General features: G+C 37.9%; 2 protein-coding genes and 1 long non-coding RNA gene across 8 annotated transcripts in view; 1 reads left to right on the forward strand and 2 right to left on the reverse strand.

Annotated features, from left to right (window-relative positions):
- Positions 1-29,639: 29,639 nt before the first annotated feature.
- On the reverse strand, positions 29,640-39,067 carry LOC135198476 (uncharacterized). Of its 6 annotated transcripts, XM_064226052.1 has the most exons (4): positions 38,429-39,067; positions 31,190-35,093; positions 30,719-31,039; positions 29,640-30,088 (listed from the first exon to the last, which is right to left on the reverse strand). In XM_064226052.1, exons 1-4 carry the CDS (start codon positions 38,554-38,556, stop codon positions 29,912-29,914), a joined length of 4,530 nt encoding a protein of 1,509 aa, XP_064082122.1. In that variant the 5' UTR covers positions 38,557-39,067; the 3' UTR covers positions 29,640-29,911. The 6 variants fall into 6 exon arrangements, with proteins under 6 accessions (XP_064082122.1, XP_064082120.1, XP_064082117.1 ...); XM_064226050.1 differs by having other exon boundaries at positions 30,719-35,093; positions 38,766-39,062; XM_064226047.1 differs by having other exon boundaries at positions 30,719-35,093; positions 38,429-39,062.
- A 4,138-nt stretch (positions 39,068-43,205) lies between these two features.
- Positions 43,206-57,761, forward strand: LOC135198477 (protein C10-like). Its single transcript, XM_064226053.1, has 3 exons — positions 43,206-43,361; positions 50,015-50,191; positions 55,249-57,761. Exons 1-3 carry the CDS (start codon positions 43,307-43,309, stop codon positions 55,374-55,376), a joined length of 360 nt encoding a protein of 119 aa, XP_064082123.1. The 5' UTR covers positions 43,206-43,306; the 3' UTR covers positions 55,377-57,761.
- An 11,258-nt stretch (positions 57,762-69,019) lies between these two features.
- Positions 69,020-72,089, reverse strand: part of LOC135198346 (uncharacterized) — a 3,444-nt gene continuing 374 nt past the window's right edge. The window contains exons 1-2 of the long non-coding RNA XR_010310758.1: positions 71,828-72,089; positions 69,020-69,404 (exon numbers count right to left, since the gene is read on the reverse strand). The exon at positions 71,828-72,089 is cut by the window's right edge and continues 374 nt beyond it. This is a non-coding gene — a long non-coding RNA (uncharacterized LOC135198346). The remainder of the gene's footprint in view (positions 69,405-71,827) is intronic.

Raw genomic sequence — 72,089 nt, forward strand, 5'->3', positions numbered from 1 at the left:
GGTACTACAAAGAACTTTCATTAGTGCTATAGCGGATCCTAAAAGACACATTGCTATAGCTGATAACCCTCTATGGGAAGTATGAGGTACTTTATATACTTTAGATATTTAATCTGGTGAAACTTCAAAGCATTAAAAAACTATGGTGAAATGTCCAATTCTTCTAATCAAGAGATAAGTACATTACTAATCTTGATCAAACAGACAGAAACCTGACTAGCAAAATGTCTGAGAGAAATTTAGGTATTTTAAGTAACACAGAACTTATCCATTTTTTGTCCATAAGCCATGTCATAATGATATATGTTGTCTACAGTTTTGTGGAAAATGCAGCTAGACGTTTAATGCTAAGCTGAGGTTCCCACCACTAACATTATTTCTAAAGTTAATAAACTGTGTTAACGTCAACTCTCACCTACATTTCACTATAGGTATATTTCTTATGTTCTCATAAGGCCAGGTATGATGGCACCAAATTCCTCTCCCTTGGCCTAATTCCTATACAGTGAGTACAGTACAGCCTTTTAAATCTTTCTTTTGCCATGCATATCTTATAAAATTCATGTGAAACCAAAGTCTTCGGTATCCGTTAGAGACTGCTATTACATACTAAAGCAGTTTATTAACACCATGTCACTTTTCTTGAGGTTCGCATGACTATACTCTGTGTTTTTCCATCTGTCCACCCGCCTGTGGTGTTTGCGTATGGTAACACTGCGTCCCGGGCTTTAGATAGTTACGCTATGTGTAAGTTTAAGGTAAATAAAAGGATATCTGGGTGTACATTTGTAGCTGAAAAGTGTTTTAATAATTTACTGTATGCGAATTACACCGTTAATATTCGAAATAGGATATTGTTATTATTGTTGAATATAAGCTGAATGTAACTATCTAAAGCCCGGGACGCAGTGTTACCATACGCAAACACCACAGGCGGGTGGACAGATGGAAAAAAAACAGTATAACTAGACGGATATGAATGTTCTTGAATGAAGGGTTAAAACTGAAGTAAGTCAAACTGAGGTTACACAGCTTGATGAAAAGAGATCACATGGAAACTGTAGAAGAAAATTAACGAGTAAAAAAATGGTCCATAGTTTCTTTGGCGCAACTGACTTTTCTGTATAGTGTAAATCAAGGCCACAGTAAAAGATCTAGATGTATCTTTCAGTGGTCTTGGTATAATGCTGTATGAGCCACGGCCCATGAAACTTCCAGCCAGCTGTGTTGGCTGTGTTGTTGGATTGCCAGAAGCACGATCATGGATAACTTCAACCTTAAATAAAAAAAAATAAAAAAAAACTACTGAAGCTACAGGGCTGCAATTTGATATGTTTGATGACTGGAGGGTGGATGATCGACATACAAATTTGCAGCCCTCTAGCCTCAGTAGTTTTTAAGATATGAAGGCAGACAGACAAAGTCATCTCAATAGGTTTCTTTCACAGATAACTAAAAATTAAAGGAAATCAAGCTGGGGCAAGGGATGCTACAAAGGACCCTTTAATACTGCCTACATTCTGCCACACACAGTGCACATTCAATAAAACCCTGTATGTTCATCTACAATAATAAATAAAACTTGTTTTAAGAAGAGGACCTGCCTCTTCTTTCAACTGACAGGCATCACTGGGTTCTAAAACAGCTTTGCCCAGTATAAAGAGTACCCAGTTCCATCTTGGCACTCAAAGAGAAAGACTCATCTGTACCCAATTCCATTACGGCAATCAGAGAGGAAGAGACTCCTTAGTCCCCCCAAAATGACAAATTTCCTAAGACAATTTGTATTTTTCATAGCTACACACCTTCGGCCTTAACAATGATTACCTTTCAAGCCTTTAGTACTAGAAAAGTGACTGAATTTATGTTCTGAAAGAGCCTCAGCATTTGCAGGAACAAGATGCTTGGAGATGTAGTTCTTTTATTTCCCTTTCCTTCATTCTTGAAAATGCTGGTTGCAAATCCATGTCATTTGAGGCGATTGTCTATGTCAACTTCTTGGGCAGTCGACTAGACAGGATATATGCTGAAGAAAAATATGAATAAGTACAGAATTCTTATTTATTTGGAATGCATTAAAGTTGAAATAAAATTTAAAATGTAGCATGCCATATTTAATCAAAATTTCTCAACCAATACATACACTATTAGTCATTATTTTCAATACTCTCTTTTCTAATAAAATCACTGGAATTAAATATGACCGTCAGTTAAAAACATCTCTGATAAGTAACAAAATGCACTCGTATTAAAGGTTTTCCACTTAAATTTGAGTACATAAAATACGATTTATACACAATACAATATAAATATTGTACTATATTTTCTAACTTCTGAGACTATAAATTACTAAAAAAATTAATATTTCAGAAGAAAATTTCATAGGATAAAACACATTGTTTTACAACCTCCTTTTAGATAATGTACCACTCCTCTATAGTAGTTCTTAGGAACGAAATTTAAAATTTAGCAAGCATGGCGCCCATGAGGCCATTCAGTCCTGATGTATTTCTTAGGATGGCTGTACTGACACCCTGAGTGCCCAATTACCCAGTCGAGGAGATTTAAATCTTGGACATTCATCTGTCTGGTAAATCTAGATCCTGCCTTAAGGTAAGCCTATTGCGTTTTTTTTCCAAGCAATATGAACAAAGCAGAACAACGTTTCATATGCATGTGTATATCTGTGCTCTGATCCAGATTTGGCTGTTCATTCCCTTTCAAGACTCAAAATTCAAAGCATTCCGAAAACTTGCAAACAGGCGATGCTCCAAAGGATATCTGTTATTAAACTAAGATCATCTGACGACGAAGATTCTTCGTAATGTATTTTGAATAGAATCATATTATTACAATTCCTGTGATAATTATTGTGATGAGTTTATGCGCGACAACCTTATAAAAAGTAAAAATTGTTTACGAGTTATAACACGGTCCAGACCGTGAGTGAAAAGGAAATGAAATTTGAGTAAATCATAACTTGATGAATGAAAATGAGGGGGAAACCAAAAATGAATAGCAATGAAATGCAAAATATTACAAACTTGTTTAGGAAATGGATAGTATGGCAGACGGAAAATTCAAATAATTAAAAAGAATAAATAGAAGTAATCTACTGGCAAGGATTATAAGAAATGTCCATAAGACATACATACTGGAAATGGCCAATTACCGATTTTATTACTTTTAATGAAAAAGATCATCAAATAAAATATGTAATATAATATGCAAAATTTAAGGGTATAAGTCATAAAAATGAAACAATAAAAAGTCTTAAAAGTAATAACCAAATAGAATAGGGATCGAATTTACGGATTAGGATTTATACGGTCAGTTTCACCAAGTACTGTCCCAAATATTGACTCGCTGGGAGATGGCTGAGGACTTAAGAAGGGGACGATTTAAAGGTTAAGGGAGAACTGGCAACAGGGTTTTTCTCAAGGAAGTAAACAATCTATCAGTTTAGATCTGTCGAACTATAAGGTATGTCTTGTTGAAAAGGATTGCTGCATCAGCTCCATTAATTTTGTATAGAGTCTTCTCTATTTTCCCTTATTAAGGATTTCTCAATGTTGCTGAAACTGGCAAGCAACGTGCCAAAGGGGATCGTCAAATCCAGTGTAGTCATATGACTACACTGGATTTGACGATCCCCTTTGGCACGTTGCTTGCCAGTTTCAGCAACATTGAGAAATCCTTAATAAGGAAAATAGAGAAGACTCTATACAAAATTAATGGAGCTGATGCAGCAATCCTTTTCAACAAGACATGTTTGAGAGAGGGTCTACTCCCAAGATATACGAACTATAAGGTGGTTAGGTAAAGGGATCGTTTGGTTCAGTCTCTTCTCTATAAAAATGAGTGTTTGCCCCTAGGCCGCTGCAAGTCAATCTGTTTAACAAAATCTTAAGGTTTCTTTAAACTTTCACTTGGATTGGGGGCGGGGGCGGTTTGCCGGCTGGGCTAGGTCAAGTTACGACACCCTACTTTCAGGTTTGGTTACCTAGCTATGGGTGGTCAAGTTCTATGAGTCCATGTGGCCTCTAGTTTTGGTTTAACGGCGGCGATAGCCTTGGCCGACTCAAGTCAATGAGCATTTGCTCAATCACCAACAAAGACATTTTGAAAATGGCCGAAGTAATAAATTTTATGACGTAAAGCTCACCAGGTTATCGTCAAAGGAACAATCTGATCATGGGCAGAGTTGAGTTGCCGTTGTATCCGCATAAAGTTATAGTTACGTTTTAAAGCGATGCTTGTTTACTTTTGTCCTTCTACACGAAACAAAGAAAACGAAATTCTCACCTTACTTGGGAAACTAAATTATTTAATTTTCTAATTGTGAACAATGTTTCATCCGAGTCTGTCACTGATATGCGTAATATCTGAATCGATATGTTCGTCACTATTTGACCATATAATTATGCACTGTTCCCCGGCATCATTATTAACATTTTGAGGCTGTGTGTCACATATTATAACACTATTGTTTGCATTGATGTGTTCATCACTATCTGACTATATAATCATGCACTGTTCCTCGTCATCATTATTAACATTTTGAGGCTGCGTGTCACATAATACTACTGTCTTGGTCATTTTCACGGTTTTTTTTTTTTTTCATCATCAGCTCCGTCTGAAGATGAGTAATCTTCAGGAAAAAAGGCTTTTAATACGTAATCATATGAATCCACTAATTCATTGTCGTCCTGAGTGTCACAAATTTCAACTTCAGTTTCTTCTTTGGAAAACAGCAGTTTTCTAGGGGAAAAAATTCTATATATAATCACGCGATTTGCAGCCACTCATGTTTTCCTCATTTATAGGCCATCTGCTGTATATGGTCACTATAAAGTACCGAACGGGATAAAACAATGAACTCATGCATGATAATGGATTGGCGATCTGGGAAGATAGAATACTTAGTCCGCATAATTATGGTTGCCACTTGATCTTTACGAGTTTTGCAGACATGCAGGTATATATAATATTAGAAGTTTCACTGTCTATGAAACGTGAGCTCCAAAGGTATATTTTTTAAACTCTGGACTTTAGCTTTGTACATAGCAAATTAATTAAAAGCGAGAATTCTGGCACTGAAAATCCTTCGTTGAAAACACTGAGTATCGCCCTTATTTAGCGTACTACCTACTAGCGATAAAAACTGTGTGCCCATAGGAGATTGTGGAGGTAATTGATCACTTGCTTACTGCACCTATTCGTAGGATATGATGATCATGAACTTCGCACATAGGGATTTGAACGATTTATATCAATTTCGTTATACAGCAGTCTCTGAAATATAGTACTTTTCTCTCTATATTTTGGTGTTTTTATGGGCTCCTTTTATTAGATGGAATTCTGTTGTTACAGAACATTTTTACCAGTCATATATATACGTATGTCATATCACATTACCGTGATTCATGTACATAAATTGAGCTACAAATGTCCTTTAATATTTAATTCACTCAACCTCGGAATTAATATATTTTCATATATGCTTAACCGAAGGGGAATTTTATTAGGCGATAATAGAATTGTAGGCGCGCCTCGGCGCCGACGATCCTATTATCGCCTAATAAAATTCCCCTTCGGTTATGCATATATGAAAAAAATATATCAATTCCGAGGTAGAGTGAATTAGATATTAAAGGACATTTGTAGCTCGATGTATATATATATATATATATATATATATATATATATATATATATATTCATACATACATACATACATTCATATATATATATATATATATATATATATATATATATATATATATATATCTATATATATATACACACATATGAGAAGTATTATTTTTTTCATTTCTTATTTGTCCCAGATATATTTACAGATAAGTTTGTAATAAGCATAACAGCATTTATGTATCAGTATATAACTCATTAAATCATATAGAAAATAATCTTATAATATATTTACAGGTTGACGTACATTAATCATATCACCGTCATATTCTGATAAGAGTCTTATCTTTTGTAATATTGTATTTGAATGAGAAATTGTTTAAAAGTAAAAAGATATTGCAATTTGAATATGATAAATTTACATGAAGGCGCCATGTAGAAATTGCTGCTGAAAATGCAGATGTGAAATCCGCATCGGCATACAAACTTGGATAGCTGACGAAAATTCCGCACTTCGGCAACACTGATACCGAGGTAGAGGATCTTGTTTTGTTTCCACTTTCCCGGGTGACGTCACGCCGTGCCTCTAGCACGTCATCCATTCATTAAAAAAGACATGACTGATGACCTATCAGACGTGAATGCATTACAGTTTGGAGGGGACGTAATAAATATGTATAATTTAGTTAGAGTAAATCCAAAGTGCTTAGAAATCTTCGCATTATTTGGAAATGCAATTCGCACGGAAAAGCAGACATGACGTTCCTTTAGCACTGTCATCCATTGAAGACATGACTAAAGCTCGTCAGATGTGAATGCATTATAATAGTTTGGAGGGACGTAATAAATATGTGTCACTTCGTAAAATAAATCCAAAGTGCGTAGAGCAATTCGTATTATTTGGAAATGCAATTCCCACGGACTACTAGAAATTGTTTGAAAAAATGTCCTGTAAAGAGATTTTTTTTTAGCTTATGGTTTACCTATACGTATAAAAAAAAGGTCAGTTCAGTATCAGTTAACGTTCGTAGGGGATATAACGAATTTGTTTCATTTATTGGCTAATGAAAGGTGCATCAAGTGTACTTATTCTTAGGAAAAAGCACTTATATAATTGCCCATACCATAGATATACAGAGAGATCTGTGGTCCATACCGCCCGCCCGTCCCAGGTGACATGACGGGCTTTGCCTGCCCGTCCCGGGACAAGTGGCGGACCTCACCCGCCCGTCCCGGGACACGTGGCAGGTCTCGCCCGCCCGTCCCGGGACATGTCGCGGGCCACGCCCGCCCGTCCCAAGACACGTGGCGGGCCTCGCTTGCCTGTCCTGGGACAAGTAGTGGGCCTCGCCCGCACATCCCAGGACACGTGGCGGGCACTGTCCGCCTGTCCCGGAACACGTGGCAGGCACTGGCCGCCCGTCCCGGGACATGTGGCAGGCCTTGCCCTCCCATCCCGGGACACGTGGTGCGCCTCGCCCACCCATCCTGGGACATGTGGCGGGCCACGGCTGCCCATACCGGGACGCGTGGTGGGGCCCTGCCCGTCCGTCCCCGAACATGTGGCAGCCCCCACCCACCCGTCCCAGAACACGTTTCAGGCCCTGCCCACCTGTCCCTGAATGCGTGGCGGGCCTCGCCCGTATGTCCCGGGACAAGTGGTGGGCCTTGCCCGTCTGTCCCAGGACAAGTGGCGGGCCTCGCCCGTCTGTCCCGGGACAAGTGGCAGGCCTCACCCATCTGTCCCGGGACAAGTGGCGGGCCTCGCCTCGCCCGCCCGTCCCAGGATGCATGGGGGGCCTTACCCGCCCGTCCCGGGATGCGTGGCAGGCCTTACCCAGCCATCCAAGGACACGTGGCGGGCCTCACCTGCACGTCCCAGGACAAGTGGCGGGCCTCGCCCGTCCCGCGACACATGGCAGGCCTCACCCGCCCGTCCCGGGATGCATGGCGGGCCTCACCCGCCCGTCCCGGGATGCATGGCAGGCCTTACCCGGCCATCCCAGGACACGTGGCGGGCCTCGCCTGCACGTCCCAGGACAAGTGGCAGGCCTCGCCCGTCCCGCAACACGTGGCAGGCCTCGCCCGCCTGTCTCGGGACACGTGGTGGGCCTCACCCGCCGGTCCCACGACACGTGGGGGGCACCGCCCGCCCGTCCGAGGAGAAGTGGCAGGCCTCGCCTGCCCATCCTGGGACATGTGGCGGGCCCCAACCATCCGTCCCAGGACATGTGGCGGACCCCGCCCGCCTGTCCCGGGACACGTGGCGGGCCTTGCCCACCCGTCCCTGGACACGTGGTGGGCTTCACCCGCCCATCCCAGGACACTTGGTGAGTTCTCCTGGGGCTTCTCTGAATCCTATGCTTCTTCTCCTGGCCCTCCACCAATTCTGTCATTTTCCTCACGCCTTCTTCATTCCTCCCATCTTCCTTTCCCTTTCAGGAATCAATAAAACTCTTAAGAAAACATTTTAGCATATTTATTTCCCTGCAACTTCAAATTCCTTCAAGGATCAACAAAGCAAACTTATTACAAATAAACATTAAACTTTCCATACAACAAACATTGTCCTCAAATTTTTCACATCTCTTCTGTCTTTGTGAGGCCAGCGCCATTCCTTGAAGATTGCGCTATTCCTTGGAGATCGTGCCATTCCTTGAAGACGAACAGCTGCTCCTTCAGTTTCCAGTTGTCTTTCTCCAGGCGTCTGTTTTTCCCTTGCAAGTTCTTCAGGTTGTAAACCAATTTCTCCTTCGCTCCTCGCAGCTGTCCAACCTCATCTTCCAGCTTTTCGTTCCGTTCGCCCTGGACACCGGTCTTCCTCTCCAGCCACGATTTCCTTTCTCTAGAAGGCATGTCAGCTCCTTCCTCTTGAGTTTCGCAGCCTCAACTTCACAATGGAGTCCACACTTTTCCTTCCTGCAGTCTTCCACTTCCTTCTACAAGTGCTCGAACCTGACCTCGATGTCTTTCCTGCCGGATTCGTGCTTGTCGGTCGCGTTCTTTTGTTCCTGGATGAGCCTCGCCATTCGCACCACTTCTTCGCTTTTTAACTGCGGGTCTTTCGCCTTTTGTCGTACGGGTTCCTCTTACCTCTCAACATGGCTGTTTGCCTCTGCCAACCAGGATTGCCGTTTTGAGGAATTTCATCTATTAGTGTGGCTCTCTGGTGACATCTGGCAACCCTCCGTGGCTTTTCCGACCACAGGCCACGACACTGAAGAATGAAATTCTTCACTTTGCCTTTTTATGTTTTATTATGAAAATAAAGCTATAAAACATATCCTGCTTATTTATACAAATGAATTTTATTGAAATCCTTTATTTTTCTTTGTCAAAACAACTGTACATAGGAAAATACGCATTCTAAGCTTTAAATCATAAATAACGTAAAAATTCAGGTGAATTGCATATGGTAACACTGCTAAAAGCCAATGTTGTGAAGAAAATACGGCATCACTGCTGCCAACTGCACTGTTAGTTCCCTTATCCTCTCAAATAGGGCCTCGTTTGCTCTTCCCAATTTCCTTTGTCTTTTCCATCAGCTGCTGATTTTCATCTGTGATCTTGAGGATCTTGTCTTCCATCTGTCGATTTTCCCTCTTTTCTTGGTCGTTCTCCCTCTTCAGGAGCAACGTGTTAGCTTCGAGCGAGTAGGCCCTTTCCTGCCAGGCCTGCTGTTGCAACACCTCGTGAGTGATCTGGATCACACGAGTGTGTTCTTCCCTTCCGCCCGCCTTCTGAATCTCTTCATTGTTGTCGAACCTCTGTTGCAGCTGAAGAATTACCCTGTCCAAGTTCACCTGCTGCTCTCTCTGGCACCGGATGGTGTCTCGCCAAGCCGCAATTCGCTCCTTTAGTTCCTTCTCCTTGGGCTGTTCAACTTCATCAACAGTAGTCAGGAAGAACCTCACCAGTGAATAGGCAGCCACAATAAACAAGATGACTATTCCTGCGTTAGACTTCTCTCCGTATTTCGAACAATATCTGGACATACCCAGTCCACATACTCTCCTCTCATTCTCTCTCGATTTTTCGTTGATTTTCTATATTCCACGAGAGATATTTCGATTTATCAAAATATAGCAGGAAATATTCTGATTTTTTTTTTAACTCTGCCTTGTCTCTTGGTGTTATAAAATGCTGTAATCTCTCTCTCACTCTCAGGGATTTTTTGCAGTACGTATCTTATCTCTCTCTCTCTCTCTCTCTCTCTATGCGGGATTTTTTGTTAATCTTATCTGTTAAAATAGATTTGGGGATTTTCTTTTATTTACCATTTTGTCTATGAGAAAAACAATACTACCTACATGCGGGCAATTGCAACCTAGGGCAAAAATGGCCATTTTCCTATGGCAAGTTTCACTTTTATTACAGGATAACTAATTAAAAGATACAATTCTAAACGAATTAGTCGAAACATCAAGAGAAATATATATATATATATATATATATATATATATATATATATATATATATATATATATATATATATATATATTATAATAATAATAATAATTAACTACTCAACCATAAACATTTTCAAAAACTACAGATAAGTTTTAATATTTTAAATGTATATCATATGGATACAAAGAAAAGGTGAACTGAAATTTAATTATATTACATTTTGTCCTACATAAATTTTATTAGAACATAACTCGCGGTCGTAAACTGAAATGCAATATGAAAACAAAGTAGAAAACACTAACATCCCTATTCCTATTTAAGAAGAAAATGACACTAGCCATGAATTAGTGCGACTCGACACGACGCATTTGGTGTGAACGCATCCTTAGTAAGACGTTGCGTATATGTTTATTATAATATGCAGGCAGCTTTCTGAACGTCGGAAATATTTGAGACTCCTTGTAACACATTAAAATTGGGATGTAAATATGCAATTCACAATTGTCTTATTATTTGAGAACATAGAAATAATAAGAATTGTTTTGAATGAATGCAGTTCAGCGACCATTAATCACCTGGAATCTAAATTCAGTCCCAATTCAGTAAAAGAACAAAAGTAAACACACCTTTGATTAACCACAAAGTCATTTTTCATTTTCCAGGGAATCCATGTTATGTGACTGGAAATTCTTTGTACAATTCTGTGACGGACGGTCAATTTGAATCACAGTAGTTTTAAAGAATGTTGTATTCCAATAAAATATGCAGCACTCCTACAGTACTGTGTAACCACACTATATCATCAAATTGTAAGTTTCTATTAAGTCATTTTTCATTTTACATTTCTTGTATTTTCAGACTGAGTGACGGAGTTAGATACAGCCATGGCTAACAGCTTGGAGGAAATCAGATGGATTGACCGAATCCGGGCTTTAACCTTCAGAGGCCAGGGATGCTGGCGCATCCTTCATTTCACGTTCCTGGATAGCTAAATACATTAAAAGAGATGAATCCTTTGTTAAAAGAAACTGGAACAACAATCCATATGACTGTCATCGCGAAAAGAGTGAGAATCTTGTAAGGGCTGAAGTCTTTTCTCAGGAGTCAAAAGACATCATAGCTGAGGCAGTGGGTAGACCAAGAAAGTCTTTATGTAAATTGGCGCTTGAACTAGAAACAAAAAGGGGAAAGAAGAGAAGTTATAGTGCTGTATATGAGTTGAAAAAATCTGGTATCAAGCCATTTCATGTTATCAGCAACCCCAACATCACTCAGCAACAGAGAAGACCGTGCATGGTTTTGTGGTTCATTTCTTAAAGATTGGGATGAAGCTGACTTTCTCCATGTTGCCACATCAGATGACTTCTTCATTTACACAGTCAGGAAGCCAAATCATAAAAATGACATCATTTGGGCTGCAAAGTTGGATGATATCAGCGATGACGTGCACTATCGCCAAGTTGTGAAATTTCCTGAATGTTTGGGAATTTTTCTCCGTTTCACAGCCAAACAGTTGATGTGGATCATCAAAGAAAAAGGACAGTCATGGAATGGCGAATACTTCAGAGAAACTGTGCTTACTGGTGGAGTATTTCCTTTCCTCAAAGATTCTGAAAATGTGTTATCTGTTGAAGAAATCACATTTTTGCATTATAAGGCACCATGTTTCAAGGCTCTTCAGACACAGGAGCTGCTTCGAAACAGTGGTATCGATTTCTTCTTGTCAAGTGAATTTCCAGGTAGCTCCCCTGACATTAATGTGTGTGAAAACATTGATAGTATCTTAAAGGATTGTGTTGAAGCACGCACAGTGAACTATGATGGTATACCAAGCCTCGACGACCTGCGAAGAGAGGTGACTGAAGTGCTCAGGGAAATGGAGTTTGAGTCTTAGCTTTTTTGCGATTTACTGAAATCATACCCCTCAAGAATGCAGTCTGTAGTACAGGCAGATGGAGGCCACACAAAATATCAAATACTCAAAGAGAAACTTCAATAAATACCTTTTCTGAATTACTATTGTTTTTGTCCATATCAATTTTAGTTTATGCTGTTGAGGGGGGGGGCCTTTAATTTCAAAACACCCTGTATATATGTTCATACAACCGAGTAACCTACATATCATACTGGATATCATTTCTATCACTATGGAATGCATCCACCTACAATTCCAGTGCCTGTTATTTAATATAACACTGAACCGTCTTCTCTACCAGAGAGAGAGAAACGACAGTTACATTTTTTTACCTGGTGCAGTAGTTTTCATCAATTGAGACACAATAATCCATATTTAAGATATTTAATTATCTAATTAATTTTGTCTTGAGACCACTAAACTAAACAAAATGCTGGCACATTTCATAATCATACAAACTCACATTGTTAAGAATGCAGAAGTCTGTAGAAATAGTTATGTAGGGAATATATTAGCTAGGAAAATCTACTTGTAGAGTTATGGTAGATGAAGGCAAAGGAAAGGTAGAGAGAGAAGTAGAAACTGAACACAAAATAGGATGTTTAAAAAGTGAGACCTTTAAAACCAGCGCCTTCGACACAACAAAATGTGATGAGGCAAGTTGTAAGTGTTGAACCTTGACCCATCAAGTGGGTGGTTACGATGGATCACGGCACCAACTAGGATTCGCCCAAGGTTGGAACCGGAAACAGTAGGCGTTCAAGTTCAACCAATTAAGAAGGAATAGGGTGTTCTCCAGTTGAAAAGAAGGAGGAGTCTGATTTATCCTTATTTTCGATTATTTATTGAAAACAAACTAATGATGACATATGACAAGGAAAAATTTTTAATCAACTTCTCGCTGCATAAAGAAAACATAATTTCAGGTCTATTTTATATGTATAATGATGTAAACAGATATTACTATAGTAATATCTAGGCCAGTCCCTTACGATGCTCCTGATTGGCTGTTAATAAGCCAATTACGGGGCTGGAAACTCTCAGTCTCTCTCAAGAGTTCAGGTAGGCAGGAAGTATGTTTCACCTCTCATGAGGGATACATCTTTCAAAAGCATCCCTCAGGAGAAGTGGAACATACATCCAGCCTATGTGAACGCTCCAGCCCCATCATTGGCTTATCAACAGCCAATCAGGAGCATCATAAGGGACTGGCCTAGACATCAAATGCACGGCTGATGTGAATATACTATAGATTGAATAATGTGCACTACTAATTTTACTTCAACATAAATGTCATAGATGACATGATAATGGATTGGCGATCTGGGAAGATAGAATACTTAGTCCGCATAATTATGGTTGCCACTTGATCTTTACGAGTTTTGCAGAGATGCAGGTATATATAACATTAGAAGTTACATTGTCTATGAAACGTGAGCTCCAAAGGTATATTTTTTAAACTCTGGACTTTAGCTTTGTACTACATAGCAAAAATTAATTAAAAGCGAGGAATTCTGGCACTGAAAATCCTTCGTTGAAAACACTGAGTATCGCACTTGTTTAGCGTACTACCTACTAGCAATAAAAACTGTGTGCCCATACGAGATTGTGGAGGTAATTGATCACTTGCTTATGCACCTATTCGTAGAATATGATGATCATAAACTTCGCACATAGGGATTTGAACGATTTATATAAATTTCGTTATACTTAGGGTATATTACTAATATATATATATATATATATATATATATATATATATATATATGTGTGTGTGTGTGTGTGTGTGTATCTATATATATATACATATATACATACATATACATATACCTATAAAATGTTATATATATAGTACGATATATATATAAGTATATATAATATATATATATATATATATATATATAATATATATAAATATATTGTTACGAAGTGCCAAGTATCTGGTTACCATGCATCAAACATTACCTCACAAAAAGCCAGACACCTGAACCCTCATAACACGTTTAAACGACTGAATACTCTAAAGGCAACAGTGATCCCTTAACACTTACCAGTATTGCAGAAAATCAGACTAAGTTCATCAAAAACAGGTGTGAGGTAATCTTGTAAGTAATTAAATAATCAAAGGGCATCACTCCATCAACAACTTTAAAAGTCTAAGTATTTCCCTGATTTCAGAAGTCTAAGTACTTCCCTGGTTCTAAGTCACTTCAAGAAAATTGAAGGAAAGCAAATTAATTACCACTCTATGTCTCTACCTATCATTAATGTAATCATAATCAAATATACTTATACTGGTGTAAGATAAAGAAAACACTTATAAAAATTTTAAATACAAAAATTTATTATTAAATTCAAAATTTATAAGTGAAATTAACAATATCAGGGAAAATTACTGTTACTTGAAAACAAAGTAAAATTTAATTAATTCTTGAATCAAATTAAGTAAAATTAAATCAAAATTAATTTATCACAAAATTCAAGAAAATTAATTCAATCAAAATTCAAAAGTGTTAGGCAATAATTGAAATCAGAAATTAATTCACAAGTTCTAAACAACAATAAATCTTGAAAAGAATTCTAAGTAAATGCAAATTAATTCACAAGTGTTAAATTTAATTAAATGTGCAATGATTAAGCAATGAAAATACTAAGCAATTTAAAATTGTGAATGCAAATGAAAATATAAAATAAAAAGACACACTTCAATAAGAAAATGAATAAGTGCACAAACAATGGAACAGACACAAACACAAAAAAAAAATCAGCAATGTGTAAAAGTGTAAATCTTTTTCACTCAAAAACACTTCCTATCAGTTATTAGTTAAACACAATTCCTATCCGTTATTAGTTATTAGTTAACCAAACACTTTTCTGATTAACTTTTAGTTATTACCTAACCGTTATTAGTTGCAACTAATAAAAATATAACACTTTACCTTTTTGGTATACCAACTTCTTTCTCTGTTGCAGTCTTGTCTTACACAATTTCACAAAAACTAGGCGCCGTTACGAAATGTTTGTTCAGATTCCACAAAAGAAACTAAATAATACTAAATAAACTCTAAGAAATATCAAATATGAAATTCTCACAAGTTACGAGTGACCAATGTACGTTACGTTAATATAATCTCGATGTCGAGGGAGAGAGAGAGAGAGAGAGAGAGAGAGAGAGAGAGAGGGAGATCTAACTGCCTCGAGGTTCTATGATCGAATGAAATCTCTTCCTTTTTGGAAACTGGGCTAGGCAGATGATACAAAACGTTCTTGGCACGAAAGCTTCTCGAATCTTCGAAATCTGATGCAATCTTACATACAAAATGTGCAATACCCACGTGGGACTTGACAAAGATATACGCGTACAAGACGAGTCTGTTAAAAAAAAGAAAGACGTACCCGACTCGATCGAGACGGAGGCTGGGCGACAATTAAAATTGACATGTTTTGACAACAACGCAGAATTCGAGCTCGCTCGCTATCAAACGCGCTGACAGAGTAGGGAAGCAAACGGATCTCGCAGACCCTCTAATCTCACACTGTTGACATAAAAGTTAAACATTCGTAGTTCCGAAAAGACGAAGATCTCTCTCTTTACGTTATATATATATTCTTTTACAACACGTAATGCGAAATCTGAACACACATTTTAAAACATCCTATTCTAAGCTATCTAGGAATCTGAAAAATGTTGCATAATCTTACTGACATTTCAAAGAGGGGAACATGCATTTTAAAGGTAGCAATATATATACCTCCCCCCAGAAGATTTTTTTGTTTTTACCACTGGTATTGAATCTAACGATTCGCAACGAGATAAATAATCAGCAACTACATTGTTTTTACCTAATGTGCTGCACTCTTAAGTTATACTGTTGCAAGCACAAAAACCACCTGGTCAGTCTTTGATTATGGTTTTTCATTTTCTGGATAAATGATAGTGGATTGTGAACGGACAACACTAAAATTTCTTCATTCCTAGGTCTATTCACATACATTTCAAATTTTTTCAATGCGGTGATTAAGGCTAAAGTTTCCTTCTCGATTGTCGAATATACTTTCTGATGTTTTTTCAGTTTTGTAGACATGAAACACACAGGATGGTAGATATTATTTTCATCTTCTTGAAGTAGAACAGCTCCAACACCACAGTCTGACGCATCAACTTGTATCACAAATTTCTTGTCGAAGTCTGGAGCTTGAAGTACTGGTCTTGAAGTTAAAATGGCTTTTACCTTCTCAAAGGATTCTTGACACTCTGAAGTCCAAATAAACTTAGCTTTGGGACTAGTCAAGTCTGTCAGGGGAGCTACTACGGCTGAGAAATTTGGGCAAAAACGACGATAGAAACCAGCCATCCCCAAAAATCTCTGTAGCTGTTTCCTGGTAGTAGGTGGGGTAGCCTTATGGATACCTTCTACATTAGCATTTACTGGAGCAAGAAGGCCTTTCCCAACTTCAAACCCAAGATACTGCACAGTTGCCTTGCCAAACTCACTCTTCTCTAGGTTGACTGTTAATTCTGCTTCTTGTAGTTTCTTGAAAACTTTCCTCAGAATCTTCAGATGTTCTTCCCACGTTGTAGAGTAAATCAAGATGTCATCTAGGTATACACCTACTCCTTCTATTGATCCTAGCAGTTGATCCATCACTCGTTGAAATTGTTGCTGTGCATCATCAGACCAAACGGCAGAACAGTATACTGATACAGTCCAAATGGAGTAATAAAAGCTAACAGCAACTTTGCATTCTCATCTAAGGGAATTTGATAATATCCTTTCAACAAGTCTATCTTGGAAACAAACTTGGCTTGCCCAATATTATCAAGTAACTGATCTATAAGAGGCAAAGGATAATTATCAGCCACACTGATAGAATTCAGCTTCCTATAATCAGTACACATCCTAAAGGAACCATCTGGTTTCTTCACTAACACACACATGGAGAACTGAAGTGACTTGAACTAAGTTCTGCTAATCCATGTTGCAGCAAATACTCAACTTCTTTCTTCAAAACATCTCGATGATACGGTGATAAGTGATAGGCTCTTTGCTTGAAAGGTTTTCCATCTTCTTGAATCTTGATTTCATGCTTGGTCAGATCAGTACGTCTAGGTACATCTGAAAAAATTTCTGGAAAACTTCTAATTACGTCACTAAAATCTTCACCTTGTTCAACACTTAGATGTTTTAGTTTATCCTCCAAATTTTTCAAAATTGAAGAATTATTCATCTTGCTTGCAGCTCCCAATTCGTAGTCATCATCGTCTTCTGTAGATAAAGTTGTTTGGGTTACTGACACAGTTTCAGTCTTAGTTTCTGAGAAATAAGGTTTCAAGAGGTTCACATGTATCTTCCTTTGTTTTCTTCTTCTTTCTGGTGTTTCAATCACATAAGTTCTATCACTTAACTTCTGAATTATCTTGTAAGGACCTTGAAATTTATTAGTGAGGGGAAATCTCTTGACAGGTAAGAACACTAACACTTGTTGACCAACACTAAAACTTCTTAGCTTAGCCTTAGCATCAAATCTCCTTTTCATTTTCTCTTGACTAATTTTTCAAGTTTTCTAAGAGAATTTTTCTATCTCTTTTCAACCTTTCCTTAAATTCTTCACATACTCTCCTTGGCTTTCCTCTTGATTTTCCTCCCAATTTTCTGCAAGAATCTTCAACGGTCCTCTCACTTCTCTTCCAAAAATCATCTCATTAGGTGAACATCCCATACTTTCTTGGTAAGCACTCCTAACTTCAAACAACATTAATGGTAAACCAACATCCCATTCTCTGACTCAGAACCAATACTTTGTCAGCATACTTTTCAATGTTTGATGGAACCTTTCTAAGGCACCTTGAGTTTCTGGATGATAGGCAGTGGATAACTGTTGTTTCACTCCTAACAAAATTCATCACATCCTGGAATAACTTTGAAGTAAAGTTTGTTCCTCTGTCACTTTGACTATTTCTGGTATTCCAACTTTGAGAAAAACTCCACAAGTTTTTCAGCAACTATCTTGGCAGATATGTTTCTAACAGGGATTGCTTCTGGATACCTTGTCACAGGACACATTAATGTCAACAGATACTCATTTCCTTTCTTTGTCTTCGGCAATGGTCCAACCATATCTATAATCACTTTGCTAAAGGGTTCTCCTCTAACTTCTATAGGTTGTAGAGGGGCTTTCTTGATGGATTCATTCGGTTTTCCAGCTATCTGGCAGGTATGACACTCACGACCAAAACCTGCTAACATCTCTGTGAAGTCCAGGCCAGAAAAATATTTCATGATCTTCTCCACAGTTTTTCCTGATACCCCAGACTCATGAGCTACTGCAACCACTTGCTTTCTCAATGGATATGGAATCAAAACTTGATGATATTCGCCCCATACAGCATCTCCTGGTATATCTGTAGGTCTAATACTTCCTCATCAGTAAACCTTCCTTCAGATAGTAACAGGTAGGCGTTTGTTGCATCTCTTCTCGATCAACAACTCTGAAGAACAAATCAGTTAACGATGCATCCTTCTTCTGCAAGTCCACCAGCTTCTCTCTTGTCACTTGACCAAACTCAAGGGTTGAATTCTCAATATCTGCTAACTCAGCTACTGTAGTTTCACTACTGTCTTCAGTAACACTTTGACTACTCGGAGTCTCTTCAGGAACATCAGGTTCTTCTTCGTCGTCGTCTTTGTCGTCTTCATCTTCTTGGGAAATCTCTTCTTGGTCAGCACTATGGGAAACTTCACTTCCCTGGAATAATTCTTCTAAGCACAAAGATCCTTCACTTGATCCTTCTTGAGTGTGTAAATCCTCAGTTTCTTCACTTACAGTCGTAGTCCTCTTCATACTTCTGGTAGTTACACAACTAGGAAACAGGTGGGGGTTATTCTTCTCCACTCTACTGTAGGACTAATCCTCAGTGGTTTGTCTGTCACTACAGGACAGGAATAAATGGCACACCGACTTCATTCCCCCACAGAACATGTATACCTTCCACAGCTAGTGAGTCCTTCACAGTAAAATCAACATTCCCTGTCACCAATTCACATGACAGGTGTAAGCGGCATATAGGAGTTACTTCCTCTCCTCCTATACCCTTCAAAATAACTGAATCTCCTGTGAGACTCTTCTCCAACTGAGGGTGAGAACCACGTACTACCACACTATGGTTACTCCCTGTATCACGAAATATCTTGACTGGTACCTGCAATACTTCCTTCTTGAGTTGACAGCATACCCTCATAGATATATGGCTTAAAAGCCTCCACTCTGCTTAGCCACTCACTGCTTGAGGTAACATTTCCACTGGTTGCTAAACATTCAGCTTGTTTAGTTTCATTCTTCTCTGGAGTCTGATTCTTTCCCACACTGCTCTTCGTAGTTTGTTTCACCTGGCCACCTTTTACAACTTGACCAACTGGTTTTGACTGCTGTTGATTCCGGTAACACTCTTGACTGTAGTGTCCTACTCTTCCACACTTGAAACAGACATTAGGTTTCTGTAACTGTCTTGAAAAACTGGATGAGGATTTCACATTAGTTTGCTGAGGTGTATTACCTTGTGTACTCTTGGTATTATCACTTGAAGGTTTCCCATTAAATTTGTTCCTGTTATTTGGATAAGACTTAAAACCTGGGCGTTGTTGACTCTGGTACTTGACATTGTAATTACGTTTACTACTGATTATATTGTAATCTTCACTGAGTGTAGCAGCTCTGTCAAGTTTCTTCACTTCTCTCTCTCGTAAATAAGCTCTTATATGTTCAGGAATTCCCTTAAGATACTGTTCAAGAACAAGTAACTCTTCTAACTCATCAAAAGTTTTAACTTTAACAGCTTCTACCCAACGTTTGAAACACCTTCTCACTTTGTAAGCATAATCTAAGAATGTTCCCTTCTCATCTTTTCTCAAATTTCTGAATCTCTCATTGTAGTACTCTGGGGTCATCTGGTAAACTTGTAGCACACTGTGTTTAAGTACCTTGTAGTCTTTACACTTGATCAGCTGTTAAGGTTAATTAAGCACTTCTCCCTTACCAATTAAGACACTTTGTAGCAAAACTGACCATTTACCCTCTGGCCATCCCATACCTGAAGCCACTTTCTCAAAGTGATCAAAAAACTCATCTGGAGCTTCTTCAGTAAACTTAGGGATTAACTTCGGTACTCTTACTACATCAAATATAGGGTCTTGATTACCTTGGTTAGGGTTAGACGGTATTACAGGTAATGTGGATCTAGCTCTTATTAATTCCATTTCCCTTTCATGTCTTGCGATTTCTCTTTCCTCTTCTCTGCTGCTTCTTCTTCTCTTTCTTCTTTCTTGTTTTTCCCTGTCTATTCTTTCTCTTTCAGCTTGCATTCTCTCTCTTTCAGCAAGCATTTTTAGCTTAATCAAATTCTCTTCTGCTTCAATGCATCTAAGCTCTAACTCTGAATCACTTTTCTCTTTCTTTTCTGCTTGCTTATTTATGAGATCAGCATGTGCTACATTCAACAACTCTTGAGCCAATTCTAACTCATCTTCATCAGTTATCCTACCAGAGTTTATCAATGATTCCATAGCAATACATCTTATAAGTGCCTTTACCATACTAGTCGACACATAAGCACCACATGCCTCTGCTAAAGCGCTCCACTGTGCTCTAGACAGAGTGGTTTCAGACAAAACTTGGATGGAGGGGGCTGCTAAAAATTCCTGAACATTGAACTGAGCCATTTTCCTCTAAGTTATCAACTGACAATTCAATACAATAAATGCAAAACAAAATTATATGGTCACTCTCCTAACAAAATATATCCCTAACACCACCAGTATATTCTAGAGTGATAATGAAATCTGCTTTCCCGGGTCTCTGGGCACCATTAAACAATGTTACGAAGTGCCAAGTATCTGGTTACCATGCATCAAACATTACCTCACAAAAAGCCAGACACCTGAACCCTCATAACACGTTTAAACGACTGAATACTCTAAAGGCAACAGTGATCCCTTAACACTTACCAGTATTGCAGAAAATCAGACTAAAGTTCATCAAAACAGGTGTGAGGTAATCTTGAAGTAATTAAATTAAATTAATTCAAAGGGCATCACTCCATCAACAACTTTAAAAGTCTAAGTATTTCCCTGATTTCAGAAGTCTAAGTACTTCCCTGGTTCTAAGTCACTTCAAGAAAATTGAAGGAAAGCAAATCAATTACCACTCTATGTCTCTACCTATCATTAATGTAATCATAATCAAATATACTTATACTGGTGTAAGATAAAGAAAACACTTATAAAAATTTTAAATACAAAAATTTATTATTAAATTCAAAATTTATAAGTGAAATTAACAATATCAGGGAAAATTACTGTTACTTGAAAACAAAGTAAAATTTAATTAATTCTTGAATCAAATTAAGTAAAATTAAATCAAAATTAATTTATCACAAAATTCAAGAAAATTAATTCAATCAAAATTCAAAAGTGTTAGGCAATAATTGAAATCAGAAATTAATTCACAAGTCCTAAACAACAATAAATCTTGAAAAGAATTCTAAGTAAATGCAAATTAATTCACAAGTGTTAAATTTAATTAAATGTGCAATGATTAAGCAATGAAAATAACTAAGTCAATTAAATTGTGAATGCAAATGAAAATATAAAATAAAAAGACACACTTCAATAAGAAAATGAATAAGTGCACAAACAATGGAACAGACACAAACACAAAAAAAATCAGCAATGTGTAAAAGTGTAAATCTTTTTCACTCAAAAACACTGTAACCAACAGTTTTTACCAAACCTTCGTAAACATCTGTTATCAGTTAACCACACTTCCTATCAGTTATTAGTTAAACACAATTCCTATCCGTTATTAGTTATAAGTTAACCAAACACTTTTCTGATTAACTTTTAGTTATTAGTTAACCAAACACTTTTCTGATTAACTTTTAGTTATTGCCTAACCGTTATTAGTTGCAACTAATAAAAATATAACACTTTACCTTTTTGGTATACCAACTTCTTTCTCTGCTGCAGTCTTGTCTTACACAATTTCACAAAAAAAACCCAGGTGCCGTTACGAAATGTTTGTTCAGATTCCACAAAAGAAACTAAATAATACTAAATAAACTCTAAGAAATATCAAATATGAAATTCTCACAAGTTACGAGTGACCAATGTACGTTACGTTAATATAATCTCGATGTCGAGGGAGAGAGAGAGAGAGAGAGAGAGAGAGATCTAACTGCCTCGAGGTTCTATGATCGAATGAAATCTCTTCCTTTTTGGAAACTGGGCTAGGCAGATGATACAAAACGTTCTTGGCACGAAAGCTTCTCGAATCTTCGAAATCTGATGCAATCTTACATACAAAATGTGCAATACCCCGGTGGGACTTGACAAAGATATACGCATACAAGACGAGTCTGTTAAAAAAAAGAAAGACGTACCCGACTCGATCGAGACGGATGCTGGGCGACAATTAAAATTGACATGTTTTGACAACAACGCAGAATTCGAGCTCGCTCGCTATCAAACGCGCTGACAGAGTAGGGAAGCAAACGGATCTCGCAGACCCTCTAATCTCACACTGTTGACATAAAAGTTAAACATTCATAGTTCCGAAAAGACGAAGATCTCTTTCTTTATGTTATATATATATTCTTTTACAACACGTAATGCGAAATCTGAACACACATTTTAAAACATCCTATTCTAAACTATCTAGGAATCTGAAAAAATGTTGCATAATCTTACATGACATTTCAAAGAGGGGAAACATGCATTTTAAGGGTAGCAATATATATATATATATATATTAATATATATATATATATATAATGTGTGTGTGTGTGTTGTATCTATATATATATATATATTATATATATAATATATATATATATGATATATATATATTAATATTTATATGTAGATATATAATTATATATTATATAGTATATATATATATATATATTATATATACACATATACACACTATATACATATATATTTATACTATATATATATTATATATTAATATATATTATTATATATATATATTATATTAATTATATATTATTATATTATATATATAAATTATAATATATATATATATATTTATAATATAATATATATATGTGTGGTGTGTGTACTATAATATCTATAGATTCTATCTATATATATATTATCTATATATATATATATCTTATATATTTATTATTATATTTTTATATATATATATTATAATATGTCCCTATTTTATATGAGATATATATATATATATATATTATATATATATTATTATTAATTTATATATACAGATACATCACATTATATAAATATATATGTATACTATATATATATATTATATATATAATATATATATATATATATATATATATGTATACATATTTATATACATGCACTGTATATATATATATATATTATATATCTTATATATATATTATATATATATATATATATATAAATATATATATATGTATATATATATATATATATATATATATATATATATATATATACTTTATATATATATATATACATATATTTATAAACCATCATTATAATATATATATATTATATATTAAATAATAATTTATGATATATAAATATATATATTATATATATAATTATAATATAAACTATATATATCTGATATATATATATATATATATATATATATATATATATATATATATATATATATATATATAATCATATACTATTATAAAGTATATTGTTAATATTAATAAATATATATATAAATATATATAATAATATTATATTTTTATATCATATTATAAATCTTTTATATAATTATATAATAATTGAACTGGTAAAAATGTTCTGTAACAACAGAATTCCATCTAATAAAAGGAGCCCATAAAACACCAAAAATGTAGAGAGAAAAGTACTATATTTCAGAGACTGCTGTCCTCTCTTCAGGTATATGAATGAGAAAAGTTTACAGAAAAGGTGGTATTTATACCAAGAGATTCGTCCACAAGTAAGCCAATTTAGGTCGCCCCCACTGATAATCTTCCTTTAATCTTCTTAAGCGTTGGTTGATGAACACTGCGTCGACGATATCTGATATCCAATTCCCTTTTGAGATGTCATTACCTGCTTCTCTTTTATTAAGGTTCCGATTCCATCATTTGACTCTTGTACCGGCAGTTGCTGCTATAAATTACACTGGACATATTCCAGTTTATTCTATGGTTATGTTCATTATATGGTTGAAAATAGCAGAGTTCTGTTGTCCATTACCTAACTGACCATTTGTGTTGTATTAATCTCTGGGGAAGTGATTTACCTGTAAATCCGATTGTAAGATTGGTCACAGTCCTGGCATGGGATCTCATATACCCCAGAGTCTTTGGGAGATGTCTTTTGTTGGACGTTAATCAGGGATTTGGCTAAGGTATTTGGGTACGTAAATGCAAAAGGGTTGGATTTCCCAAGTAATTTTTACACGCGACAGCTGTTTTGTCAACCTATACGTATTGACGTTATCAAGCGTACTGATACAAATATGTTGTTGTTGTTGATTAAGCTGGCTTTGTGCCAGCACGGGCTCTTGCTCACGGAGCAGCCCGTAGTTTATACAAATATGAGCCTACATGCGTTTTGTGGCGTCATGAGGACGGAAAGGTAGTACAATTGCCAGATACCTAGTTTTAAGTATTTACAAAGACTATAGTGAAACATGTTAAAAATCAAGACAAATAAATAAATATGTTAACAACAAAGAAAATTATATATAAAAAGTTGAAAGTAAGTTATTATATACACATATACATAAATATATTAATTATATATATGTTTAATTCACTGAATGTCAGTGTTGCGCTCCTGTCCGTGTGTGGTGTTTTTGTTTCCACGCTTTGGATTTAAGGGCTGCCTCCTACATGAGGGCAAAGATCGGTCTGCCTCACGTTGGATGTTAAGGTTGGGGCGTTGCATAGCGATGCTGACAGCTTCCGATATCAATAAACGATTGTAGTTGCCTTCCTTGTGTATTATTTTTGTGTTTGTGAGAAGTTCTTGTAAGGATGTTTTTTTATTGTGGGTATCCACAAAGTGCTAATGAATGGCTCCTTGTTTTCTGTGGGCCTGCATGCGACGTTTGAGTGTAGTGGTTGTGTGTCCGATATAGCATTTTTGGGGGGACTGACATTGCTCGTCAGCACAGACAAACTTGTATACTATATCAAATTTAACCTCTTTCTCCGTCGATGGAGCCGTGCTATTTTTCATTACCAATGAGGCCGTAAGGTTTGGTTTGCAGTAAATCCTTGCTGTTATTTTGTTATATGGCGCTAGGGGGTGGTTCCTCTTCGCAGTATACCAAGGATGGCTTTCCTTTCATCTTCGTGGTGTTTGTTGTATGGTATCTGATGGTATATCACTATTTCTTTGTCTTTGTCTTGTGTGTTGTTCCTCGGGGTCGGGTTATGGAAAGCCTCTAATCTCTTTTTGACAACTTGCTGGATCATGTCATCTGGATAGCCGTCATTTGTGAGCAGCTGTTGAACTGTTGATTTCTTCGTTAGTCGCTTTCCATGTGGAACAGTGTGTTATGGCGCGTTTTATGTATGCATTTACCACAGATCGTTTATATGCATCAGGACATTCTCCTCTAGCATTTAAGCATCTCCCAGCGTCTGTTTTTTTAGTGTATACGGTGGTATTGTATTTGTTGTTCTTTTGGGTCACAAGTACGTCCAAGAAAGGGAGCATCTTCTCATCACTTCTTTCTACCGTAAAATTTAATGAAGAATTTGCTTGGAGTTTATGTACTAGTTCTTCTATGTCATTGTCGCCCTTTTTTTGTGGTAAAGATATCATCAATATATCTCCCGTAGATTCTGGGTTTTGGGTGTTCTTCAAATGTGACCTCTTCTGTGTGCCATGTATGCGTTTGCGAAAAGAACAACAAATACAATACCATGGGATATAATTATGTATATTGAGCTGTATTTGAGAAAGGACTCTCATGCATCAGGTTCTGAAAAAAAGGGTTAGCTTATACTGCAGTTATGCGTAGTACCATGGGAAAGTGCATGTTTCTAAATTATATACTTTTTACGCCAAGGTGCCATTGGCATTAAGATTACTCGGAAAGAAAATATCTTCATTGTTATAGAAATCTGTGCAGTTTATAAACAATTTGACGGGTTGCTTTGAGAACAAGAGCCCTTGCCAGTATACATCGCCGGATTGATCTAAATAAGTGTTTCTTAAACTTTCTTGTGCAGCGGAACCCTCTTATTAAAATGACTCATGTAGCGGACCCCTTATTGTGATAATGTCCCTCTTGGGTTTAAAAGTGTTTACAGGGTATAATATATAGTACTAAAATGGCTGCTGAATTATTCACTAATGGCTTATCTTCAACATAAATGTTTAAATTTTACTTGAAATAACTTTCACAACATTATTAATCTTACAATTTTGCACACAAATTTTAGTGAACTTAACAGCAACGCTTCCTACTCACATTATCCTGAAGACCCCTTGGAACATTCCACGGACCCTTGGGGCTCCGCGGACCAAACTTGAAGAAACGCTGATCTAAATCAACAACAATAGACTATACTCTGTTTTTTTTCATCTGTCCATCCGCCTGTGGTGTTTTTGTATGGTAACACTGCGTCCCGGGCTTTAAATAGTTACGCTGTGTGTAAGTTTTAGGTAAATAAAAGGATATCTGGGTGTACATTTGCAACTGAAAAGTGTTTTAATAATTTACTATATGCGAATTACATCGTTAATATTCGAAATAGGATATTATTTTAATCGTTGAATGTAAGCTAATGTAACTATCTAAAGCCCGGGACGCAGTGTTACCATACAAAAACACCACAGTGACACTATACGCAGACTGGTCTGCGTACGTGTACGGTATGCCCTGCTGGGTTAACGGGGTCTACCTGTCCAAAAGCAGACGTCCATTATTAACATGGGTAGCACAGAGGTTTCCAGAGATAATTTGATCATGGCAGTTGCATTCACATTTCTTCTGACGATGAAGGGGCAGCCATAATCTATGCATGTGCAATTCTGAGGCGGTAAATAAAAGTAATCTTCATATTGTTTTGTTTGTATGGTTTTTACGTTGCATGGAATCAGTGGGTTATTCAGCAACGAGACCAACGGCTTTACGTGACTTCCGAACCACGTCGAGAGTGAACTTCTATCACCAGAAATGCACATCTCTCACTCCTCAATGGAATGGCCGAGAATCGAACTCGCGACCATCGAGGTGGGACGCCAACACCATACCAACCACGACACTGAGGCACTTGTAATCTTCATATTGAAAAGAAAAAAAATCTATCGGCGCTGATAACCCTAGGCTAATTTTGTTTTGTTTTGTAATCTTCATATTGAAAGAGAAAAAAAAACAGCCTAGGGTCTCAGCGCCGATAGATTGAAAAGATTGTGGGCTATACTATACCTTCTTCCTAGTGATATGAGACCAAATTTCATATATATCTATGTTTCACATTAGTGGTTTACTATTTTTCGTAATAAAATTGTAGTAAGGTGCTGTTCAACTCCCAAGTAGTAAGTCAAGAAGCGGCAGTACGTCTGTCCTTCGTACTCGGAATAGAAAACGGGAACTCATTTACGTACTCTTAATTTACGCATGCAACAAGTAGATTTTAGATCCGTTTTCTTTTTTATGTCATGTTATGCGATACTATAGAGGCTGTTTAATTTCCAGCCTGTTTTATGAACACTATAACGTATATGAACAAAATATAGACATCCTTATCTGCCTCAGAGAATGGGTAGACACGTACTTTCGACCCCTTTTCACATTTAAAGCGATTTTCGTGCATTTAGGTTTATATACTATATATATATATATATATATATATATATATATATATTATATATATATTATATATATAGATATATATATATGCGCTTGCCGAGGACTCTAGAACTCTGAAGCGAAAAGAGCAATGTTTTATCAGCTGGTGATTCGCACTTCCGAAGGCTGTTGTGACAAATGTTGAAGTTGCTGCTGGCATTCGCAACACAACCCCGACTCTCAGTTGTTTGAATTGTCATTATTGTTAGTACTATTATTATCACTCCGTAGCGAACTTCTGACACCACTTCCATAGCATTCGCTTCAATTAAGTCTCTGTCTGTCTCTCTTTTTCTTTTTTTAGTGGGGTTTGGTGTTGCAAGTTTACTCAGCTGAAATCACAACCATTGCTTTACTTCAGTTTACGTTGTGTTCTCTCGTTGGTGCGTCTGTATCTCGCCCTCTTTAATGATAGATTGCTTATGACATTTAGGTCTTGAGGACAATGCGCCGGAATTATATACTACGCTTTACTTATAGAATGACATTCTCATCTGTGTAAGCCTGTTATCTTAGCTAATTGCTATTTTTTAGGTTTAGTTTATAAATGTCTTGAGAGAGAGAGAGAGAGAGAGAGAGAGAGAGTAATACAGTGACAAATCCTAGGAAAATAACTTTTAAATAGGTCTGTCCATGTGGATAAAAAAACTCTTGCACTAGATGATTATAGTGAGAGAGAGAATAGTGACAAATCCTAGGTCTGTCAGTGTGGATTGAAAAAATAAATAAATAAATAAAACTCTTGTACTAGATGACTATAGCTAGACCACTGTACTTGGCTATTCACGCTCGATAAAACGGTTCATTTTCAATGACTGATGCCTTGAATTTCTTTGGAGCCAGTTTACTTCTTTCTTTGTGTATATATATGAGTGTAAGTGGATTTCTGCTTTTACATATATCCAGATTTAAAAGGTCAAATTGTTTGTTGTTTTTACGTTGCCCATATGGAACCAGTGGTTTATTCAGCAACGGGACCAACGGCTTTACGTGACTTCCGGACCACGTCGAGAGTGAACTTCTATCACCAGAAATACACATCTCTCACTCCTCAATGGAATGGCCGAGAATCGAACTAGCGACCACTGAGGTGGTACGCCAACACCATATCAACCACGCCACTGAGGCTCATGCATGAAGTATTATCACCATAGCTGTATAAATATTTTTCTTCCATCGATTTCTTTGCAATTTATAATGCTCTCGTGAACGTTCCTGGTAAAGTTTCCAAGTTTATTCTTTCTGCTTATTATATATATATATATATATATATATATATATATATAGATATATATATATATATATACTACTACAGACATAGTATATATATATAACATATATACCAATAGCTTTCCCCTGATAAGGCGATTACACAAGATCATATCTTTTATCTAGTTCCATTAGATTAACAATTAGTTCAGGAATTCCATCTTATCTGCTCGTTAAAAACAATGCTGAAAAAGTGAACGTGGAGGTTATCGAATTATTCGTGGAAAAACGTTCCTGTATTGTTCGAGTATTTTTCTCCAACTAAGAGATGGGTCAGGAATTCAACTCGTTTACTTTTCAATCATATCGTAGGAAATTGTGCCACATTTACACCGTTTTCAATTGTATCCGTTGTAGGAACTAGGAACTAAATTGTATCTATAGGCCAAAATTATCGTAGTACAAAGGTGGCCGTTCAGAGAAGTATTTGAAAGTATGGTTTCATAAATATTTATCACAAAGCTTAACATTAAAGTAGTCACAAGTGGAAATGAAAATAACAGTTAAACAGATGACCACCATTTATTCTTCCGAGATCAAAACTAGAGCTAAAATATTCTTTAATTGTACATAATATGAAAAATATCCAAGTTAATTATATAAAAAAATTATTCAAGGGCAAATTGTCTCTCTCTACCGTTGAAAATTAAACAAAAATACACTGTTCTTGTAATAAAACAAAACGCAAGTCACTTAACTCCAATGGCAAAATAAAACCATATCACCTGCTATTTGACATGTTATAAAAGGCATATTCTTTTGCATTTTTCCTCCGTCAAACTAGCGGGAGACGCTGTAGAAAACCCGAGCTGAACAACTCCCAGGTACAGATGAAGCTCAAGCCTACTCCATCACTGGATGAAGCAGGAGACTGGAATAGTTCCTTGACACCAAAATCGAACTCTGGTCTTTGCTGAAAAGCCCTTGTGTACAGTGAAGTAACTTTTGGTGCCTACAGGGTAGAAAATGTAATTAAAATAATATTAACTGTTATCACCTGGAATAATAAGTGCCACTTGTCACTGTCAACACCACTTACAGTAGCTCTTATAATTTCAATGAATAAAAAAATCGGTTTACATAATGCGCTTTCAGTCTATACACTAGAAAAATTCCAATCTTTTTATTCGTTTTCTTTGCAGTAACTAGATGTGCAATTTTTCTATTCACAGAACTAGAATTTCCTTTTCAAATTACATTGAAAATAAGTACTATAGTAGATTCACATCAACCGTGCATTTGATGTCTAGGTCAGTCCCTTACGACGCTCCTGAGTGGCTGTTGATAAGCCAGTCACAGAGCTGGAAACTCTCTCTCTCGAGAGAGAGTTCACATAGGCAGGATGTACGTTCCACCTCTCCTTATAGACGTATCCCTCAGGAGAGGTGGAATATATATCCCATCCATGTGAACTCTCGAGAGAGACTGAGAGTTTCCAGCCCTGTCACTGGCTTATCAACAGCCAATCAGAATGCACGGTTGACGTAAATCTACTATAGTATTTCAAATCTGAAAAATCTTATATCTGTAATCAACGATATTTTCAAAAACCCACAACCCGAAACATTTCTTATGCACTTACATCGACAATCTCTACCTCGCAGTCCGATATTATGGTAGGAAACAAGCTAGCATAATCCGCCAGGTCGTCCGTGACATATTCTTCTTCACTGAGCGACAAATGACGATGCGAATCGTTTAGTGAATGGTTCTCGTTGTAAATTCCATTGTAGAAAACAAGGGTTTCAAGAGCACCATCGATTCGATGAGAGTTACTATACCAGAAGGGATTATCGCTAGGCAAGTTTGCGAAGTAATGAATATCATCCACCGTTGGTTTGAAACCCTGCCAGGCTAGGGTTGCCTCGTAGTCCACATCCATACCTCCAATGCGCCCTCGACTCTGTTTCAGGGAACAATGCCAGATTTTAGAAGGTAAATTTTCTAGTTGTTCACAGAAGAGAACATCTTTGAACAATGGCCAACGGTTTACGTAAGTCACATTTTTGTGGAAAATTGCCAGAACTTGACCACTAAGCTGCTTATTGCTCACCGTCAGTACTCCAAAATCACCCACAGCACTAGTCAGAGAACCAGTAGCATCTCCTAAGAACTTTGGATTTACGAAATGAGCAGATGCCTTATTCTTTCTACAGTGACCTCTCTGCGCCGTCGTGGTAACCGCGTCCCTTCCATTTTTCCTTCGCCCCTCATTTTCTCCATTCGTAGTACTAATCTCATGCTTCGTTTCATTCTTCTGCTTAGAATCAACATCAGGTTCTGTAGATGACACGATTCCTGATCCAGTAACTAACGTCTGTAAAAAGGCATGTACAGTTTTTGTTGACTTCTGCCCACATTCTCCGGAGGGTTCTTCTGCTGACATTGGGTTTGAAGAAACTCGAGCTTTATGCTTGGAAGGTGACAGCTTATAACTGGCCTCAATATCTTCAACTGATGACATTTCAGAAATGGTTCTTTTCTGTAGGTGATCTTCCAGCTGAAGTTCTTCACAAACAAAGTTCTCTCCTTTTACACCGGTTAATTCAGGACCTGGTTTTTCAAATAAGTTGGCAGTTTCATTTGGTACAATATTCTCAGATATCTGTGATAATAAAACATGCCACTGAGAATCTGAAACTTGTAAAACATCGGCTTTCACTGATAAATTATCAGGGTCACGAGCAAGCTTGACCTTACAATTACCAAAATGCAGGTCTTCTATAGAAAAGGGTATACTAAGAGGGTTATTTCCCACTTGAAATTCTAGCTTACAATCTTCTGCTGTTCCCCTAAGAAAGCCATTTATATCACAGTACAGGCGAAGGGGGATGGGATCTGAAACAAATGTATTACTTGTCAATCTGTAAATTTCTCCCATTTTAAAAGACACTGGCATCTCAGCTTCCGGTGGCATGGTGCCAGACCACAGGCAAGAGCAGACATATATATAATAGCCTCCTTGTCGCCCTGATAATAATTTTGATATTTTACAGAAAATGGTCTTTGACGAGGCAAAAAGCTCTGCATAGCCACAATGCCTGCCATCTAAAAACACAGCGCCCCTCAATATCTCAGCCAAGAGCGTTGCGCCTTCCAAATAAACCTGTGCGTATTTTTTACCATTTTTAATAACAATTTTCTGGAAATCGACCTTCTTGGTACTGATTAAAGTATAACTTCTATTTGATGGTTCTGTGACGCGATTTGGTTTCATGTTTTTCCAGATAACAAGGGCTTGGAACGAATTATTTTCTGCCAAGAAAATTGCATCAAATTTAACCTTGCAGCCATCGTCAACTTCAAAAAGTGGAACTGGAGTTTCGTCATCCCAGAGAACCTGACATCCAACTTTAGAACCAAACATTTCCTTCCGGTTGATGTTGACATGCACTACTTTTCCAGAGTGTGGGATGTAGGTCCTAATATACTGCTTGTTCTTAAGGATAAAAATTTCACCATCATGATTATACAAGCATGTTGGGTTATCTGAGACTACAGAAAATTTCTGCCCATGCAAATCATCTTCTGCACAGGTCATTTTGTTGCAATCTTCATGTTCAACCATTTCAAGTCCGTTACTTAAGACTGTACAAGTGCTGTTCTGGTATGATGATGATTTCTCAAGTGGCTCTATCTTGACAGTTTCATTGGTTATCACACCAGCTGATAGAGTTGTCGGGTGATTCACAAAAAGTGGTTGTGGAATATCAGTTGTTGGAATATCAGTCTGTTTTGCTTCTTCAATAACAGGTGATGGAAAATGGTCCGAATTCAAGTTTTCAAGTTCTTCATTAGTTCCTGGAAATCTCTTTTCATAATACAGATGTTTCTCGGACGTAACTTCAGCTGAGCATTCATCATACTCACCCATATTATCCCCCTTACTGCACGGAGGGACATCAAGGTCATTTATCGAGAGATCGCAGGTGCCTTCTCTGCTGTGCAAAGACAACGATGAATTTTCAAGAGACTCCCCCTTATCAGTTTCATTAATCATCAACACAGATGAACTAGTCACTTGGTGTCTATTAAGAAGTGGCCTTGACACAGAACCAACACTTGATTCAGTAAAAGACGACGAGCAACTGCTAGCAGTCATATCAACCTCTTCATCGGTGTCTGGGATTATTTTTCCCCTGAACAGGATTTCTTCAAAAGTAATCTCACTTGAAATTTGAGTTTTATATTTACTGTTACATTTCACAGGACCATTACGCCTTTGGCTTAAATAAAAATGATGATCGTGAACTTGCTTAAAAATCTGACTTAAATTCATATCAACATTCTGTTTCATATCTTGTATAAATAGGTGCGCTAACTGGATTCCATCAGCAATAGTCAGTGTAGGACAATGCTCACAACCATCATTGTTTAGCATCGGAAAGTTAGGTCTACCTCTTTCAGGCAAAAAATTGTCAGGGTTTGCACACATTAGTGGTAAAGGTGATTTATATGATGTGAGCTGTTTTTGTGCACAGGATGTAAGATAATCTCCAGATAAGAGCTTAATGAGGGGATAACTTCCCATAAGTAAAAAATAGAAGTCCAAAACTTTTTGGAGAGAGACTTCCTCAACTGGATAATCAATTTTCTTACTTCGAACCCAAGGTTTGACTTTGGCCATTGGTGTCTTGCTTTTCTTTACCATGAAAAATGGGTACTTAGTAGCCACTGTAGATTTGTGACTGTTTCTCATAAATAAGTCTCTGACTGGTAAAGCGTGGGGCTCATCTGAAGATGTTAAAAATACTTCTTCAGCATAAGTATTTTGAGGATAAAATTGTACTGTACAATCTATATCTGAGTTGAAGTTGGAAGTGTCGGATATTCCAGTTTCGTCACAAAACACTGAGCCATTGGGAATAGATACTTCAAGGTCTTCATCAGAGCCAACCACCTGTAGATCTTCTACTGAAAGAGTATCCTCGTCAGTATGTTGAATTTTCAATTCTTGGCTGTGGTCACAATATTCTGCATCCTCAGATACCACTTCGTCTGGACACTTTAAAGTGGGCTTATTGTAAAAAGAAACTATTTGTTTTTCTCCATGTCCAGTATTCAGTGTATAAGATGAGTCAGACACTTCTTGGCATTTATCTTCTACAGGATACACATTGGGTAACTCATCAATAGAATAAATGCTTTGTGTACCGTCACAGGCTAAAGAACCCTCGCAATAACTACTGTTCTGCATACAAAAGCTTACAGCAGACTCCCTACCTCCTTGAATATTTGGAGTTTCTAAAGATGCTAACGACACTCTGCCAAGATCACTATTTTGATTTACAAGAGGATCAATAGTTTGATTATTATCAAAATATGTTGCATATCCTTCAAAATTATCATTACTCTGCGTATCCAAGGTTAATTCAGGTGCGTCATGAGATACAGTACATTCTTCATTAGGACCAGTGCCGCATAACTCAACATGCAATATTGATCCATCACCATCATTAGTTATTTGTGTTTCCAAAGGCAGCCTGCAGGGTTCATCAGAATCAATGTCATGTGGGTCAATGCATGCAACATATTCTTCATGGAGATTAAGTCTCGGTGAATCATGTGGTCTAGCACACTTTTCTTGATGGCCAGTATCATTACTACAGACTCCGAAATCGTCACTAGCTGGTATATTCTGTGAGCCGTTTTCTACGACGGCATCGTTCTCCTTAGAATGGTTAGACTCATAATGAATCACAATATCGTTCGTTGCAATTTCCACATTTCTATTGCTCCGGCCATGGCGTGAAGCAACGCCAGCAGGGAATTTCTCATTTGTGGCTGAAATAGCCAGCCTTCCAATCTCCACTGGTCCTGGGTAGACAGTCAACTCATCAGTGACTGGAGAAGCATCTTGTATATCGGCAGAAAAAAGTTTCTTCCATTTGGGTGTTCTGTGTTCTTTCTTCAGATATTTCTGGAGATTCTTCAACATTGTCATGAACCAATTTCGTCTGGAAATAAGGAAAACATCATTACAAATTTGGTATAATATACTATATATTATATATATTATATATAAATATATATAGATATATATATATATATATTATATTATATCTATATATGTATATATGAAGGGGAATGGAAATGAAAAAAAAGGGGAACGTGTTTCACAGCTATAGATTTCTGATTCCCAAGGTGAGTCAGAAAATTTACATGTAAAATATATTATATTTGCAATTATATATATACATACACACACACACACACACACACACACATATATATATATATATGTATATATATATACATATATATATATATATATATATATATATATATATATTATATATATATATATGAGTTATCACACACATTATATACGTATATACATATATATAAATACAAATTTATATTTATATATTATTAGTTTCGTCTGTTAGAGCTTTTTATACAAAGACTTCCACAATCCTGAGATACCTGGCGATAAGACCAAATTTACAAAGCAATAATTGTTATAGGAATTCATTCATTTTACTCTTCTTCATATTTCAAAGCGAGCTAATTCAGCAGTTGAAATATCTTTCATTACTGAATTACGAATATATATACATTAATACACAATTGCGTGAAATATTATATACGTGCACTATATAGGCTATACATATGGAAGTCTTTGTATACAAAGTCACAACAAACAAAATCTACAGCACAAAGCAGTCAAGTAATTAATTGTGATATAAATAAATTTCAGTAACTGTATATTCTCAAAAATCATCTTCATCTTTTGCCAAAATTTACAGAAAATAAACCTGCACGAGAAGTGATGTATTTGCACTTGTCACCGAACAGCAAGATGCCATTCTTCCTCAAATCCACGAGCAATCTCACCATTTCCAGCTCGTGGTAAAGAAATTCTCAACCTCCTGAAACTTGCTGCCATGCATGATGCACGTATCAAAGCAAAGGACTGTCACTAGGCGCATGACTCAGACCTCTCTCTTTCTTACTCATTTTTCACAGCTTCGTGACTTCACTTCATTTCACTTCTTCAATGGCATTATCGTCAAGTCCCAAGATGAAGGAAATTTAACTTCCGAGAGTCTGACAGGGAAGGTAAGGAGGCTGAATGAAAATACCACTAAGGCTTCATGCATAAGAGATAGATAGACACAATATAGAACTTAGGCTAAATGCCATGTGCCGGGATCTACGAGGTTATTCAGCACTGAAAAGGAAATTTACAATAAAAAGGTTTGAAAAGTGTAACAGGACGAAAACCTTGAAGTTGCACTATGAATCAATTGTCAGAGAGGGTGAAGAGGAAGATGGAAGAAAGAAAATATGAACGGAGGTAATTATAGCAATAGGAATGAATGGGGTTGCAGCTATAAGGACCGAAAGGAAGCCGAAAAGAACTTTAAGTAATGCTTACAGTGCACCGTGTGAGGTACACTGACGGCGCTAGCCCTCCCCCTAGGGGAAGCAGTGGGAGGATCTGCAGCAGCGCTAGAACAAGCGAAAGTGGGAATGGCGGCACGAAAAAAAGAGAGGGAACGCCATCATGTTATACCTATTTCTTTTATATAGTTAACAAATACGGTCATATTAATGGACTAATGTGCTGGAATGACGGAAGGGCAGACATATATACTCCAAAATGAATAGGTTTGATGTCGCGGAAACCTTGTGTGCACCCTATTATTCTTGGTGTGCACAAGGTGAAACTGCGTTGAGCTTTCAATGGAGCAGGTGATAGCTAAAAAATTGGCTTTAAAAGTTTGCGCCTACACACACTCACACGTGTGTATGTATGTATGTATGTATGTATGTATATATTATATATATATTTCCAGGGTTTCTCACTGACATTAACAAGAAATTGTGTACCAAACTGAAAGTCAAATGTAATAACTATACTGTTTTTTTCCATCTGTCCATCCGCCTTGGTGGTTGCGCATGGTAACACTGCGTTCCGGGCTTTAAATATTATTCTATTTCGAATATTAACGGTGTAATTCGCATACAGTAAATTATTGAAAAACTTTTCAGTTGCAGACGTACACCCAGATATCCTTTTATTTACCTAAAACTTACACATAGCGTAACTATTTAAAGCCCGGAACGCAGTGTTACCATGCGCGACCACCAAGGCGGATGGACAGATGGAAAAAAAACCGAGTATAGTTTGAAGAAGGCCACAGGACTGGCTACCTCATCCAAGGAATTGCTGAGAATTAATTGGCAAACAACTCTAAGAAAGAGCAAAAAAACTGGTACACACACATTATATATATATATATATATATATATATATATATATATATATATATATATATACACACACACACACAAATACACACGCAACGGCTGTCTGTATATGAAGCACGCATATCTCCCATAAACTATAGTCCTACCCCGGACTCTTCTCAACTACTAGATCAATTCAAACTAAACTTCCTGTAACGAATCATGAGATAAAAGGTATTTTAGTTTTGTCACATGGGGAGCAAACGTCATTTCCAAAGGTAGATAATTAATAAACAGTAGTGAAAATATTGTGCTGCCATTTCAAATTCTTCTCCAGATAAGACTCAAAAAGCTTCGCCACGCAGCTGACTGATGTTGCAGCCAAGGTTCCTTGGGGGCCAAGAAGGGGGTACATAATTTTGGTCTTAAACATTACAAAAGTATGTTGGAAGCACATCTTAAAATATGCTCTCAAGAAAAACAGGGCTAATGCGTTTTAAATAGATATCCAACCTCACGTCTTGTAGATTCAATTCTGTTCAAACCATAATGAAGCCGCAATTGGGTCTATAATTCTACCTAAAACTTATGAAGGAGAAGGTCTTCATCACCTTTGCAAATTGCCTTGCATGCTATGTTATTGATAGTCGATTAACTTACGACTGCTATTCACCTCAATTAACAGGAAATGTACTGAAAATTATGCTGCCACTACATTATACCATAAAGATAAAAGTAACAATACCACGTTAAGCAACTACGTAAATGAAGATTAATTATTAACCTTTGTTATCTTTACACTAAAAAAATATTAGTGTAACGCCCGATAATACTTGGTACGTTACTTCACTAAAAGTTAACCGGCGTTATCATTTACGAAGACAATAATGACATTGTTAAAAAAAAAATAGGCAACCGATATCGGACGATTTCTCTGAACATAAAAAAATACTTTGTCGCCAAGGTCTAATTACCGGGTGGGTGGGAGGGACCGGGGAGCCAAACGCCGAGGAAATGAGTCATAGGGAGGCGGGTAACGGAAAATTACCTGGGAGAGGGAGAGAGAGAGAGAGAATGAGAATACTTTACAAAATACCTTACTTGGAAAGCCATGCACGTCACCATCATACCCAACGCAGTACCTGTCGTTGATCGAGCGTAGTCCGTTCGTTGAAAGCTATAATCACTGGAACTCTGTTTCCTCCCACATACGACCACATTCATAACTTGAGGTACACGACCGTCTAATATTGCGTTGCTTCATTGCTAAAGTAATGGGACACGAATTGTCACGGAATATCTTGGGTAAAGAAGCTATTAACTTCTTGATACGCATCAGTCAATCAAATTTTTCTTATATCACTCAGCTCTCAAGCCAATGGCCGTGTTCAAGGTGATAACTTTGACTTCTGTTTTCAGTCTCGGTAACTTACGTGAGTCGTTTTATCTGTATGCAAGACAAGCACGCATCCAAAGCACTTGATCAGCAATAGCCGACTGGATTCATCCAATAACGATGAATATGCAATGCGAGTAGCTTGCCAGCCGTGATCATGAAAGAGAAGCAGAGCACATGGCAACCAAACTACGATCTCTCTGTGACTGCATGACTGCGTCACCGTCACTGCGGTCTGCGAATACCGTCATCGAGAACTTGGTAAAACCGAAAGCGGACGCGAGGAGTACCTACATTTCGTCGTCGAACCTCGGATGGTATCGACTGTTGCCAGCTCAACGGAAGTATTTTTCTCCCGTTAAATCGACTGGCTCCTTTCATTCTTGCCATACGTACCTTTTTTCACGAGTGAATCTCGTTATAAGACCGGGACGATTATCACTGTCCCATGGTATGATCGGTTGTCGTAGGTTGGTTTTCAGTGAACAACGAGCACGTGTCTGGCAGTGCAGTGAGTGCACGGATAACTGCGGTGGATAATTTTAAAAATAAGAATGATAAGCTATGTCATTATCATCTGTGGTGCCTATGTTCAAGTTGATATTTTGGGTAGATTTAGTTGCGTAGTAAACTTGTCCTAACGTTTGTCTCATTCTCAGTAAATAACTGGTTTAATTTGGCTCCGAATGGAAATCACATTCACATTTGCCCGGAGGCAACCGAAGACATTCATTTTCCTACTTATTTACAGCGGGAATATAATCCACTTTTCGCTATCTTGCATTCGATCAAACTTCCCTTGTGAGGCTGGGCAGATGGACGAAGATTTTGTGATTACTGCGAGCTCCCTAGCATTTGCTGTCTTACTTTGCAGTTTTAATTAACAATCATTTTGATGTTTCAATACAGTCTTGTATAGGCTACCATAAGGCAGTACGGTTTAACTAGTGTTTGCAAAATAGCAAGCAAAAATCTATGAGAGTTAACGTAATATTTCCATTTAACCCCAGTTTGCAATGAGAAGCAAGTAGTATTCTTTGCATAATTACACAATAGCAAGTCTGGAGACTAGACCTTGCATTATAGTATATACCCTCCGTTGTGAAGAGCAAATAGATGATAATAGACGAAGGTAGACAAAATATGATAAGAATTATTTAATTCTTTGTCACTAGGTCTAGTTCGATGCCATGCATTGCCACGCACAAACATTTGACTTGACGTCGCCATTTAGGCGGGAAAGAAATTTTAGATATGGCAATCAAGACTCAAGTGACCTAGATCACGAAAGACAGATTTCATATACGCAACGATGCTTTGTGATCGATCTAGAAAGAATTCCTCAGTGGAAGAAACCATTTCAACGCCTTTGCTTAGACAAGGGCTCCGTTTATTGCAAGTTACGATGGGTATATATAAAACACCTTGGGCTAAGAGGCGAGATTGCCCTTTTAACAAGTCGAAGTAGCAGCAGTGATGAACTTGAAAGATAGGCGGATGAGTGAGAACACTGAATTTTTGCATGACAGCTCTCTCTCTCTCTCTCTCTCTCTCTCTCTCTCTCTCTCTCTCTCTCTCTCTCTCTCTCTCTCTCAGTGGAAAAGAACTCTGCAGCGTTGTATTAATGCAAATGGGGAGTAAATTGAAGGGGACACGCATTAAATTTGTACAAGTAATACATATAAATAAAAGTGGGTTATTTAACCAGTCTCTATACTTAATACACACACATACGTATATATATATATATATATATATATATATATATATATACATACATACATACACACACATATATGTATATTCTTTCTGTCACTTATACATATGTGACATATTCATAAATATAAAGTTACACATATCATTTAATAGAATTCATTATACCTTGTCTTAATATCATATCTATATATATATATATATATATATATATATATATATATATATATATATGAACAAAGTTACAGCCACGAAGGAAAAATGTAAACACTGGAAATGCTAAGTACTTTCGTCTTATTACCAAGTCATGATCACAGCAACTAAAGATACGCAGAAGCAAGGGCCTATATAAATGGTGGGTACTGGTCATAATGGAATACAAAAAGTATGGGAGGTCACGGAACGGTCAACCGATTAAAATCTAAATCTACTTATTGGTAATCCTCTTTATTCTATCTTTCAATTCCTTCTGGAACATATGTTTTATGAACGGGTCAAAAATTATTCACCCAGGATAACTGAATAAAAAAAGATTCTAACAAGTTCCTTGAAATAGTTTCGTTACAACGTGACAATATTTGGCTTTGCGTCCAGTGTATTCTGTGGGACTTTTCACTTTAATGCAAAAATAAAGCATAATTTGTCTGAGCTGTTCTTACTGAGTATTTGTGCTTTTTCAATCTGGCGTTCAATTCTTTGCTGGTCTGACCTAAGTAAAATAAATTACCATCCATTCATGGAATTTTGTATACAATATTGTTATCTTTTAGAGGAATATTTTTATTTTACTTGGGTCAGACCAGCAAAGAATTAAAACAACATAAATACTCAGTAAGAACAGGTCAGACAAATAATGCTTTATTTTCACATTTACGTGAAAAGTCCCACAGAATACATTGGACGCAAAGCCAAATATCGTCACGTTGTTACGAAACCATTTCAAGGTACTTGTTTGAATCTGTTTTGATTCAGTTAACCTGGGTGAATGATTTTTATGCAAGTTAAGGATTATTTTCTTTTGACTCGGTCATAAAACATATGTCCCCGAAGGAATTGAAAGACAGAATAAAGAGGATTACCAATAAGTAGATTTAGATTTTAATCGATTGACCGTTCTGTGACTTCCCAAACATTTTGTATTCCTTTATGAAATGTACCCATCATTTATACAGGCCCTTGTTTCTGTGTATCTTTAGTTGTTGTGAACATTTCTAAGTGATGAGACGAAAGTACTTAGCATCTCCAGTGTTTCAATTTTTCCTTCGTGGTTGTAACTATGTTAGTATAATCATCAAGTGTTTTTATTCCTTCGTGATTTAAAATCAAATGCATATATATATATATATATATATATATATATATATATATACTATATATATGTGTGTGTGTGGTGTGTGCGCGCGCGCGCGGGTGTGTGTGTGTGTGTAATATTAGTGTGAGGCATGTGTAGCCTTTTACAACATGAACATTGAATGTGGACCAGCAAACTCCATGCCCCAAGAGTTAAGAAAAAAAAGTGCAATAATGACTGGAGTCCAACAAGAATAATGGCCGGGGGAAATCCACCATACAGGGTTCTTTTTCTTCTTCTCAAGATACTCTGGACTCCTGTCAATGGGGGAAGTGGCTACAGGATTCTAAGACACGTCACTCCGCACTTCCTATGGCGGTAGTTTTGGGTAAATATTTCGTACAATCTCTGAGGTAGTAGTTCATTATGGACTGAGGTCATTTACTTCTTGAACTCCTTCATTGGCACTCATTTGTGTCCATCAATCAAATCCTTCTCTCTTTGGTTTGTTTGTTTATCACTTTAGAGTTTATAGTTTTCTTTTAAACCTGTATGCAAGGCTATTACTGTTTTTTTTTTCTTTTCATTGATCACGGCTAATTTTAATCTTGAAATATCAGATTTCGAATTTTTCCATTTCTGTGGTAAGATTTCGAATACTAAGTATGACTTTTAATCGAATAATGGGATTATGACGAGAGAGAGAGAGAGAGAGACGATGAGAGAGAGGAGAGGAGAGATGAGAGAGAATGAGAAACGAGAGACGAGGACGAGAGAGAGAGAGAGAGAGCAGGCAGTTGTTGATCTAATTTTCCCTTTTGGAAGTAAAGTTTGGATTTTAAATGTGATGAAATAGAAAGTCTAAAGGGTGTTTGATACATTGTTTGTATAGTATGTGGTATGTAATTAATTGAGGGTGAGTAATGTAGAAATACGGCTTGTTTTGAAAAATACATGCATGTAAAGCATATACAAACATGGAGAGAGAGAGAGAGAGAGAGAGAGAGAGAGAGAGAGAGAGAGAGAGAGAGAGAGAGAGAGAGAGAGAGGAAGCACTCGAGATTTCACAATAAGAATAATGGAAATTTTTTTGGTAAAGTATTAACTGCTAGATTTAAAAAATTTCGTTTTTCATATGAATTAGAGTCTTGGAGCAAGAGGCATCGTCAAATAAGAAACGACTGACAGTGATATTTTAGTTTACTCGAGAACTCCGAGAACTGGTCAGGAATAACAGTAAACTTAAAAAATATCTTACTTTATTGCCTAGCTTATGTTAAAATTTGGAATAGGCGTAGGTTAGCGCAGCAGCCACGTACATTAAGAAAATAAAGAGGAACTAGTAGCTAACCCATCTTAATATTCGCAGATCTATCGAAAGAAGAAATTGAAAAATAAGAAGGAATTTATTGAAGATAATATGGTGTTACAGAGACAATATACTTGAACAAGCACAAGCAAATGAGAAATATAGAGAGTTAGGGAGCCGCTTCAAAAGCTAATATCTATTATTACTACTACTACTACTACTGTGTAGTCTGTACTATAGAACTTGCCCCCGTTATATTCTAAAAATGGCAGCTACGGAAACGAGTTTCACCGAGAGTTTTACACCTGACAAAGCTAAAGGTAGATGTAATGTGCGAAGGAGGAAGTTAATCAAAGGCTAGTCTGCAAATTTAGCCCTCCTTACTTCAGGCTAGGAAAGAATGAGCCTAACCATCTTTACGGTCTTTACGGTATGGTGGGCAACATTTTTTCCAATTTCATCTGCGCAAAACTTAAAATTGGATGCTTAGGAGATTATTAAATCCAAGTTAATAACCCATACTTCTCGTAAGGGGATAGGTAGTACCGTCAGTGCACCTCACATGATGAGCAGTAGGCATTACTAAACCTTAGGTAGTAGGCTAGGTACCTAGGTACCTAGCTACCTAGTAGGTTCTTTGCGGCTATCCATAGGCTACCTACTAGGTAGTAGCCTAGGTATTACGCCCCTAGTAGCTGTAACCCCTTTCCTCCTTTTAGTAGGTACCTAGAGTCGATTAATTTAAGGTAGATTCTTGTGCCAGTATTTCTACAGAAGCAGTTGGCACAGACTGCAAGGAACGTAACTGCGGATACGACATCCACTAGAGATTGGGGCGCCCAATGTATTTCACCGTGTTTAGTACTGGCCCCTGGGGGGTTAATTACAGTCGTCCGAATTAATATTACTTAAAATTCTTGTTCAGTTGGTAAAACTGCATAGAATAACCGCAACTGCCATAGTCTAGGCCGCCGCGGATAAGTACCCTAGATCTGCCCTTGTGCCTACGAGACGTTTGTTTGGCAGCCTCTGATTGGCTGGTACCGGGAGGTAGGCCGCTCGCTCAGTGTCTCATTATTTTCACCTGTGGCTTAGAAAACTAGCAGTATGTGTATAGCCTATTTCTTCAATAATCTCACGCTTTGCTCAAGATAGGAAATTTTTGGTCACACCATCGGATTTGGTATTAATTGTGCAACTAAGTCATCTTTTCCTGAAATCAATAAGATAAAACACAAAGGAATTACAATGAGTAAAAGTGAAGAGAGAAGTAGTATTTGATTCTTTATGCTTGTTGTTACTTATCATCAGATTTTGCATCATTAACGCGATCATGATGAAATAAAACTTGTATTTTCATACAATAAAATCACCCTGAATACACTGGTGCTTTGAGATTTTGGATGGGTGTAGTATGTGAAGAGAAAATGAAGAATATGTCCTATTATTTTGCATCCGTAAATTATTCAAGTTTGACAGTATGCTGAGAGAATGAGATCTGCAAGATGTCGTTGCGTTGGTCGTCTCAGCAAGAAATTTGAGTTGCCAATTAGCAATATAAGAGGTTGCAGTTTCGACAATATTTACCATGTTATATCATTACATTTTCTGTAATTAAATACACAGAATTCCCATTATGACTGCCGAACATTTTCAGTCCAATATCATACAGTATGTCTGGACATATCTGATAAAGAAAATAATAATAATCAGATGGATGCATCTGGTAACAGCTGAGATCTAGGCGGGAAGTGGAGAATTCAGTCCAGCAAAGAAGTTGAACTCTGTGAACAGAGTTCGTACTCTTCAACCCAGTCTAAGCTTTAATCAGGTTGTTTCAGAATATTGTTTTTAATTTTATTATATGAATATATTTTCAAATGAAAGAGACATCAGAGACTTATTTGAGTGATATGAAATAATAATCTCAGTGAAGTAATAAACAACACAGAATTAAGGAAGATTGACTTCCTTTCAGGCTGAGTCAAGTACATGCAACATAATAAGACATATTCTTCATTTTCCCTTCACTTATTACACGCATGTAAAATCTGAAGGCACCAGCGTATTCAGGGAGATTGTATTGTATGAAAACACAAGTTTTATTTTATCTTGATGACATGAATTATTTTAAAAATCCAATGATAAATAAAATAGGTATAAAGAATGAAATATTTCCTCTTCACTTTTACTCATTGTAATTCCTTTGTGTTTTATCTTATTGGTTTCAGGAAAAGAATATTTAGTTGTAGAATTATTACCGAATCCTTTGGTATGACCAAAACTTTCCTATCTTGAGCAAAGCGAGAGATGATTGAAGAAATATAAACATATTGCTTTTTTTTCTAAGCCACAGAGGAAAATAATGAGACTGAGCGAGTAGCCTACCTCCCAGTACCAGCCAATCAGAGGCCGCCAAACAAGTGTCTTGTAGGCACAAGAATCCACCTTACCAGGAGCGCCTATAGTTTAGTTGGCCAAAAGTATCGTCTGCTAGATAATTGGCGGACGAATACAAACAAGATGGAGTGCATATGTTTTGGCGCAATTTTTGAAAACGTGCTGTAATGGGTTTTAGAAAAGGTAATTCTAAAGAATATTTCTGCACAGACTGCAAGGAATGTAACCGTGGATACGACATCCACTAAGGATTGGGGCGTCCAATGTATTTTGCCGTGTTTAGTACTGGCCCCTGGCGGTTAATTACAGTTGTCCGAATAAATATTACTTAAAATTCTTGTTCAGGAGGTAAAACTGCATAGAAAAACCTCAACTGCCATATCTAGGCTTCCGTGGAATATTAATGTAGATCTACTATAGAAAATCCTAAACCAAATGAACCAACCTAACCTGGCCGGGGGCTTTGCCCCCCTTGACCCCCAAGTATAGTAACAATGATTGTGACCTAACCAAACAAACCAACCTGACCTGACTTAGGGCACGTGCCCTAACCTGGCTGGGGGGCTTCGCCCCCTAGACCCCCCAGTGTAGTAACAAAGGTTGTTGCCTAGCCAAACGAACCACACTAACCTGACTTAGAGCACAAAACTGTCTTCCTCTTTCACGAGGCTCATTGTTCCCTCTTTGCAGCCTTCATATTGACTACTAAAATCACCTAAAAGGCCACTTTTAAAAAGCAACGAATGTAACACGTCAATATCGTCACAGAGCTTGATCAAGACCGAAAACGTAACTGGGTTAGCAGCGGCAAAAGCAACGTGCGACGGACGGGATGAGGAGTAGACGGTGACGCCATGTTGACTGTTTTGAATGGTCGCATCTCGAGGGTCTTGTAGGTCTTCCAGGTCGAAGGGACTACTTACCTTGGTGGAGGGATTATGGGCCGGGCAAAAGGTGTTGCACGGCCTGGCCAACTAAACTGTAAACTACCCCTGTACCAGCATTCGTCTTCTCTTCTTCCATCATACTTTCACCCTCTCCTGACAATTGATTTATAGTGCACCAGCGAGGGTTTCCTCTCGTTACACCTTTAACCCCTTCAGTACTGGGACGTACACATGTACGTCTTTTACGGTCCAGTAATAAAAGACCGCGACATACGCTTATACGTCTTTCATCCCTCCTCGAAAAGCAAAGCTGTTTTCTTCAGCTTGGATGGTTTCCAGACACAGTATTGTGTACGAGAGAGGTGTTGAAGCTCCACCCACAATTCATTCTAGCCAATGAGTGTCCGATGGACGTCGTGACATCATTTTCATATGGGATATTAGGAGGGGTACTGGCCAACACATGCCAGTACGCCTCATGCTATTATCTGAGAAGGATGATCACGATTTTGTCCGCAAACCATGTAGATTTGAATTCTAAACCTTTTTCCCTTTTGATTGTAGTTATTTTATATGTTTTTTTTTTCTCAGTATCATGTCAGATGATAGTCTTTCAGAGTAAGGGTCTGAGTACCTGCCAAATCTATCAGATGATTATAGTGATAGTTTCTTAGAGGATGACAGTGACAACGAGTGTTTGGAAGACATTGAACCTATTGTCGATGAGGTTAGCAGTTCATAACTGTTCCATCTTGTGACGTGGGCCCAGACCCATCCCCCCTGATTCACGGGGGTTGACAATGGAATTCCTGCTTACACACCAGATTTCATCTGCTTACGTGATGCATTTTTTTCTTTCTTTGTTGTGGTGATGTAATTGACAAATTGAATGCTCGGGCATAGGAGTACTTTCATTCAATGGGAAAGTGTAAGGTGAAAGAACTTCTATGGAGACCTATTACTCGTGATGAGATGTATGTTTTTTATAGCTTGCTGATGATAATGGGGTGAATAAACTGCCCTGTATGTACATGTATTGGTCACAAGATGCTGTTGCTTTTATTATTATTATTATTATTTTTTTGCTCTATCACAGTCCTCTAATTCGACTGGGTGGTATTTATAGTGGGGTTCCGGGTTGCATCCTGCCTCGTTAAGAGTCCATCACTTTTCTTCTGCATGAGTCCTGGAGCTACTTAGGCCTCTAGTTTTTCCAGATTCCTTTTCAGGGATCTTGGGATCGTGCCTAGTGTTCCTATGATTATGGGTACATTTTCCACTGGCATATTTCATATCCTTCTTATTTCTATTTTCAGGTCTTGATACTTATCCATTTTTTCCCTTTCTTTCGCTTCAACTCTGGTGTCCCATGGTATTGTGACATCAATGAGTGGTACTTTCTTCTTGATTTTGTCAATCAACATCATGTCTGGTCTATTTGCACGTATCACCCTATCTGTTCTGATACCATAGTCCCAGAGGATCTTTACCTGATCGTTTTCTATCACTCCTTCTGGTTGGTGTTCGTACCACTTATTACTGCAAGGTAGCTGGTGTTTCTTGCACAGGCTCCAGTGGAGGGCTTTTGCTACTGAATCATGCCTCTTTTTGTACTGGTTCTGTGCAAGTGCCGAACATTCGCTTGGTATGTGGTTTATGGTTTCATTTTTCGTATTGCACTTCCTACATATGGGAGAGATGTTATTTCCTATTATTACTATTATTATTATTATTATTATTATTATTATTATTATTATTATTATTATTATTATTATTGCCAATACCGTAAACATTCATTGATGTATACGCTGTTTTTGTATTAAACCTAGGACTAACTGTTTCAGTAAGAAAACTAGTACTGCTATTACTACTACTAGTATTTTACTAATACTGTACTGCTTTTTCTGCTACTTTATTTCTACTACTTTACTATTATTTCTACTACTTTATAACTATTTCTACCTCTGCAATTACATTTTCCACTAAATATTCCTATTTTTTCTGATATCCTTACTGTATTTTTTTTTCCAATGTGGTAAAAAATATTCATTGATATATACACAATGTTTTCACATAAGAATATAAAGGAAAAATATGAATGACATAAAATTTAGTGGGAGCAAAAAATGATTGATACTCACGCTCGACAGGGGGTCTCATGCAGTATGCAAGCATTTGCAGCAGTGCAACAGGCCGGTGGAGAAGGGGTAAAACCTTGTAGGCTACTCTCAATTCCCCTTTCAGTTTTTAATAACCTCTTACTTAGGCCCTGGCATTTGTTGTATGACTTGAACTATATGCTTCGTTCATTCATTCAGTATCAAATAATTTATTTGGTTTTTATACCCAAATCAAATTTACCAGCCTAGCTTAACCATTTGAGCCACTAGGGTAAAAAACTGGGCCATGAATGGTAGCTATGTCCACTGAGCTCTGACACCCTTCCAGAAAATGCATTTGTATACTAGCCTACTAGTTGTGTTAAAAGGGTTAAGCTAGGTTAGGCTTTTGCACCCTTTCATTTATAACCTTTGAATTGGTGTCCTACCTGATCAGCCGTTTTGAACCCCACCTAGGTCTTCTGAACTCTTTTTAGGCTTATCCATTACTGTATACTTTAGAAGTGGATTGTTAAGTTGTTCCTTGGCTGAATTATTTTCTGAAGAGACCCTTCGTGCAGTTATATATATATAACTATCTTTCAGGTGTCTGATGTTATTGTTCACAAGGGCAAATTATGACCTCTTGCTGATTGTAAGATGGTATGTGATTGTATATTATGTAAGCACCATTATCTTAGTTCCCAAAAAACTATAGGTTACATTTTCCCACCAATATTTTGTTGGACATTGCCCAACACTGCACTCTGTGCAGGCGGTCGCTCTGTTACTGGCACGGCATTACAACATATCCATGGGTATCATCCGCAGAGGGGACATAGCCCCCCCCCAGGGGGGACAACATATCAATTGTCCCCCATTTTTGCTCGAAGTTTTATATAGCAGATGCTGGAAATGAGGCTATTAAAATAATATATTGTGAAATATATATGTACTCAACACAAACAAGTATAGAATATTTGAATAATAAAGAAATACATTATGTACTTTCATTAGGTTCATGGTCAGATAAATTGTTCATTTAAAGTTTGACTGATGTATCCCATTGTTTACTCACAAAGTCGGCAAATGCCAACTCTTGCAGCAGCTGCATGTGAGTTTATATTGTAATTATTTTTCCTACATCCAAGCCTTTGATTTTCCCATTAGACATTATTTTTCTACAAATATAGTACATTTTAAAGTTAAAACTAGCAAAATGGTAGACCTGAAAATGGAATAGCTCAGAAGACTTAAACGTACTGTAGTTTAGTTAAATCTTTAAATGCCAAACACAGTAGTAATTCAATTTTGTGCAACAGATTTCCAAAGCTTGGAAAAGTTTTCATTGTTACTATTTTCATTTTTGAAGCTTCTCACAATTTTTTAGTGGTTTGTTATGACTGCTCCCTCACATTTTGGGTGCCTTTGTACGTAATGCATCTAATAGTAAAGTAGCTTTCATTTAATTGTAGCTCATGTTTAATTTTGTACACACTTTGTTTTTGGTGATTATATTCTGCGCAATATAATTTATTAATATTATTTTTCTTCACTTGGCATCTTAAATAATGACTGGTTTTACAGCTGCGTTGCGGGAGATTTTGGCTGCTCTCACAAGTGGAGATGTTGTTGAATCTCTGGAAGCTGCAAGAGAGGCTGCTGGTAACGACATGGTTGCCCTTATGACAAGAGTATTTCCGTTAGTAACTCAAGTCACCATACAAGTCATTGGAAATTATGGATTTTCTCAGGATGGTGTTGGTAAGTTCATATTAATTTTTGTTTTTGCAGTATTTCAATGATGAAAAGTGAGTTTGGTGAAATCAGCACACATCTGAGTCAACTCCTTTATAAAGAGTATAGTAATGAACTGGCAGACACTTCTCATTGAGGCTAGTATCATTGGAATTTGGAGATACAAAGGATGAGAAAATTCAAAAGCTTAAAACTGAATTAGAATGAATAACATAAAATAAAATTGTTCATACGAGAACAAACCTTCGGTCTTAACAATAGGATAATTTCTAGCACCTAGCTGGATCCGGTTAAAAAACAGATGAAAGCAAGGAATCTTGTGATATCTGGCAACGCATGCTGGCCTTGGCATCTTCCAAGAGGGTAGGAGAGCTCCACGATCTGAGCTATGAGGTGAAGCACGCCAGGGGTTGGGGGTTGTTGTTCTTTGAATTTATCCCGGAATTTGTGGCCAAGACCCAAAATCCCCCTGTGCACGATGACATGTTCACTTCGTTTTCCATTCCATCACTGAATGACTTGTGGGTGGTGATGCTCAAGAGCGTTTGTTGTGCCCTGTCCGGGCCCTGTGTTGCTATCTTAAAAGGACTTGGCACCATGGACCAGGCTGCCGCAGACTTATTGTTAGCACAGGCCGTACAAGAAAGAGGTGTCTAGGAATACTATCTCTTTTTGGATACGGGAAGCCATCAGATAGGCATACTTGACTCTTGATGATTCCACCACCACGTCTGTGCAGGCTAGAGCGCATGATGTTAGGGGCATTGGTCCCTCTCTGGCTTTCAAAAAGTATTTGGCTGTACATAGAGGGCTGAGCGCTGGTGCTTGGTTACGCCAGTCCACATTCACCTCTTTCCATCTTAAGGATGTTGCCCACAGATCTGCAGACACGTTTTCCCTGGGTCCTGTGGTGGCTGCCCCTAAAGCCCCATACACACTATGCATCATGATGCTCGCAGTGTTAGATGGATGCGCTGAAAAACGACTTTTTCAACATGAAGCCGCATCACCAACATGTTGATGGGTCAGAGCCATTTCATTACTCAGATCAGTGATGCACCATCATTCAGAGGGGGAGTACGTCCGCTCACCACCACCCACCAAACCCCTTGAGTGGACAAGGACTAGCACAATACATTTTATTGAATTACTGAAGGAACATCCATCTGTTTGAAACATCAAATGCAAGCATTACAAGATGAGAAACATCAGGAGTGCTAGCTTGGAAACCATAAAATCAGAGTTATCAAGTTTTGTAAACTGTACATTGCGGAATGAAGATATTACTAAAAAGCTGCACACCCTGAAGACACAATTTACAGGGAAATGTCTGCAATCAAAGCATCACAGAAGTCTGGAGCTGGCACGGAAGATCTCTACACGCGGAAGTTCTGGTGTTTTGATGAGCTGTGTTTCCTGTAATAAAAAAATATTTGTGTACTTTGTACCTATGTTTGAACCTTACTTTTTAAACATCTAACTCACCTGGTAGTTATATAGTATATAGCTTACGTCCCTGACGTCAGCTATATATATAACTACCAGGTGAGTATGTTAAAAAATTTATTTTATTATGAAAATATCATTTCAAATAATCCTCCCTAAGGACATTATAGATGGCTTCACAGGTTTCGGGGATGATTAGACCAAGGCTCTGTTTTGAAATCCTGGTTGAATATTGGAGGCTTGCATATGATCCTCCAGCTGCAAGAACGAGCTCCTGGTGATATGCTGTCTTGAAAGCTGGTGTCTTGCTTACAAATATATAGTTCAATTTTTTTCCAACAATTTATAAAATGCAAGGATTGGCATCCTTGTGTAATTTTCAAAGTCTGTTGGATTTTCAACTTGTAGCTCCAAAAATATTTCATTGAAGCTTCTCTTCAGAGGTCACCAAGAAAGCCATTGCTTACACCACAAGGTTCTATGTTTCTTCCTCAAAAGTTTTCTTTTTGCAGCACACAGAGGCAACTACACCCCACGGTAGAAGTCTCCGCTGGCAAAAGTACATCTTCGGCAGACATCCTGGCCGTTGAAAGCTGAACCTTCGAAGAAACAAGTGAGCAGTGTTACAGTTACAGTTTTGGCGCTCATTAATTTTTTTCAACAACTATTACTGCAATTCACGTAGCTGATACATGAATGGCAATAGTGTGCTACCATGCCTTTTACAAGGGGCACTTTTCTATCTTTCCTAAAGATGAATTGTGTGGGATGAGAGAATGAGTGAGTTGGCTGGTCTCCCTTCTTTCTCTTTGTACCTTTCCTTCTTCCTTCGGGCGGGTTAAGAATGAGACACGTCATTTATGCTGGACTTGGTCTGATACAATGAGTAAGGGTAGTCATACTGATAGTGTGGGTCTCTTATTATTGCAAAGAAATGTCAAACCCTCTTATTTTGGTAGTATCATGCTTCCACTCCATAAGGCAAGGAGGATTTTGAGAAGGAGTATAAACAAATCCTGGTGTGTTGGTTTTGCTATTAGATAGTCAAAGTTTCTCTTTGGCGTTTCCCTAGTACAATGGTTTCTCCCCCCCCCCACCATTAATTAATCATTGGTACAAATACCTCAGGGTTCAGAGTGGTTAGATATCCAATTTATCTTAGCTTCTTCAATGGGCTTCAGTCCCTCTCCCAGAAAGTCGATTTCTTTCTGGAAGGCTGGACTGGGTGGGTAAGGCCCCCCAGCCGGTCTAGGATTTCCTTGTACCTCCCTCCCAAGTAATGAGTCTATCCTTTATTGTTAAGACCGAAAGGTTTGTTTGCATAATGAACAAACGACAAATTTTCTAATACAATGTGCTATTTTTCATAGCTAACAAACCTGAGGTCTTAAAACATTATTACTGCCCCCTCCTTAGCCACCCCTCTGTTTGTTAAGACATCTTGAGTTAGGGAAAGACTGATGCGCTGATCGTAGGTGAATGGTTTTCTTTGCACCAATCCTTCACCCGATTCCCTATGCATACGTTTGTCCCAGGATAAAATAACAAAGGACTCCCTTGCTTTTTCATCTGCTTTCTAACCAGATCCAGCTAGGCACTAGAAATTATCCTATTGTTAAGACCTCAGGTTTGTAGCTATGAAAAATACAAATTGTCTTAGAAAATTTGTCATTTTTTCAAAGCACTCTTGGTAAATTGAACTTCCTGTGTGCTGTTTCAAAAAAAAGTACACCTGAATGCTGTTCAGTGGCTTAGATAATATGGGTAATCAGAAACCCCTGGATTAGCTAATTTATTGACTAATTTTCCTGTGCTACTCTATGTGTTGTGGTAGTTCCTGTAATTTTCCATACCTCAAGACCATAGTAGTACTGGCAGTCCCCGGTTATCGGCGGACTCAGTCAATGCCAATCCAGTTTTAAGCACCATAAAATCGGCAATTTATGGAGCCTATAATAAAGTTATGGCGCCATAGCATACCAGATAGAGGCACCATAAAGCATCATAAATTGCCAAGTTTCGGTTAATGGTGGTTTTCACTTTGGCACCCCAGCCGAGAACGGGACCCCTCTGATAACCTGGGACTGCTGCATCATGCTTCTTTCAGACTTTGAGTAAGTTATGATATTGAGTTGCAAATTCCATTGGTTTCTATAGTGAGAAAAAAAGTCTAGGAACACTTGAAATATTTAGTAATCCTTTTCCAAACAGGTTAGCTTTTCAAGTAAAAATACTATGGGGGATACACACAAGTGTGCTTTGTAAGGCACACTGCAGATAGTATTAAAGATTCTTTGTAGCATCCCTACAACCCCACCTTACTCTGGTTGCCATCTCTCACTCAAAAACAAATCCTTCGATCAAACCCAGTTAGAGGTTAGAGATGTTACTTAGTGGACTTGTTAAATAAATGCATGATAATACTTAAAGATATAAAGTGAGAATAAGTTTTAAGTCAGATTGTCTGGTTCTCATAATAGCACTGTGTAAAAATTTTTTATTCCGTGTCTGCTCATGTAGGTATAAAAGAAATGAAGAAATAGATAAAGCACAGGTATGATTAGAGCAAATGTAAAAGACTCCTACAAACGATTGTGGCATAATTCAGTTCGATAATGATAAATAAATGGCAAGGCTTGTGGAATGATGAAACAGACAGTACCTGTTATTAAAAATTGAAACAATCACACAAGGGTTGTTGGAGTCAGCTCTACAAAAAGAGAGAGATATGGAAGATTTATTATCCTGCCTAAAATTTGGGTATACACCTTTAAAACATTTACTCATTAACCAACCCTGACAGCTTAGTTCCCATCTCAAGAATCCAGTATGTACAACACTAGCATTAAAACATGTAGTGCGAATACAGGCAGTCCCTGGGTTACGACTGGGGTTCCGTTCTTGAGACGCGTCGTAAGCCGAAAATCGTCGTAAGCTGGAACATCGTGAAAAATCCTAAGAAAACCTTACTTTTAATGCTTTGGGTGCATTGAAAACTATGCAAACTGCATTCTTATTGCATTTTTCATCAAAAAAACCTTCAAATATTGATTATTTTGCCTTTTTGGTGTCATATTTCATCTGCCAGATCAGCGTTGTAGGCGTCGTAACCCTGGAACATGTGTCGTAACCCTAGAAATAATGTCTGATGAATATAATTGAGAAGCGCCTTAACCTCGGAACATCGTAAGCCGAACCCGCCGTAACCCGGGGAATGCCTATGGAAATTTTCAATCTAAAGTGAATGAGAGGTACTGGTCACAAATCCTAAAAGGAATTTTTGGCAGAATATTAAAAACTTTCATGCTTTCTGATTACAAAGTACAGTATTCTACTTATAAAGCTATATATTAGGACATTTAATTTTATTCTTTTTATATGAACTAACCCTCAGGGTCAGCTCCAATGACTTTAAGATTTGGACTGGTAGTCTGATTAAACAAAAAAGATTGTGTTTGTATAATGGCATGGTTTTTTGTGAATAACCATTACATATACAGTTTTTTATACAGTTTAAAAAAATCATATATGTACAAAGTCATTTGCAAATCATTTTATTTGTTTTTCCCATTAATCTCTAAATCTTAAAAGCATTCTTTTCCATTGTTCATCTTCAGGAGCAATCCAGTTTGAACATGTGATGAAGAATTTGGGACAGGATGACCCAGAAGTAGTAAGACTTCATTCTCAGGTTCGTTCATATTTCCTCCCTGCAGTTGTGATCCCTCCTTCTGGGCATCCGTAGGCCATTTACATGTATATGACGGTGGGACATTGTATTTCTGTGTTTAAAATATAGTGGTCAAGAATCATGCAGCTTTGGAAATGTGTAAGAAATGCACAATGAAAAGCACAAATGGAATGAAAATTTGGGGAGAATTTTGTACAAATTGTGCAAATAAAGACCCAAATTTTCCAGTAGCTCATGGCCGATTTACATTATCTAGTGCTTGATTATACAGATTTGAAGTTGCTCAAGTACCTAGCAACCTACCATATTACGCATTTATCTGTGGTTTCTTTTCTGTTTTGTGTCTAATTTTTAAGGAACTTTCTTTCAGCATTACATGGTTTGTATTCTACTTTATTTAGATGACTATAAGTTTGTGATAAATATACATGTATGGAGGATAAGCTGATGATTGTCATGGGTGATGGTGCTTTAACTGCTTATGATGGCAGAAGTGGAGAAGGATAGAATTGCTGAAAGCATGGGCAATTGCTAACAGTGCCATGTATCCCTGTTGGTGGTTGTGCAATTGTGTACTCTGACAGAGCTGTTGACAGTAACAGATATCATAGGAAATGAAGCAGGTGACTGTGGACTGTGAATAGGAAGCATTGGGTGATATATGTCTGCAGGGTCTTGGTCTAATTGTAGCAGTGGTATACAGGTGAAGATCCAGAATTGATCCATTATCACAAGGTGTCTTATGTCACATCATGATGCTTTTACTTTAAATTGTGGGGTTTTCTGAAGTACTGAAAATATGGAGTTTTGAGATGGTTGTGATTTATTTTACATAGGAATGTAAGTTCATATGATGTTGTTTCTCATAGCAGAATTTTTTGTCTCATATGCTGTAGTTGTCTTGTCTTCATTTTTGCCCTTAGATCTTTGAGTTAGAGCACATATGTATATAAAAATTGTCCTTCTCATTAGGTCTTTATTTTTATGTGTAGAGAATGGGACTAAGACACATTCAGTATTCTTAGCATTGTGGAGAGACTTTAATTTAAGAGCCTTGTTGGCATTACATACCATGAAAATGGACATGTAGTCTGAGTTGTATCAACAGATTTCCCTTAATTGGGAGCTGTAAATCTCAAGAACTTTATTCTGCATCTCAAGGAAGCAATTGGATCTTTCATTGACTTATTTTTTACTTATTGGTTTTAGGTTTATAAGAATTTTTTTTTGGGGGGAACTTTCATGTTTCAGTTTTTCAGAAGACAAAACAATACTAATTCATAAACAAAAAATGATTTTTTGCCTTTTATTTGGTTATTGTGAGAACATTTGGTTAGTAAAGAGCATCAGGTACTTGAATAAACCATCGACTTTATGATGTAGCACTAGAAATGTAACAAGTTGTTAAGAGACCAGTTTACCCTGTAGCTAAAAGTTAAAGGATTTGCAGATCTTGTTTTGTTTTATAGACAGTATTTGAATTTTTAGAAAAACTTTTGCATGTTACCATGAGTAAAACTCTCACTTCTGTTTTAGTGTATAAGATATGTTCAATAATAATTCAGTAATATTTCATTTGGCTAAAAATTACGCTAGTTTTTTGTCCAGTAGCTGTCTTCATTTTTATTTTTTGGAAATTTTTACTAATTTTTTCATGGTAGTTAAGAACTACAACTTATTATTTAATACTGTAATATTTTTCTATACTGTAGTAGTACATACATACTTTTACTCACTATGCAGATACTGTTGTATCATGTTGATGTCAGGAAACAACTGTAATGTGTACCTTTTCTAGTCTTTATATGTAAAATATATAAATTTTGAAGTATAATTGGTGTATTATTCTAGCAACAACAGATATTCTTGCTGTGATCTTGATTGAATATTAATTGTGACTTCTTCATACGTTGTGTCTGCTTACATTTAAAACCAATTGTGTTTTTTGTTTTTGGTGAAATGCTTCTTGGTAAGTACTATGATGTTTTCTCATTCAGTAGGTTTCTTCTTTTTGATGATCTGTTGGGGTGTGTACTGATAATTGAGGGAATTGTTTCATTCATCATTTTGTGTTCTTGTTTATCCACTTTTGTCTTTGCCGACTGCAGGCAATGAGGAAATTACTATTTGTGTTGAGCAAGGTTACAATATACACTGGAATGTGTTGTTTGGCACTATCAAGCATGATGCAATTAAATATGATAAATCAATGCAGTAATAACCACAGCATATGACTGTAGCATTATTTAAAATGGTAATAAAAACCACTTTTAACTGGATCATTGACTAGTTGTTGCATATCTACTTAACTGATAACATTGTAACATGGTATCCAAGAATAAAAAAAAATGAATCCAAAGACAATGATATACATTGATTTTATCGTTCATTATTGTGGATCTGTTATTTTTAATAACAATTACAGGACTAATACTTGCTCTTTGTTATTTTATTTATACATTTCTGTAATATATTACACAAAGGTACCTTTATTTAAGCATTAATATACCTATTCAGTAGGCCAAATATAATGAAGTTGCACATTATAGTTACCACCCTTCTTATTTCCATATGCAGTACCTGTGTGAGAGCTGAAAACTTTGGTGTGGTGAAGCCATTTTGTATATAACTGAATCATTCTTCATTTAATGTTTTGTATACAAAACATTTGTCCTTTCAAGTGACTAATTTTGTTTATAAAAACTTGAAGAATTTAAGGTTTTTAAAACAATAGTACAATAAGAGTTTCTATAATGGTGCCAACATTGTCACAAGATATAAGATCATTTGAATGGTACACAATTTTTTATGTATGTGAAGTGTGTTCTTCACTGGATGGATATGGTTTGAATGCTGTATGTTAAAGCAGCAGTATTTGCATTGTGTGGAAGATTGTTTAACATAGATGGCTGATTTTCATTATAATTCAGTGTTCGAGCACAGTTATGATTCATGTTAGCTGATGAAAGAATGACTCAGTACTTAAGGAAGGAGGTTACAAAAGTAGATTTTAGTAAATAATTTTTCTCCAGAGTAGGGTAGCCTTTACTTTTGTGCGTAGAAGTCTGGAAAACTTATAAATATTGTAGCAGGATTAATTGATTTTACTTATGAATTGACATTACTCATATATGTTAAGAAATACTTATTTGTGTAAGAATATATTAACTTGATTAACTTCTTTTACTATGAATGTGGTGCAGTTTCCCTGACATTTGACATAATTGATTTACATGTGTAAAATTAAATCCAAAGAACAGGGAAGTATTAACGGAAAAATATAAAATATGAAAGGCATGGATGAAGAAGAACAACACATGATATGCATAGTAGTCCTCTTAAAAGGTGAATGCATAAGTTAAATATTGGGTTTGAAAATATGTGATCTAATGTGTAAGAAGAGTAATATCTATCAGTACATCATAATTCTGATGGGAAGGAGTGGAGGAGCTAGTGCTATCACGTAGTGCATTGTAGGCATTACTATTGCTATCCAACTAGTACCGACTCCAATTCCCTTTCACTGTCTAAAGTACTGGATGGCTGAAAGTGACCTACAGCCTGACTTAATAGCCTAATTTTCATAAATCAGTACATCATGACCATTTCCTTAATATACTATAAACGTTCTTTCTGACTTCATATGATGCTCAGAACCTAACTTTTTCGGAAGTTGAGGACCACCCATACTCCATATTCCTTTGTGTTTATTTATTTGCATTTGATATTTCTCAAGATTTTTATTTGAAGAATTTCTTTTACATGGATGATAGAGGCATTAGGTCTTTGGTAAGTTCCATAAGAGTGTATGTGCTTTGAGAATAATAATACAAGTCATTCATTTAAGTTCATCTCTGCATCTTTACACTGTGAGTCTTTTAACTATTTTGAGGAGTCAGGCTTTACCCTTTTACCTCTTCTATCCTTTTTTTTTTTTCCAAAGATTGTTTCTTGATACTGTATATGTATCTGGTTAAATGGGATCCATGAATAGTCTTGAAATACTATATATGTACTGATGGGACATTCTAATAAGGTAAATTAAAACTAAATGTAGTACAAGAGATACCACATTCAGTATTTTAGGCCTTTGTGATGAAAATCTTGCATTTACAGCAAAGCTGCTTATTTAGTAATGAACACCAGTTGGATAACAATTTTTGTAACATTTGCAAATAACTCACAACACAGTTGTCATGTGCTTACCTCCATGGTCCTTTAAGTTTTGTCTTAGAAATTTCATTTCTGGGCTCAGCCGTGTCGCTCCGTGAAATGTGTCCTCTTTAGCACTATTTCTAGTAAAATATTGCTATGATACCAGAGAACTGCTAAATTGGACATGTCAGAAGTCTCTGACTCGCTCACCTAAATAAAAGGTGTCGGTATAGAACTGGGGCGAGTGTTAAACACTACCACAGTAACCCCTCCAATTAGCCTTTTCCTCTTCAAAAGACTCTGAAAACGGGGAGCCGACCTATAGGTCACACCCAGCTACCCTGTTGAAGGGGACTGCGGCGTCATCTTATCGATAGCCTCCCAGCGTTGCACGCTTTTTTTATAGCTCTCTGTTCTTTTTATTGGTTTCGTTATTCTTTTTCGTTATGGATCGTCAATCTGCCTCTTCACCCCAAGTTTAAGATACTGGTTCGCCCTTTTTCTTTTTGTATTTAGGGAGTGATTTTGCCTTTCGTTTTGCCTTTATTTTAGGATTTTGTTAGGCGTCTCCTCCCGTAACGAGCGGTAGCGAGCCGCCATTACGTCGTTCCCTTGTTTTGTACCAATTTCGAGCGGGCTTCTTTCAGTTCCTATATATTTATATTTATATAGTACTCGTAATTTATGGTATTTCAGTATATATTTTTAGTATATATTTTATTATGTCTTGGGTGGCAGTTACTTTGTCGATCTTGTTTGATCTACGTTTATTATTTTCATGTTTTCCTGTTTTTCAAGGGGTCGGCGTTCGTGCACGTTTCTTTGTTTCGTGCTTCGTTGTTTATCTATCGTTCCCCATACCCTTCCTTCCCCCTTTTGATTTTAGTTTGGGTATTTTCCATTCAAGAATTCCCCCTTTTTCTTTTCGTCAGCTTACCGTTTGTTTTCGTTTTGTCGGTGAGCAAGTAATTTTTCCTTGTTGCGCCCACTCTCATCGAGTGGCCTCCATTGCGTTTTATATTTTCGCCCCTCCCTTATTTTCATTACCCTGTTAAAGCATGTTTTTCCCTTAGCTTTAAGTAATTGATTTTATTTTGTCTATGTATATTTGGGTGTTCGGTCGGCAGCTAGCCTTCATAGGCTTTGCCTGCGTTTCCTCGTGATCCTTTATTCGCGGGGGAATCGCTGGTCACGTGATCGTCCCCCCTTCAGCCCTCCCTCCCTCCCTCTCTCGTGGGACTCCCCGTAGTTGGGTGCCGCTCTCGTTGTTTGTCGCTGACGGCCGGTCCACCAGCGGAGGGGGAGGTGTAGTGGGTCTTCCCAGGGACCTTGGGCTGGGGAGTGTCGCTTCTTAGCCGACCGTCCTCCGGAGTTTTAGTTAGCGCCACTGCGATTTCAGCCTCGGCTTCCGTGGATTGTTGCGCTCTGCTTCTTTCACTCCCGGAGCTTACATCCACCCGCCGCCTAAAACATTCCCTTCTCCGCATAAGGCGGGTTTAGATTCCGGCCTCTCCCGGAGTCATTGAGGGTTTATGTTTACGGAAGTTACTCTTTCCGTAGGCGGAGATAGTATATTTGTTATTTTAGTTTTTATATCATTATTTTATCTTATTTTTATTTTTATTTTTTCTTGCCACGGAACTTGCGAGTTCATGTGGCCGTCCCGGGTTACGTTCGTTTGTAACCCCCACCCTTTCTCCGGCGGGTCATACAGCTCCGGGTATAACAACTCCGGGGGTTTTTTTGGTTTTTCCTTACACAGTCCCCGGGATGTTAACATATGAATATATTTACCCTTTCTTTTCTTTATAGCCCGGAATGCTCCGGCACAAAAAAAAAAAAAAAAAAAAAAAACAACAAAAGAAAAGAAATATATTTCATTATCCTATTAAGTGTGTGGCAATTGTTCATATATTATTGCACTTACAGGCCTCTCAGTGTCTGGTTGCCGGCTGTAGTGCTGCTCTGCAAGATCCGTGCGGCCATGACGTTTGTCGGGGCCACGGCCCCCTGTGCAGTGCTGCTTCCTGATTCCGTGGTCTGGCATCATGAAAACTGTTTTGCCTGCTACGACTTGGTACATCAGGCTACCTCTTCGGTAAGTTGCCGCACTGCTGATTCTATGTTTATTGTATAAAAAAAAAAAAAAAAAAATATTTAAATAAGATAAAATAAATGATCAATTAAAATTTCTTTAAATTAAATTACATTGTTTTATCAATAATTATAGAATAATGTTCAAGGAATTTACTTGGTATTGACACATTCCTTGCATTACAGGCTGAGCAGTCTATTAAGGATGCTGCACTCTCCGCCCTCAAGATCTGGGTTGGAGGGTTTGGACGGAACGTAGGGAAGGCTAAGCCGTATATTCTGTCCCGAGATATGGCGACTTTGCTCTTCCCAGCCGGAAAATCTGCCGGATACGTCGATCCAAAAGTAGCGGCACCAATTATCAAATCAATACAAGACTCCGTTATTGAACAGCAAGAGGCGGAATTGCCGGACCTTGGACTAGAGGAAGTCTCACTTGAAGTGGTTGAGGATTTGCCCGTTACACTAGGCACGGGTACAGGTAACAGTGTTAATGAGGCTAGCTTAGTTAGTCACCGGGATCTTTCCTTGAGTGACTCTGATTCTTCCTCTCCTTCTACTTCCAATTCCTTCATGGGTTCACAGGAGGTTTGCCCCCTCCCAGGTTGCACTCCTTCTCTGTGATTCCTAAACTAAAGAAAAAACCTGCGGGTAAAACCTTGCTTAAAGGCAGATCAGAGACAATGCCAAGGCCTGGGCAGTCACCGAGGTTCATACACATATTAAAACTAAAATAAAAGTCACTTTCCAAACCTTCAATCCCAAGGTCTCAAGGAGGGAATTCTTCCTATTGCCCTACCAGTCCCATTCCATTAACTTCTAGGGACCGGATACCTCATAAGGTACCGCAAGAGGGACAGGATGATTCTCCTTCCGTTGACCAAGACCAGTTCAACACAAAATATTCTAAATCAGGTCAGTAGCCTTGGTAGTTTATCAGCTCAGTTGGCAGCAAGGTTTGAAGAAGTGTTTAGCAGGTTAGGTGCTCAGGAACTCCCTGATTGCAGGTCTCAGACAGGAGTCGGCAGTTTCGGCCCCTTCTAGTAGCTTGATGCAAGCTCAGAGCATGCCTGACGGGTCCACGCTCCCTCCCCCTTCCACCCCGGTAATCCCTGGAGGGTGGCTAACTTCGCTCCGTTGTCAATGGATGTTGACTATAGAAGGTTGCGGCACACGTAGGCTCGAGGATTTCGAGTTTTTCCCCGAAGGTTTACAGCCTCCATTTATAGGCTATGTTAGGCTTACGGAGGCAGCTCTGGTTAGAGAGGATAAGGTTCCCAAGGAGACCGTTATCCTTTCTAGAGATCAGGCTCAGCAAACATGGGTACGGAGCCTAGAAGAGTGGGACTGCTCAAATACTAGAATAACAGCTTTTAAAAGTCCTTTCACTATGTTTACAACTGATGTCGGCAACCCCTTACCTTTTACATCAAAGGTAGCAGAACTAACACTCCAGGCAGTGACTCGAGAAGAGCCCATGCCCCAGCTTAGGGAGACAGATCCCACATCTTTGCTACTCCCAGGTAGGGAGGATTTGTGGAAGGATTTGCCAGCTACGTTCTCGGTAGGCAAGCTGAAGCCAGATTGTGCAATCACCTTGTTTAGTGAACGCCTTCCTAGGCTGTCAGACGCATTGATCCAAGCTGAATTTGACGCTAAGACACGTCTCGCAAGGTCTCTTAACTCCCTAGTGATGACAGAGACGGCGGCTCGGAGTACGCTCAGGAGCTGCTGTTTAAGGTCATTGCGAAGTCGTTACTTTTAAGCATGCAATGTGACTTGTACGACTTTGCGATTGCTAGGAGAAATTGCAGGAAGCATGTTTCTGTCTGAGGCGACGATAAGGCACGAACCCAACAAGCTTCTAGCTTCCTCAATCTGGGTGCAGATCTCTTCCCAGCTTCAGCAGTATCCGAGGTTCAGAGCGAGGCATCACGGTCTTAACCAAGCATCAGGTTGCGTTGGGGAATCCCTTTCAAAAGGAAATCAGAGTCTTCTTCCTCCAGTTTTAGGGCTAAGAAGAGGCAAAGGAAGTTCCTACCTTTCCAAGTCCCGCAACAGCATCCTGTGCTACAAGCTGTTCCAATTCAACAGGTATCCCAGCCTTCGACTTCTAAGGCTCAGCCTCAGCAACAGCATCAATTTGTCTTCCTTTCGCCGCCGTCTAACCAACAGGCCTCCTCACAGTATTCAGTGTCGCCCGCTTTTAACCCGGTCTATGAGAGTCGGGCATTTCACCCCCTTTACCAGAGTTTGCTAGGGGTGGCAGGGCTAGAGGATCCTTTCGCCAGCGCGGAGGAGCCAGAGCCAAGGGCGAACTAGAGGTGCAAGGTCAGGCAGAGGATCCCGGCCTTCATCATCTCAATGAAGTTTCTCAGGTAGGAGACAGGGCTGTACCTCTTTCGTCATCGTTGGGGGTTCAGCAGTTGGGCAAAAAGCATAGATCCAGAGGCCTAGGCTGAGTTGGATCAAGGTCCTCCTCCACCCATCACCTTCTATCAGGAACAAACGCAGGAATTGATGGATTACTCCAAGGACCTTCTCCAGAAGGGAGCAATCTCCAAGACGAAGAACTTGAAATTTCAGGGTCGTCTATTCAGCGTCCCAAAGAAAGGGACCGACAAAAGAAGGGTGATCTTAGACTTGTCCCGTCTAAACTTGTACATTCGTTGCGACAAGTTCAAAATGCTGACCATCTCTCAGGTGCGGACCTTACTTCCCCGTGGGGCCGTCACCACCTCTATAGATCTTACAGACGCCTACTATCATGTCCTGATAGCTCGGCACTTCCGACCATTCCTCGGCTTCAAACTAGGAAAGAAGCCTACTCCTTCAAGTAATGCCCTTCGGCTGAATATAGCACCAAGGGTTTTCACGAAAACTGGCGGAGACAGTGGTGCAGGAGCTAAGATCCCAGGGTATATTGGTGGTGGCGTACCTAGACGATTGGCTAATCTGGGAGATGGACAAAGGCAAATTGTATGAAAAGCCACGGACAAGGTCATGTCTTTCCTGGAATATTTAGGGTTCAAGATCAACAGGACCAAGTCCCGGTTGACTCCGGAGTCCAAGTTCCAGTGGCTAGGGATTCATTGGGACTTGGATTCTCACACTCTTTCCATTCCAGCAGGAAAGAGAAAGGAGATTGCCAAGGCAACAAGACAATTCTTAAAGTGCCAAAGAGACTTCGAGAAGGAATCAGGGAGGAGGAGGATCCTAGGCTCGCTCCAGTTTGCCTCAGTCACGGACGTTCTGTTGAAAGCCAAGCTCAAGGACATCAATCGAGTTTGGCGTTCGAAGGCAAATGCCAAGTGTCGGGACAAGTTCGCCCGGATACCTCTGATTCTCAGAAAACGCCTGCGCCCATGGACAAAGGGCGCCAACCTAGCCAAGGAGTTACCGTTGCAGTTTCCTCCCCCGTCCCTAGTGGGGTGCATACGGACGCATCGCTGACAGGCTGGGGAGGTTATTCACAGCACGAGAAGGTTCAGGGAACTTGGTCACCTCACTTCCAAACACTTCACATCAACATTCTAGAAGCTATGGCAGTGTTTCTGACTTTAAAAAAGCTCCGTCCTCCAAAGAAGACTCATATCAGGTTGGGTCCTCGACAGTGCAGTAGTAGTACACCTGTATAAACAGAGGTGGTTCAAAGTCAAGTCATGTGAACACGTGATGATAGCAATCTTTCTCTAGCAGCCAAGAACACCTGGCAATCTGTCGGCTACTCACCTGGCAGGAGTCCACAATGTAGTGGCAGACGCCCGTCTCGGTCCTGGTCCCTCTGGAATCAGAATGGTACTGGACCAAGAATCCTTCGAGAGGGTTTGCCAAAGAGTACCAGGTCTAGAAGTAGATCTGTTTGCCACAGAGGCAAACCACAAGCTGCCTTGTTATGTAGCCCCAATCTGGACCCTCTGGCATACGCTACGGACGCCCTGAGCATAGATTGGAACCAGTGGTCGAAAACTCTATTATTCCTCCAGTGAACCTTCTCCTGAAGGTGCTGCACAAGTTGAGATCCTTCGAAGGCCAGGTGGCTCTCATAGCCCTCACTTGGCCCAAGAGCAACTGGTTTCCCCTTCTCCTGGAACTAGGTCTTCGCCCTCACCCTCTCCCGGACTTGAGACTATCGCAACAAGTTCAAACGAGGACTGTGTTCGATTCCTCAGGTCTTCACAAAACCCTAACTTTATGGATTTCATGAAGTTTGCAGGTAAGAGAGTAGGCGACATTGATCCACAGAACATGTTGTTCTTGGAGTCAGACAAGAGAGAGTATGACTCAGCAGTTAAGAAATTGTCTTCGTTCCTCAGAGAATCAAATATCAAAGTAATGACATTGAACGTGGCCATAACCTTCTTCAGGTCTTTGTTTGAACAAGGCTTGGCAGCTGCAACAATTACAACCACTAAGTCAGCTCTGAAAAAGATTTTTCTTCTCGGGTTTGGTATCAATCTAACCGAGTCTTATTTCACCTCTATCCCAAGGGCATGTGCACGTCTACGGCCCGTTTCACAGACCGTCGTCAGTGTCATGGTTTCTTAATGATGTTTCTTAGGTTAGCCTCGGAAACAGACAACTTCAAATGTGATTACCAAACCATTTTGCGTAAACTCTGTTCTTATTGAGTCTAGCTTCAGGTGCCAGAATATCAGAGCTGTCATCTTTATCTAGAGATGAACGCATATTGAGTTCCTTTCCTCGGGGGACGTGTTGCTTTCGCCAAATAAGCAATTTCTAGCTAAGAATGAAGATCCCTTGATGAGGTGGTCTCCATGGAAGATTGTCCCGCTTCCGCAGGATCCATCGTTATGTCCTGTTAAAACTCTTAAGGACTATTTATCTAGGACGTCTACCTATTCCGAAGGCCCCCTTTTCATTAGAAAAGATGGTGGTACACTATCTCTAAAAGGCATAGGCAGCAGATTTTATATTTTATCAAGAAAGCCAGCCCCAGGGTCATTCCCCAAGGTGCATGACATTCGGGCAATAGCAACTTCTGTTAACTTCTCAAATATATGGACTTTGATGATCTGAAGAAGTATACTGGTTGGAAGTCACCCTTGGTTTTCAAAAAGCACTACCTTAAGTCTTTAGAGGATCTTAAATATCATGCAATAGCTGCAGGGAGGCCAGTGTCTCCCACTGCTACATCATTATAGTACCGTCCTTGTGTCATATGAATCTTTTCAATTATGCCCAGCTCATTAGCATTTTACCTACCTCAGCAAATGCCCTTAGCTATTAGAATAAGTGTATAATCGTTGTATAGTTTTACGTACATACAAATTATCTGTAATTATTTTATTATGTATGTGACTTGTTGCAAATGTTGCCACATGTTTTGGCTATATAGTATATTTTGTAAATAAATTGTATTTTTTCCAATTCTAAACTATTTTATTATTTCCTTGATTTCATTAATATGATTTTTCCTTCAGGATAGTATAGCTTGGTGTTTCTCTGGTACAATTTCACGGAGCGACACGGCTGAGCCCAGAAAAGGGATTTTGACGTAGGAAAAATCTATTTCTGGGCGAGGAAGCCGTGTCGCCCAGTGAAATCCCCCCCTTTTTTCCTTTTTTCCCCCCCCTTGCTGTGCACCAAGCTTCTTTGCTATCGATAAGTATGACGCCGCAGTCCCCTTCAACAGGGTAGCATGGGTGTGACCTATAGGTTCTGGCTCCCCGTTTTCAGGGTCTTTTGATGAGGAAAAGGCTAATTGGAGGGGTTACTGTGGTAGTGTTTAACACTCGCCCCAGTTCTATACCGACACCTTTTATTTAGGTGAGCGAGTCAGAGACTTCTGACATGTCCAATTTAGCAGTTCTCTGGTATCATAGCAATATTTTACTAGAAATAGTGCTAAAGAGGACACATTTCACTGGGCGACACGGCTTCCTCGCCCAGAAATAGATTTTTCCTACGTCAAAATCCCTTAATTGACGATGCAAGTGATATCGGTAAGTTGTAAGACATAATTTCAACACAATAAAAACTCTTGCTTAATTGATTTCTTCATGCGCTCCAGGTGAATACTTCATGGTGTGCTTATAATAATGTACACAGTGTTACCTTCAGTTCCAGCCTTTCATTTTGTAGTTCCTAAGAACATCAATTCTGTCCGCAAGCATGTTATAGTTATTTTAGCATCTGTGAAAATAATGTTATTACCATCTTTCATATATATTTTGCTTTGTCATTTTTGGAGTATATCTTGTGGATGATGATCATGTAGAAATAATTGTTTTAGGTGGTAGCATAAATAATAATTGTAGTTATGGATGAGACCATAGTCAAAAGATTTCCTGCATGCCCATGCTGTCTTCAATAGGTTCTGTTTCAGTAGAGATTTCTTACTGTAACAGTGCTAATTGCTACTAGAACTAATGTGTGATGCTGGCTTTCCAGACTAGTAACATTCATATTATGTTGAGGTACCCATGTATCACATTCTCAGTATCTTAGGTCATTCATTCCTAAAATCAATATTCTTCTTAGGAGTGTTATGATGATACTTGTAAGGTGAAAAGGCTGTAATGCTACACTAAGGTGTCTTGTTCCTTTGTCTTGATTTTTGAATTTCTTAGCTGAAATTGTTATATTTGATCAGCTTACTGATTGCCAAGACTAGCAGATTGATATGCTGTCGGGTTTAACTACGTATTTATATGCAAATATAATTGCGCTTGAGGTTACATAAGAAGGGTAAGAGGCATTGAAAATATTTTTACAACTAGATGTCTGTTTATGTAAATCATTTACATAAACAGGTGCCATCTGTCTGGTTTTGTAAATCATCTATTACTGGCTCAGGTGCCATCTGTCTGGTTTTCCTTAGAAGTGATATGATATAAAACCCTGCATTTAACTGGCATCACAAAAACGTCAAGAAACGGTACCTTACTTATTAAACCAGAGAATAATTCTGTTGTATAATACATGTTATATTCAAATTTCAATCTATTTAGTGAAAAAGTTCAACTAAAATTGTTATGTAAAAGTAATAGAGAGAGCTTGAAGGAAGTACATACCATGGTCTTATAATAGTTATGCAAACTGAGAGACGTGTGGAAAAGGAAGCTTAAGTGTATGACTGGATAAACTTTAAAGTAGGTAGTCCAACTCAGTACTATACCAGCCAATTTGTCCTTTGTCGTGTTTCAGTCTTATGACATTACTAGCATATACATCTCAGAATACATATATATATACAATCATAATTTTTAAATATGCACTCAAAATTTTAGATACAATATTTATTGCCAATACTCAGGGGATTTTAAAATTGGCAAAGTGATATTCAGTATTTGTTGAAATGTGTATATTGTGAGAGCAGATTCTTTTTGAATGACTAGAAAATGCAGTGCATTTATTTGAGTAAAAACCTTTTATGTTGCCATATTGCAGTGAATGGTAAAGAAAACTAAGGAAAAGAAAATGAGTAAATCCAGTATTAAAGTTTTATGCATTGCAAAGTTAGTTGTAAGAAAAAAATTTATAAAACAATTTTAATCATAGACAAGTTGTTTATGTGCAGATATCGTAGACCATATAATTTTCGTAAAATATCGTGTAATCAGTTCGGGGACACTAGCCTGGGAACCCACCAACTATGTGAACTGCTCCAGGGTTCTGTGCAACGTAAGTTCCACCAAAGCCACCGTAACCAAACCCATATGGCGAACCATGGATTGCAAGGGAACCAGGAGAACTAATGTATCCAGGCCTGTAATATCTAGTCCTCCTCCCAGGGTACCGGTAGGATGTCCAAGGAGCAGCAAGAGCCTGGACAATCATGAGAACAGCTAAGACGACCACCTTCAGGAGCTGTGAAATAACATCATCATTATTACTGTATTCATAATTATTATTAGCTACATTATAAATTTTTAAAAAATAATATAGCAAGTTAATTCATTAGGTGTACGTGAATTTGTAAAAATTCGCCAAGGCATTGGAACAAATGCAACTGGCAGAGAGAATCTAAAACTTAACTCGTACAACAATAGGTGCTAACAGGACAACCTTAATGATAGAATGCGAGTCTTGTGGAATAATATTACGCCATCAGAAAACAGTTTTACCGGTAACATACACTGGAAGTGAATAGATGACTGCTACAGAATCAACCTTAAAAGCTTTTAACTTCATTTCCTAATGAAGGACTCTGACTATGCACATTTATTTTTATCATCGCTTCAACTTCATTTCCTAATAAAGGACTCTGACTATGCACATCTGTTTTTAACATCGCTTTAACTTCATTTCATAATGAAGGACTCAGACTATGCACATTTATTTTTATCATCGCTTTAACTTCATTTCATAATGAAGGACTCAGACTATGCACATTTATTTTTAACACATCTCAAGCAAGTCATCATAGATTGAAAGTGGAGAATATCTCATTCGTACATTGTAAGAATGGAAGCGTGTAACTTTCCTGCCAGAAAACCATTTGGTTAAAGGATTATTTTTGTACATACCTAATCACTTCGTGTATGGCCAGTTCCCATTAGACCAATCAACCCTTTGAGGTTTTAAACTTAAATGTAACGATCCATTCACTATTAGAACTTTTCCTCCTTGGAATGTGAATAATATTAGTATATGTACCTGCTTTTCTTAATAATGAGAAATTATACTTGCATGTCAGAGCTGCTTTAGCAGCTTACATTGGAACAAGCATGATAAAAATTCCGAACTAAGCAGTCTACACAGTTGGGTCAAAATCTCACAGGTCTAAGTGTGGGATTTGTTGAATCATCTCTAGAAAAGGCAGCTCCATTTTCATTATCTGAATGACCTTAGTTTTCCTAGAAAGATTGTTCAATCTTAATAAATAATTAATGGAGATTAATAAGGTAACACATTCATTAAAGTTTGTCACTCTCTGATTTTAGAGGTGCACTAGCAACACTTGAATGATTTTCCAAAACATTTACCCTGTCCAACACGTCAGATTACGTTTACAACAAATGAGACTGGCACAGGTATATCATTATTTTGATTCCCTGCCAATGTAGTCATTAAGGGAAAGAATACAGCAAAGTCTGCAACAATTACGAATAAATGACTGTCGTATCACTTAAATACATAATTATGAATTATACCTGTTATACCCCTATAGTCAGTGAATTAAAAAAAATATTTAGCCGAATCCTCTACTGTGTGTAGAGGATTCAGTATGAATTACATTTTGTGGGAATGTCAAAAATTCACTTGGGAAATTTTTATAAATTAACATCTTCGGTCCATCTAGTTATAGGCCTTTTCCGAAGCTTTGAAATATTAATTTAACTAATTTACCTTATTTTTACGAACTTGTTTTAGGAGATCTAAATACATTATCATCTCATAATTATTATTGATGTTAATGCATGCACTACATGTTTTTGGGATATATACTACATAAAAATCGACTAGAAAATATAGATTTTTATCAAATGGGGATAATGCACCAAGACTCTACATAAACATATCGCCTGAATTTAATGAAGACCATACAAGAAAAAAAAAAAAAAAAAAAAAAACTAAAGACACTCCTACTCTGTACGATACTGACGGGAAAACACTAAATGATGATTATAAAATATAAGAAGCAACTTATTTTGAAAACGCACACAGGCCCGCCAGAGAGGGAATCGTCCACGTAGAAGACTACACATAAAACCAAAGGGAAACTAAATAATTTCCACATCCAATGAAAACTCAAAATAAGTCTAATCGCAAGAAAGTGATAGGCGTATATAATTTTATTTAGAGACCATGGAAGTTAGAGAAAATTAAGTAAATATTACAATTTTAACTAATAGTATTGCAAAGGCTGAAATGTAATTGTGACAAGAACGAAATTTCGTGAGTAAAAGCATGATTACTGGCTCTTCAACATGTTTAATCATGACGTTTCAACAACAGCACTATTGGCTCGTTTACAAATCGAATATGGCTCATAATGTCGCTGAAGCTGTATATTATTGATTAAATATTTAATATGAGTGATGTGTAATGAAGAAGTAGGGGCTAGAAGAAAAATAACCATTGCACGATAGACGGTGTAAAGAGTAACTGAAAATAGATCGCATCATTGTACTGTATATTAATCAACGAGAGCGAAATGTAAATAATATATTCCATTATATTTTAGTCCTCTAGAATCCCTGGACGAAAGACCTCCGACTCTCGATTCGATGTGAAGAGTAGGAAAGAACGAACACTTACATTCTTTTTGGAGTTGTGCTGTGTCTTACCTTCGTCATATTGAACGTGTTGCGATATACGTTCGTTCTCGGAGTACGCTGGAGTAAGGCTCCACCTGTTGGGCTTCCTGGCCGAGTGCGCAAGTCTCTCGCGCGGTCGCCATATTTAAAGCGGTGGGTTTGGGGCGAACAAGGCGGATCTTTGGTTTCGTGGCTATACAACCACTCCCTTCCCCACGTCCCCCGCCCCCTTCACCCACGAAGAGCTACGCTCAAGGTAAGTTTTGAGAAATTGTTCAGAGATTGAATCGGT

Source organism: Macrobrachium nipponense, chromosome 22, assembly GCF_015104395.2.
Source record: "Macrobrachium nipponense isolate FS-2020 chromosome 22, ASM1510439v2, whole genome shotgun sequence".
In the NCBI taxonomy this organism is placed as follows: Eukaryota; Metazoa; Arthropoda; class Malacostraca; order Decapoda; family Palaemonidae; genus Macrobrachium; species Macrobrachium nipponense.

Coding starts and splice junctions, on each gene's coding strand:
- LOC135198476 (XM_064226047.1), bottom strand. CDS start 38,556: ATGAATGTGGTCGTATGTGGGAGGAAACAGAGTTCCAGTGATTATAGC. Junction 35,094..38,428: donor TGCATGGCTTTCCAAGTAAG/GTATTTTGTAAA, acceptor CCTTATTTCCAG/ACGAAATTGGTTCATGACAA. Junction 30,089..30,718: donor GCGAGGTAGAGATTGTCGAT/GTAAGTGCATAA, acceptor TCTACCCTGTAG/GCACCAAAAGTTACTTCACT.
- LOC135198477 (XM_064226053.1), top strand. CDS start 43,307: ATGGCAGCTACGGAAACGAGTTTCACCGAGAGTTTTACACCTGACAAA. Junction 43,362..50,014: donor TACACCTGACAAAGCTAAAG/GTAGATGTAATG, acceptor CTGGTTTTACAG/CTGCGTTGCGGGAGATTTTG. Junction 50,192..55,248: donor ATTTTCTCAGGATGGTGTTG/GTAAGTTCATAT, acceptor GTTCATCTTCAG/GAGCAATCCAGTTTGAACAT.